We start from the raw sequence: 72,089 nt of genomic DNA, 5'->3' as shown, positions 1-72,089 counted from the left end.
TGTAGATGGCCACTTTCTTGCTGTGTCCTCACATGGCCTTTCCTCTGTGCATGTGTGCCCTTGGTGTTTCTATGTGTCCAAATTTCTTCTTCTAATAAAGACACCAGTCAGATTGGATTAAGGCCCACTCCAAAGGCCTCATTTTAACTTAATCACCTGTTTAAAGGTTCTATCTCCAAACACAGTCACATTCTGAGGTACTGGGGGTTAGAGCTTCAACATATGATTTTGAGAGGGCACAATTCAGAATAATAAGGGCCAAGAATTGAGACTTCATACTACAACATTTAGAAGTCAGGCAAAGAGTAAAGGGGAGCCAGCAAAGAAGACTTAGAAGTAGCAGCCAAATAAAGGAAAAAGCATGAGAACATGAATTTCTAGAGCACTAAGGAAGAAAGAGGTTTCAGAAGGGAGGAGTAATCCGCCATGTCAAATACTGCTGAGACATGAATAAGGATAAGAACTGAGAAGGATCATTGAATTTGGCAAAGATAGAGGCCATTGTTGGCCTTGATAATTGCCATTTCAGCTGAGTGGTGGAATTGGGAGCCTGAGAAAAGAGGAAGGGAAGTGAGGAAATAAAGATAGCAATTAGAGACAACCATTCTGAAAAGTTTTTCTGTGATTGGGGAGAGAAATTGAGAAGAAGTGAGAAATAAGAAAGTTGCAGGCACAGAGCACTTAAAAAGGTGAGATGAGCTGGAATCTAGTGTTTGAACTTGGATAAAAGACAGAGCATATTACCTATTACTACAAGAAGGAAGGCAGAGTGGGTGCATCTGGGTTGATGCAATTGGTGGTGAGAAGGTGAGGTAGTTCTGCTCTGATGCAAACATTGCTACATCTGTATCTCTTTTCCTGCTGTACCTCCTGCCTCATATTCTCTTTCCCTAACCAAATCCTCTCTACCTATCCAGGCTTAGCCTCTTTGCTTTGAAAAAAGCACTGCACCTGGAACCAGAAAACCTGGATTCAAGTCCCAGTTCTTCTCACTATAAGCTGTGTGACTTCAGACAAGTCACTTACCTTCTCTGAGCTCATTTCCTCATCAGTACACTTAGAACAAAAATCCCTCTTCATACATTTTAAAAATGCAAAGGTGAAAATGAGATATCGTCTATAAATCCTACCTCCTCTAAGAAGCTTACATGACCATGTTAGCCTTTTTGGAACTCCTTCGGGTCTTTACCGTTCATCTGCTGTCTGACACTCTTATCTAATTGCTCTCCAGTGTATTATTGCTGATTTGATCACAAGATAATACATTTCTGAAGAGCAGGAACTGAGTTTTCTATGAATTATATTGGGGGAGTAGGTAGGAAGAGACGAATTCATTAAGCATCTGCTACTTGCCAGGGTATTTAGGTACATTATCTGATTTAATTCTTACAACAATCTGAACATATGGACATTATTTTAAAGATGAGGAAACTGAGTCCTAGAGGGATTAAGCAGCTTCTCCAAAGCCACCCAGCTAGTAAGTGGCAGAGCCATAATTTGAACTCTGAACTCCAAACTCCAACCCTATCTAGTCTTTCCACTACTCCAACCCACACTCTCTGATGCCAGGCAATTTTGGCTGCAGTTGGATTTTTTTTGCCAAGGCTTTAATTACTGAGAGGAAATGACATTTTGATTAGCACATGTTTTTGCGGTTATAATGCCAAACAAACAGCTTCTGCTTTTCTCATAGAAATTTTTGATAGTGCTGGTTCATATCCAACTCTCTGGAAATTGGTAATCTTGCTACAAATAAAACTATTTTTATTTCATTTGCTTTTCTTGTTCCATCATCGTAAGAAAGTCAGAAATGATGACGAATCATAAATTGTTGACCCTCAAAGGGACCTCAGAAAGCATCTATCCCAACCTCCTTCCTTTTATAGAAGAGAAAACTGGGGCCCAGAGAGGGCAGCTACCCTGTTGAAGAGTACACAGTAGAAAGTGGCAGAGCCAAGACTGACCCTTTTTTTTTTTTTTTTTTTTTGCGGTACGCGGGCCTCTCACTGTTGTGGCGTCTCCCGCTGCGGAGCACAGGCTCCGGACGCGCAGGCCCAGCGGCCATGGCTCACGGGCCCAGTCTCTCCGCGGCACGTGGGATCTTCCCGGACCGGGGCACGAACCCGTGTCCCCTGCATCGGCAGGCGGACTCTCAACCACTGCGCCACCAGGGAAACCCAAGACTGACCCTTTTTAATCCCCAGTCTCACACACTTTCCTTCAGTCTACCAACCCCTCCTTATAAGCTGGCCCTTTGTCCCTAAATTGGTAGCCCGAAGAACCCAGAGATTTTCTTCATTTCTGTATAGAGTTTAAAGGGCAAAGCCTCAAAGCATGCTTTGCTGGGTTAATGTCTAAAGAGGCTGGGAGAGGAGTGCCAGGAAAACCAGGGAAGTCTGTACTTCTGACATTTACTAGTTTTTTTTTAAGCATTGTTTTATTGCTTCTGTGCAATAAAATTCAGGGAATTAATATATGAACTCTTTGGAAGCAAGGTAATATTTACTTGCTTTAAGGTTTCATCACTGACCTTTTCTTCTCAAAACAGCCCTGAGAAATGGGCAGCTGCGGGTAGATTTTAAGGTTATTTTAAATCCAGCTGTCCTCCCTGGAATATTGGAACAACTCCTCTGATCAATAGCCTCCCTTTCAAGTTTATAAATGATGTGCAGGAAATGTCTTTATGAAAGACTGAACCAAGGGGACATCTAGATGAAGAATGGATGGTGCCAAAGGCCTCAGTTGCTGTTTCCATCTATCTCAGGAGATGAGCTTCTCCCTGACCGCTTTCTGCCCTTGAGTGAAGACAGATTAACATTAGTTGGAAGAGGCTTCATTCCTTAATTAGGACTACCTATGGCCCTGCTGGCTCTATAGCTAGGCAGTATGTGTATGTGTGTGTGTGTGTGTGTGTGTATGTGTTGGGGGTGGGTGGCGAGCACTTCTATATCATTGTGAACTTGGCAAAGTGCATGCTACAGTTTTCCCCAAACCATATTGTGACATAGGGTTAATTATCTCACACATTATAATTGAAATCTCAGGATTTCATATCTGGAGCCAAGGACAGAGTACTATACACAGATCTGTTTGGAGCTGAGTTACCCAGTGTATGGAGGGAAAAAACAATGCAAAATAAAGCAAATAATACTTGCAAACTTTCTTCTGTTTCATTCAAAGAGCCTCACAGAAGAGCAGATATCTCCTTTATGTCCTGTTTTAGGTTTCTTAAGTCCTTCTAAAAAGCGGGGTCCAGCCTTTGAACCTTGGTAATTTGAGCCAAACCCACCCATCAGTCATTGAATCAGCAATTATCGAGCACCTACTATATGCTATGATCTGTGTTTGGTGCCGAGAGACTGCAAAGCACGGACCAGGAGATAAATGGGAGGACAAATCCAGCACAATATGAAACCATTAGATATTCAATCTGAAACCCAATTCATTGATTTTCATTCGAGACCTGCACCAACCTTGGATAAACCCAGCAACAAAGTGTTGACTTCAGGCTTATGTGAAACACGTATTCGAATCCCTTCCAAAGAACCTCACTCTGCCTTACTTAAATATCGACCAGCATTCAAGCATGTAGAACAGCAGCCAAAATACATTTTCTTATTTTTAATAGATGATATTTTTTCTGGGTTTATTGAGAATGATTTTTGAAACTGCTCTTAGCTTTTCCCTAGTAATGGATGTACCAGGTAACCAGTGCCTAAAGCAGCCAATGAACTCAAGTCTGTTGAATCATTTTCTGCACAAAGACGGCTGTTCTGTGCCCCACTATCGACCTGCTTCCATTTGCCTGAGTATGCCCATTATGCAGCAGTGTACCCAGAAAGGGCTATTTTAAGGGACAGAAGATTTTCCTTTTTTCTTTTAATGAATAAGCTTTGCAAGACAAAAACAAGGTGCTTGGCTTTTGTTTTTAGTTTTTGTTGAACAAAGAACATTGATTTAACTGTCAGAAACATGTTCTATCTTCCTGAAGAGCTTAGAGGCTGGAAGCCATAGAAAGGGCACTAGATTAGGTGTCAGGAGGCTAGGCTTATAGCCCTGACTCTGCCACTGGGTAGCCGTACGACCTGGAAAAAATAGCTGATCATCTCTGGGCTTCAGTTTCTCTTTCTCTAGAATTAAGAAGACAAGACAGGACAGAAGTTAAGAGGCGGTTCTTCCACTTACCAGTTGTGTGGATTTGAAAAAGTCACTTAACCTCTCTAGGCCTCAGTTTCCTTGTCTGAGAAATGGAGATAATAACAATATCTACCTCACAGTGTTTCATGGGGATTAAATAAGAAAATACATGTAAATGATGAGTACAGTGCCTGGCACATAGTGATTGGGAAATATAAGCAATTGTTAGTGTTCCAGGTTAAATTAAATCGTGATAGCCCCTTCTGGCTCTAAGTTTCTGTAAACACTTAAGATCAGTAAAATTTTTAGTATCATTTTAAGTGAACATTTTTCTTCATGTTTTGATTATTGCATTTATTAACTGGCCATAGCATGTTAAACAATTGCTACAAGTTGATTAATGTGAAATCTCATCAATAGTAACTCCTTTGCGTTATTTCATAGAATTGTTTCTGAAAAAAATTCTTCTCCCTGAAACTGAAAGAATGAGAAAGCAGGTATTTAATACTTCATGTCTACAGAAGAAATACCAGCAGATAGAGGCCACTGATTCTCATATCAACTGGTACTTTAACCCATAAGAAAGAAGAGAGGAAAGGATTTACTGTGTTTGTGAGGAATCCAAGACCTTTCTCTGTGATCTTTGTAGATGTAAGATTACAGAAGTTCGCCTTGAGCTATGGTTGTTTTATCAGTATTCAGTGAGTGGTGTGTGGTTTGGGAGACATTCATCTTACATATGTGGGAGAATAGATTGACTGAGGCAAGCCTATGGAACTTCCTAGAATAAAAATCCTCGGGCTTCCCTGGTGGCGCAGTGGTTGAGAGTCCGCCTGCTGATGCAGGGGACACGGGTTCGTGCCCCGGTCCAGGAAGATCCCACATGCCGCGGAGCGGCTGGGCCCGTGAGCCATGGCCGCTGAGCCTGCGCGTCCGGAGCCTGTGCTCCACAATGGAAGAGGCCACAACAGTGAGAGGCCCGCGTACAGCTAAAAAAAAAAAAAAAATCCTCAAGACAAACCCAATATTGTTTTAAAATGCTGAGCCCGTGTACGCATGTCCGTGCGTACATGTGTGTGTGTGAGATTACTGAATTCAGGCTAATGTTTCCTATGTAGACCTTTAATAGTCAATATGCATAGAATATAGAATAGGACTGTGAGAATTATTTTTTGATTCAGGTAACTAATTAAAAGTGCTTTATGAGAAGACAGGAGTCTGTGTCTTTCTCTGCATGGGACTTTCCTGTTTTTTCCTTGTCAACAAAGTTGAAGTCAAAGTGGCCATGTGAGATTGTGGAAGAGCTCGACATGAAAAGACGAGATCTAGGGTTGGTGCCAGGAGATCTCATTTTGCCCACCTAGGTGGGTATTATGTAATGTGTCTCCTAAAAGAAGAAGCTGTGTAGTAATTGTCTTTTAATCTGTTGCTGAAGAGCCTCTTGCTCATGTTAACATTTACAAGGACAGGATGGCCAGATCCAGTTGAGATCCAACTGTTTCTTAGCTTTCATCTGACCTTGGTAGCACTATCGCATCATTTACCAGTGCTCTCTGGCAAAGAGGACTGAAGCAATCATTTTGTATGTACGTGTGTGGAGGTGCAAGGTGGAGTTGTCTCTTTAGACTGAACCTGCACATAACAACATTGCTAAAAGGTTTGCCTTTACCCCATCCGCATCTTCTATTATATATACTGAGCTAGTGACAGTTCAGAAAGTAATTGTCAGCTTGCCTGGAAGACCCAATTTGTGCATTAAGATAATGCTGTCCTGATCTCTTGCACCAGTTTGTTTATTGTTTCCTTTGTGAAATATTTTTATTCATCAGACCATAAACCCATACTTACCATATTGAACAGCTCACCCTCTAGATATGAAATAAAAAGTAGAATCTCCCTCTGAGGGCAGTGGGAACTCCAGAAATGTGAATTAGTGGTAGGAGTGATAGGGAAGACAGCTTCCTGTGACATTAGCTTCTCAAACTAATAGTGTACATGTGCAGTAAGTAATAACTCTTCAGGTTTAAGTGTAGATATTGCATCTTAGGAGTAACGTTAGTAGAATATACCTAGGAAAGCGACCAGGCTGAAGAGAGGTCTAGAAAACATAACGAACAAGAAAGGGCTGACGTAACTATATGTTTAGCCTGGAGAGAAGACTAAACCAACCCATGCTGACTCTTACAAGATTTGACAATGGAAGAGACAGTGCACTTGTTTTGTGTAACTACAGAAGCAAAATCTAGAATATATAGATAGAAATTGCAAGAAAGCAAATTTCAGATAAACAGTACAAATAAACAAAACCTTGTAAAAATGAAAACTATCCAAAAATAGAATACATTTACTCAGAAAGTAGCGGCAGCTTCCTAGAGATGTTGAAGTTAGTTGAGCCTTTGGTAGAGATGCTGTAGAAAGGATGCTTGCATGAGTGGGAGACTGGTTAAGTAATCTCTAAAGTTATCCCTTTCGTACTCTAAATTACTTTTTTCTATGATGCTGATCAAGAACTAGGAAAATAAAATCATATACCTTCATTCATTCATCCGTCCAAGTGTCCATTCTTTAATTTATTTAAAAAACACTTCTTGAGTGACTACTATGTGCCAGGTACTATGTTAAGCACAAGATATATGACACAGAAATGTATGATACAGAAATGTAAATATTGATAGGTCATTACAGTATAGGATGATGCGTGCAAAGACAGATGTATAAGTAACAGAAAGAGTCATGGAGATGTTATGGGGAAGTGGAATCTAGGAAGATCTGATGGAGGAGAAAGTCATGCCTGAGTAGAATCTGAAGGGATTCATTGGAATTTGCCCGGAAAGCATGGTGGTTAAGGTGGGAAGACCATTCTACTTTTTTTTTTTTTGCGGTACGCGGGCCTCTCACTGCTGTGGCCTCTCCCGTTGCGGAGCACAGGCTCCGGACGCGCAGGCCCAGCGGCCATGGCTCACGGGCCCAGCCTCTCCGCGGCACGTGGGCTCTTCCCGGACCGGGGCACGAACCCGTGTCCCCTGCATTGGCAGGCGGACTCTCAACCACTGCGCCACCAGGGAAGTGGAAGACCATTCTAAATGGGGAAAATATGTTCAAAGACATGGAGCAAGTTTGTAAAATTTTAGGTAACTCGTCATTGCTGGAGCATAACGTCTGTCAGGAGATAGGGGAGAGGAGATGGGATGAGGAAGAAAGTGTGAAACTGGGCTAGATCTTGAGTGGCCACTCCAAGGAGCCTGAACCTTTATGGATGCCAGGAAGCTGGGCACGAATGTGCCTTCCTTCTATTCCTGCCCTTGGCTTTGCCTACACAATCCTTGCATCTGAGTTGGAAGTCATTCATAGCAAAAACAAAATGAAAATAGAGATCAGTTATTTTCTGCTGCCACAAAGTCAGCTTAATTTCCAGAATCTCATTATCTGATTTCTCTATATCTGTTATCATTTTGATCCGAATGTAACAAAAAAAAAATCGAACATAAGAGTTTTACCATTTACCACAAATTGAACAATATTATGTGTTTTCTAAGCTATTTCAAATGTCTGTGGACAGGAAATGAAATAATATCCGTAGCTGTTCCTTCATAGAAAGCCTGTTTCCCAGTTGATATGGTATGTTCTTTTTAAGTTATAAGCAAATGGAATCATCTTAACAACAACAATATAAACCTTCCAGAGTTTAGCATTGTTTTGGTTCTGATTTTTAAAGAAAAGCTCTTATCTCTTTAGTCATACAATTCAAATGAGCTTTAATTTTTGTAAAATCCCCATAATTGGCCTTATTAATTAGATGGTCAATCAGATTTGGGGAGAACGCAGACTTATGGACTTTTAAAAAAATAACCTGCAATGTTATTATTTTCAAGTATTGTACTTGAGACTCCTGTAAGTGCTTTAAAAAAAAACGCACATTCTTGTTTAATGCAAATGCTGCTGTAACTACAGTTCTTGAAAACAGTTGGTCTGTATTGGGTTTTTAATATTCATATTTATTAATTTTATTCTGAATGCGCACAGGGAGTGTTCTGGATCAGAGACAGCTTATTGTTATTAAGTTAAAAAGCAAATAATGACCTCGATTCCCCATACCCTGATTTTTAGCCCTGGAGTAACACGATGAAAGCCACGTCAAATCTCCTACACATGCAAGGTCTGTATCACAGGGGAGGAACGGGAAAATGGGTTTTCTCTTTTTTAAATACAGAAGAAAGAAGCAGCTACCTCCTGCTTCCCTCTTGAAAGGAGGGAGTGAAACCTTTCTCTTTGGAGACAAAATGGAAAGGATTCTGGCTTCTTACTCCAGCCTTTTGGACTATAAATTCATCTTTCTAAGGACTAGATGTGTCTCTAAGTCTTATGACCTAGAAATGTCTCCAAGGTCCCTGGCCTCGCTTTTCCTTGAAATGTAAACATTTACCTCCAGAGTTAGATAAATCCCCCTGGAGTTCTGTCACTATCTATACAGTTGTAAATTACCTTCCCAAGGCTTACTCTTAGCCCAAGATCCCAAGTTTTCAACAACATTTATTTATAAGTCCCCAGTCTCTGCAGATACACAAAAATATTTTCTCTATACTCCATAGTCAGCCTACACTCTCAATGAGGCTAACATTTCTTTGTGTTAAGGATGCATGCTTGCTTAGCAAATCTTTTTCCCTATGCTCAGTAAAAATAAGCTTCAGCTCAGTATGTTCTCATCATAATAAATTTTAGTATAATTCATTCAACAAATTCAACAGATACTGGCAGAGTGCCTACTGTGTGCCAGGCCTTATTCTAAAGAGGTATTTAACTTAACTTGTAAGTAGATTTGTTCCAGAGTTGGCATTTTACTGTTCCCTGTGTACCTTCCCCTTCCATTAGAATGACTCTTCTCCAGTTAGATCAATTCTTGTTTCATTTGCTATTCCAACAGTTCTAAATGATCACAGTACCAAAAACATGCAATCTGAAAAAAATTTTGAGCAAGATTTGGAACACTGTTCTTTGGGGACTATTAAATTCAATCATTTTTCTTTGTACTTTGCCATCCTTCCTTATCACTTATAATCCTAACTGCTAATCTTCAAGACCGTCACATATCTTTCTTCACTAAACTCAAGCACATTAATTTGCATGCTAGACTAACTCAAATGACTTCTCAGCTTTAAAGCAAGGAAAGGTTTTCTCCAAAATATTTCCGACTATCAAACAGTTTTGTTTGCCAGATTTTAAAGTCCACTTTTATCACTAAGTCCATGGTTGCTTAAAAGTATATGGTTTTTTCATAACCTGCTTATCCTTCACTAAAAGAAAATCAAAGTATTTATACTGACAGCATCATAGGTAGTCAAAATCAAAGTGACCCTTCACTAACATGTCTCTGGGTCATTTCTTAAGATCATCTTAGAAAAGATAGTAGTTTAATGAGCAAAAAATAAAAATATAACCAAAAAGATAGTTTAGTACAGTTAAAGGACAAAACTTGGAATTCCAAGCATAGCAAACCATAATGAGTTATTTCTCCTAAAGCTTTGAATTTGGTGCAAAAATAGGTTGAAACAATAAGAAGTTAGTTATAGCATAGTTTTTGTTACTTTCCAGTCAATAAAACACCTGGGGAATTTAATATGATTTTTAATGTTCATTTCATCCATTTATATCTTTCCATTATAGTTCAGAGCAAGTAAATAACTTGTGCCAGAAAATAATCAATAATAACATGTGTAGTGTATATTTTCCCAACCAAAGAGTGATTATGAGTTTGAGGCTAGGCCAGCCAGGTTAGCAACACATGGCTGAGTGTTGAAGACATGCTTCGACACACATATAGAGCCCTTTGACAAGGCTGGGAGACTTACTGCTTCCAGGAATTTAAGGTAAATTCTGTCCAATTATTAGCTGACCACTAAGCTAACCAAGCAGTGACTTCAGTGCCCACACACAGTAAAGAATACAGAGTTTACATAATTTATTCAGAAACGTCTCTAAACAAACAGCAGCAACAACAACAATGACAAACAGCAACAAAAAGAAACCCTGAGGAGAGGGGAATCTGATTTTCAGACTCGCCACATTATATTATGTAAAATGTCCAGTTTAAAACAAAAAATATGAGGTATACAAAAAAAAGAACAAGAAAATATATCCCCGGGGGCGGGGGGAGGCAATCAATAAAAACTGTCCTTGAGGGAGCCAAGACTTTGGACTTATTAGACAAAGACTGTAGATCAGCTATTTTAAACTTGTTCAAAGAACCAAATAAAAGCAGCTCTAAAGAACCTAAGAAAGCATGAGAATGATGTCTTACCAAATAGAAAATACCAGTAAAGAGATAGACTTTATAAAAGGGAACCAAATAGAAATTCTGGAGTTGAAAAGCACAATAATTGAAATGAAGAATCTACTTGCAGAACCCAACAGCAGATTTGAACAGTCAGCAGAAAGAATCAGTGGACTTGAAAATAGGTCGATTGAGATTATCCACTTCGAGGAACAGAAAGAAAAAAGAATGAAGAAAAATGAATAGAGCCTCAGAGACCTGTGGGGCACCATCAAGCATATTATCATATGGAAATCCCAGAAGGAGAGAAAAGAGAGAAGAGACGGGAAGAATATTTGAAGAAATAATGCCTGAAAACTGTTGAAATTTGAAAAAATACATTAATTTACATATCCAAGAAGCTCAATAAACTCAGAAAGATTCTTACGTAGATACATGATAATCAAAATGTCAAAAGAAAGAGACAAAGAGAGAATCTTGAAAGCAGCAAGAGAGAAATGACTCATTGTGTAAAAGAGATACACAACAATTATAAGAGCTGATTTCTCATCAGAAAACATGGAGGTCAAAAGGGGATGGGATGACATAGTCAAAGTTATAAAAGTGCTAAAAGAATTCTATATCCAGAAAAGACTATCCTTCAAAAATAAAGGAGAAATTAAGACAGTCCTAGGTAAACAAAAACTGAGAGATTTCAATTCTAGCAAACCTGCCCTACAAGAAATCAGGCTGAAATGAAAGGGCATTAATTCAAATCCACAGGAAAAAATAAAGAGCAATGGTAAAGGTAACTACATAATTAAATATAAAATAGTATAAATCTATTTTTGTAACTTTTTCTTGTATTTGATTTAAAAGACAACTGTATAATACATAAATACATTGGTGTTAATGGATACACAATGCATAATATGCAATTTGTATGAGGATAACAGCACAAAAGAATGGAGAGGGAATGGAGTTATATAGGAGCAAATATTTTGTACACTATTGAAATTAACTTGGTGTCAATCTGAATGAGATTGTTATAAATTAAGATATTATCATTTTTAATATTTTATTTTATTTTATTTTGGCCACGCCACATGGCTTGCAGGATCTTAATTCCTGACCAGGGATCGAAGCCGAGCCCCCTGTAGTGGAAGCGTGGAGTCTAATCACTGAAACACCAGGGAATTCCCAAGATATTATTAATTGTAATTCCCAAGTAATCCACTAAGAAATCCATTCAAAAACATATAGTGGAAATAAAATAAAAGATACCCAGATTGAAAGGAAGAAATAAAACTATCTCTGTTTGCAGATGACATGATCTTGTATACAGAAAATCATAAATGATCTACTAAAAAACTGCTGTGTAATGAGTTCATCACAATTGCAGGATATAAAATCAATATACAAAAATCAGTTTCTATACACCTGCAATAAACAATCTAAAAACAAAATTAAAACAATTTTATTTACAATAGCATCAAAAATTTTTAAATATTTTGGAATATATTTAACAAAAGAATAATAAAACTAATACCCTGAAAACTATCAAAGATTGCTGAAAGAAATTAAACAATATCTAAACAACCGAAAAAATATCCCACGTTAATTGATTGGAAGACTTATTATTGTTAATATATCAATATTCCCCAAATTGATATACAGATTAAAAGCAATCCTTATGAGAATCCCAGTTGGTTTCTTTGTGGAAATTGATAAACGGATCCTAAAACTCATGTGGAGATTCAAGGGACCCAGAATAGCCAAAGCAATCTTGAAAAAGAACAAAGTTGGAGGACTCACACTTCCCAATTTTAACACTTGACTGTAAAGCAACAGTAATCAAGACAGTGTGGTACTGGCCTAAGGATAAACACATACAACAGTGGAATAGAATTGAGAATCTAGAAATAAACCCATGTATCCATGGTCAATTGATTTTTAACAAGGATGCCAAGGGCCTTTAGTGGAGAAAGAGTCTTTTCAAAAAATCATGTCAGGACAACTGGATAGCCAAATGCAAAGGAATGAAGCTGTGCCTTTACCTTCACATCATATGCAAAAATTAACTCAAAATGGATCAAAGGGTTAAGTACTCTTTTTTAAATAATTATTTATTTATTTGGCTGCATTGGGTCTTAGTTTCAGCACTCGGGATCTTTGTTGCAGCATGCGGGATCTAGTTCCCCGACCAGGGGTCGAACCCCGGCCCCCTGCATTGGGAGCACGGAGTCTTAGCCACTGGACCACCAAAGAAGTCCCAGGTTATGTACTCTTAACCTATATAAAACTCTTAGGAGAAAACTGAGGCAAATATTTGTGACCTTGGACTTGGCAATGGATTCTCAAAAATGACACCATAAGCAACAAAAGAAAAATAAAACTGGACTTCATCAAAATTAAAAAATTTTGTGCATTGAAAGGACACTATTGAGAAAGTGAAAAGTCAGTTAACATTTTGGTAGAAAATATTTGCAATCTATGTATTTGTTAAAGGACCCGTAGCTAGAATATAAAGAACTCTTACAACTCAATAAGGAAAAAGACAGATAACCTGGCTAAAAAATAGGCAAAAAATCTGAATAGCTACTTCTACAAAGAAGATATACAAGTGGCACATAAAAAGATGTTGGAAGTCATTAGCTATCAGGTAAATGCAGATCAAAACTAAGATGAGGGGCTTCCCTGGTGGCGCAGTGGTTGAGAGTCCGCCTGCCGATGCAGGGGACACGGGTTCGTGCCCCGGTCCGGGAAGATCCCACATGCCGCGGAGCGGCTGGGCCCGTGAGCCGTGGCCGCTGAGCCTGCGCGTCCGGAGCCTGTGCTCCGCGACGGGAGAGGCCACAACAGTGAGAGGCCCACGTACTGCAAAAACAAAACAAAACAAAACTACAATGAGGTATTACTTTGTGCTCACTAGGATGGATAAATCAAAAGGTGAGGTAAATGTTGAAGAAATCAGAGCCCTCACACACTGCTGCTAGTAATGTAAAATGGAGCAGCCACTTTGGAAAACAGTCTGCAATTCCTCACAAAGTTAAGCATAAAGAAATGAAAATACACGTACACATAAAAACTTGTACACAAATGTTCATAACAACATTATTCATAATAGCTAAGAACTGGAAACAACCCAAATGTCTAGCAGCTGATGAATGGATAAAGAAATATATAATATGTTCATATAATGGAATATTATTTGGCTATAAAAATGAATGAAATACTGGTACATGCTACAGCTTGTATGAACATTGAGAATCTTATGCTAAGTGAAATAAGCCAGATACAAAAGGCCACACAATTGTATGATTCCATTAATATGAAATGTCCAGGACAGGCAAATCTGTAGAGACAGAAAGTACATTAGTGGTTTCCAGGGCATGGAGTATGGGGGTGGGGGAATCGGGACTAACTGATGAAGAATACAGGGTTTCTTACAGGGGTTATGAAAATATTCTAGAATTAGAGGGTGGTGATGATTGTACAACCTTGTGAATATACTAAAAAACCAAAGAACTGTATACTTTTCAAAAGATGAATTTTATGACATGTGAATTATATCCAAATAAGAAATGAGTTAAAAGGAGAATAAGAAGAATGAAGTTTTGTTATATCACCATTTGTTGGACTCAAAAGTTTTACCAAAAAAGTTTTACCATTGGCCCAGTACAAGACAATATAAACTCTAGTTACATCACAGTATGACTTCTATTTCTAGAAGGAACAATATATTGCAGGTAGGTGGCACAAGTGGTGAGGAGATATGAAATAAAGCCTATCAAAAAATGAGTTTAGGGCTTCCCTGGTGGCGCAGTGGTTGAGAGTCCGCCTGCCGATGCAGGGGACATGGGTTCGTGCCCCGGTCCGGGAAGATCCCACATGCCGCGGAGCGGCTGGGCCCGTGAGCCATGGCTGCTGGGCCTGCGCGTCCGGAGCCTGTGCTCCGCAACGGGAGAGGCCACAACAGTGAGAGGCCCGTGTACCGCAAAAAAAAAAAAAAAAATGAGTTTAACTACCACCTACATCACAGATAAGATCAGTGACTTTGTATCAGAGTGTTCTGAGCGATCTGCCTAGGCAAGTAAGTGTCAGTGACAAATAGAGTGACCAACTGTCTTAGTTTGCCTGAGACAGGATTTTCCTGCGATCTGGTATTTTCGGTGCTAGACCTGGGATTATCTTGGACAAACCAGGATGGTAGGTCACCCTAGACAACAGTTGGGCCTATGCCATGAATCTGGACTGCTCATGTACTGGGCTATGCCTGAATCTGCCCAAGCCCCTGGGGATCTTCAAAGCATCGGAGAAGAGTGGAGTATTCATGGGTTCCAGCTATCAATAACGCTCTTATATCAGGCCCCTCCCTACACACAAGAAGAACGACAAGTAGGGAGGCCATAAAAGATTTCATCGGATGGACTATTACTCTAGGTGACACCCTGCCTTCTTGCAGCCATTTTCTTGCCTTCTAAATTCAAAAGTGGCCAATGATAAGAGTGAAAGGGCAAGTGGTTGTACACAGAAATGTGCACACATCCCTTTTGAGGAAGATCTTCATTCCAAATGAAAAAAAAAATGTAATAGCACACTTACCATGTGCCAAGCCCTCTTCTAAACAGCGCAAATATAAATTCATTGTATCCTCTTATAACTCTGTGAAGTACATACTATTATTATCGTCATTTTTCATTATCCCCATTTTATGTATGAGGAAACTAATATGCAGACAGGTTAAGTAGCTTACTGAAGGTCACACAGCTAATAAATATTAAGCTCAAGGATTCGAACCCTGGAAACCTGACTCCGGAGTCCAAAGTCTTAGCCACTATGCTAAACTGCATCCTGAAATAAGACATATTATGAGTGGACAAAGAAGTGCAGACCCACAAAGACAAGGCAAGTGAGGAAGGGCTTGAGCCTGAAGGAATAATTCAAATAAATCAGGAAAATTACCTTCTCAGTCCTCTAATGCTAATTGACTCATAACCTATAATTACACCCTGCCAGAGGCAGGGCTTAGAAGAATTTTGTGTGGATCATCTTCTCCCCACATCTCTAACTCAAGATGCCTGCATTTGGGGCTTCTATTAAAAAGGGCAATGTGTAATTTCCAAAGAGATGAATTTGAATACTTGAGTATAAAATATTCAGTGTTTTTCAAAGTGATTGACATCTTTAATTCATAGTTTGTCTTGACTGTTGTCAGTCAAAGCATAAAACTTCAGAAAATGGGGCTTCCCTGGTGGCGCAGTGGTTGAGAGTCCGCCTGCCGATGCAGGGGACACAGGTTCGTGCCCCGGTCCGGGAGGATCCCACGTGCCGTGGAGCGGCTGGGCCCGTGACCCATGGCCACTGAGCCTGCATGTCTGGAGCCCGTGCTCCGCAATGGGAGAGGCCACAACAGTGAGAGGCCTGCGTACCGCAAAAAAAAAAAAAAAAAAAATTCAGAAAATGGCATGGACAGGGGTGACAGTGGTGGGGCTTGGACAGTGGAGTGAAGTGGGGATCAACCAGGAAGCACATTAAAGGAAAACATTAAAGCCTATTTCCAGCAGACATTCTCAGAAACACTACAGGAAATTAATACAAATGACTGGCATAATCACACTCGATAAAACCGGGAGCAGGTGTCTGGTAGTCCTACAGTCAAAACAACTTAATAAGATTATAGTGCATAGAGGGCTTAAGGAGTTCATGGCTTAGGATAAGTAGGATTCAGTTTTCATTAGAGATACGTAAATAGGAGACATTCTGCTACAGCTAAAAGTCCCTCATTCAACAAGCATTTACGTTGAGTGCCTACTATGTGCCAGGGTCTGTAGTAGTGTTAAAGATACAGTAATGAAAGAGACAAACACAGTCCCTGCCTTCATGGTCTTAATAAGTAAAATAGATATTTTAAAAAGCATCACAGATAAATATATAAATTACAAATTCTGATAGGTTCTTGAAGGAAAAGAATAGGATTTTATGGAAAAGACTAACTACGGAGGCTGATTTGATAGAAGCCTCAGAGTCAGCTCCTCTGAGTCAGTGAAACTTAAGCCAAAACCTAAAGGATGAGTAGGAATTGGACACGGATTTGGAGGTAGAGTTGAAAGTGGACTTCTAGGTAAACAGTCTTGAGGTGGGAGAGAGCTTGGCAACATTCTAGGAATTGAGAAGGCCAGTATGGCTGCAGAGAAATGAGCAATGATCAGAGTGGTGCAAGATGAGAATGGACAGGTGGGAACAGGCTGGATCATATAGATCCTTGTAGACCAAGAAAGGGAGTCTAGATTTTATTTTAAGTACAATGGGAAGTCACTCACACCATGCCTAACCCAACCCTCTAGGTGGTCAGAAAGCACCGAGCTGATCTCCCTGTGCTGTGCGGCTGCTTCCCACTAGCTATCTATTTTACATTTGGTAGTGTATATATGTCCATGCCACTCTCTCACTTTGTCCCAGCTTACCCTTCCCCTCCCCGTGTCCTCAAATCCATTCTCTACATCTGCGTGTTTATTCCTATCCTGCCTCTAGGTTCATCAGAACCTTTTATTTTTAGATTCCATATATATGTGCTAGCATATGGTATTTGTTTTTCTCTTTCTGACTTAACGTCACTTTGTATGACAGGCTCTAGGTCCATCCACCTCACTACAAAAAACTCAATTTCATTTCTTTTTATGGCTGAGTAATATTCTGTTGTACATACGGGCCACATCTTCTTTATCCATTCATCTGTCGATGGACACTTAGGTTGTTTCCACGTCCTGGCTATTGTAAATAGTGCTGCAGTGAACAGTGTGGTACATGATTCTTTTTTTTTTTTTTTTTTTTTTTTGCAGTACGCGGGCCTCTCACTGTTGTGGCCTCTCCCGTTGCGGAGCACAGGCTCCGGACGCGCAGGCTCAGCGGCCATGGCTCACGAGCCCAGCCGCTCCGCGGCATGTGGGATCTTCCCGAACCGGGGCACAAAACCGGGTCCCCTGCATCGGCAGGCAGACTCTCAACCACTGTGCCACCAGGGAAGCCCACATGACTCTTTTTGAATTATGGTTTTCTCAGGGTATATGCCCAGTAGTGGGATTGCTGGGTCATATGGTAGTTCTATTTTTAGTTTTTTAAGGAACCTCCATACTGTTCTCCATAGTGGCTGTATCAATTTACATTCCCACCAACAGTGCAAGAGGGTTCACTTTTCTCCACACCCTCTCCAGCATTTATTGTTTGTAGAGGTTTTAATGATGGCCATTCTGACTGGTGTGAGGAGATACCTCATTGTCATTTTGATTTGCATTTCTCTAATGATTAGTGATGTTGAGGATCCTTTCATGTGCTAGTTGGCAATCTGTATATCTTCTTTGAGGAAATGTCTATTCAGGTCTTCTGCCCATTTTTGGATTGGGTTGGTTGTTTTTCTGATATTGAACTGCATGAGCTCCTTGTATATTTTGAAGACTAATCCTTTGTCAGTTGCTTGGTTTGCAACTATTTTCTCCCATTCTGAGGGTTGTGTTTCCATCTTGTTTACGGTTTCCTTTGCTGTACAAAAGCTTTTAAGTTTCATTAGGTCCCACTTGTTTATTTTTGTTTTTATTTCCATTTCTCTAGGAGGTGGATCAAAAGGGATCTTGCTGTGATTTTTGTCATAGAGTGTTCTGCCTATGTTTTCCTCTAAGAGTTTTATACTGTCTGGCCTTACATTTGGTCTTTAATCCATTTTGAGTATATTTGTGTGTATGGCGCTTGGGAGTGTTCTGATTTCATTCTGTTACATGTAGCTGTCCAGTTTTCCCAGCACCACTTACTGAAGAGGCTGTCTTTTCTCCATTGTATATTCTTGCCTCCATTATCAAAGATGAGGTGACCATATATGAGTGGGTTTATCTCCGGGCCTTCTATCCTGTTCCCTTGATCTATATTTCTGTGTTTGATGCCTTGATCATTATGTAGTGTCCTTCTTTGTCTCTAGTAATAGTCTTTATTTTAAAGTCTATTTTTTCTGATATGAGAATTGCTACTCCAGCTTTCTTTTGATTTCCATTTGCATGGAATATCTTTTTCCATCCCCTCAATTTCAGTCTACATGTGTCCCTAGGTCTGAAGTGGGACTCTTGTAGACAGCATATATGTGGGTCTTGTTTCTTTATCCATTCAGCCAGTTGATGTCTTTTTGTTGGAGCATTTAATCCATTTACATTTAAGGTAATTATCAATATGTATGTTCCTATTACCAATTTCTTAATTTTTGGGGGTTTGTTTTTGTAGGTCTTTTCCTTCTCTTGTGTTTCTTGCCCAGAGAAGTTCCTTTAGCATTTATTGTAAAGCTGGTTTGGTGGTGCTGAATTCTCTTAACTTTTGCTTCTCTGTAAAGGTTTTAATTTCTCTGTCGAATCTGAATGAGATCCTTGCTGGGTAGAGTAATCTTGGTTGTCGGTTTTTCCCTTCATCACTTTAAATATGTCCTGCCACTCCTGTCTGGCTTGCAGAGTTTCTGCTGAAAGATCAGCTGTTAACCTTTTGGGGATTCCCTTGTATGTTATTTGTTGCTTTTCCCTTGCTGCTTTTAATACTTTTTATTTGTATTTAATTTTCGGTAGTTTGATTAGTATGTGTCTTGGCATGTTTCTCCTTCACTTTATCCTGTATGGGACTCTCTGCACTTCTTGGACTTGATTGACTATTTCCTTTCCCATGTTAGTGGAGTTTTCAACTATAATCTCTTCCAATATTTTCTCAGACCATTTCTTTTTCTCTTCTTCTTCTGGGACCCCTATAATTCAAACTGTTGCTGTGTTTAATGTTGTCCCAGAGGTCTCTGAGACTGTCCTCAATTCTTTTCATTCTTTTTTCTTTATTCTTCTCTGCAGTAGTTATTTCCAGTAGTTTATCTTCCAGGTCACTTATCCGTTCTTCTGCCTTAGTTATTCTGCTATTGATTCCTTCTAGAGAATTTTTAATTTCATTTATTGTGTTGTTCCTCATTGTTTGTTTGCTCTTTAGTTCTTCTAGGTCCTTGTTAAACGTTTCTTGTATTTTCTCCATCCTATTTCCAAGATTTTGGATCATCTTTACTCTCATTACTGTGAATTCTTTTTCAGGGAGACTGCCTATTTCCTCTTCATTTGGTTGGGCTGGTGGACTTTTACCTTTCTCCTTCATCTGCTGTGTGTTTCTCTGTCTTCTCATTTTGGTTATCTTACTGTGTTTGGGGTCTCCTTTTCGCAGGCTGCAGGTTCATAGTTCCCTTTGATTTTTGTGTCTGCCCCCAGTGGGTAAGGTTGGTTTAGTGGCTTGTGTAGGCTTCCTGGTGGAGGGGACTGGTGCCTGTGTTCTGGTGGGTGGGGCTGCATCTTGTCTTTCTGGTGAGCAGGGTCACGTCCAGTGGTGTGTTTTGGGGTTTCTGTGAACTTAGTATGATTTTGGGCAGCCTCTCTGCTAATGGGTGGGGCTGTGTTCCTATCCTGCTAGTTGTTTGGCATGGGGCGTTCGGCACTGGAGCTTGCTGGCCACTGGGTTGAGCTGGGTCTTAGCGTTGAGACGGAGATCTCTGGGAGAGCTTTTACTGATTGATTTTACGGGGGCTGTGAGGTCTCTGGTGGTCCAATGTCCTATACTCAGCTCTCCCACCTCAGAGGTTCAGGCCTGACACCAGGCCAGAGTACCAAGACCCTGTCAGCCACGCGGCTTTTGGGAAGTCTGAGGTCTTCTGCCAGTGTTCAGTAGGTGTTCTGTAGGAGTTGTTTCACATGTAGATGTATTTTTGATGTATTCGTGGGGAGGAAGGTGATCTCCACGTCTTATTCCTCTGCCATCTTGAAGGTCCCCCCCCATTGTAGGATTATTAATTGTCCTAATTTCACTATTAATGTGTCTTAGGGAATAGGGAGGCCCGAGGGGAGGGAGAGAGATGGGGGAATGGCTGGTCAGTGGAGCAGTCAGAACACACACAACATTTACTGATTAAGTTTGCTGTCTCATATGGGTGGGTTTTGTGGTGCCCTGAAACAATTACAATAGTAACATCAGAGATCACTGATCACAGATAACCATAACAAATATAATAATACTGAAAATGTTTGGACTATTGTGATAATTACTAAAATGTGACACAGAGACATGAAGTGAGCAAATCCCATTGGAAAAGTGATGCCAATAGACTTGCTTGCTGCAAGTTTGCCACAAACTTTCAATATGTAAAAAGATTAATTAATTAATTTAAAAACACAAAAAAAACCTGTATCTGCGAAGTGCAATAAAATGAGTTATGCCTGTATTAGACGTCTCAGTCATTGCAAAGCAAGAAAAGGAAATAGAAGGTATACAGACTGAAAAAGAAGTAAAACTGTCTTTGTTATATTGGCACGTGACATGGTTGTGTACATTTTAAGGAATTCTAAAATATCTCCAAAAATGCTACTAGAACTAATAAGTGAATTTATAGATAAAAAGATACGCAGACAATATAAAAAGCAATTGTATTTCTATGTACTAACAGTAAAAATTTGAAAATTTAAATTTAAAAAATAGAATTTACAATAGCATCCAAAAACATGGCATGCTTAGGAGTAAATTTAACAAAATATGAGCAAGACCTATAAACTGAAAACTATAAAATATTGTCAAAAGAAATTAAGGAAAATATGTAAATTGCGAGATATACCATGATCATGGACTAGAAGGCCAAAAATTGGTATCAGTTCTCCCAAAAATGATTTATAAATGCAATACAATCCCAGTGAAAATGCCAGCGTACTTTTTGTAGAAATTGACAAACTGAATCTATGATATATATGGAAATGGAAAAATCTAGAAGGGCCAAAACAATTTAACAAATAAGCAAATAAACAAAATAGAACAAAGTTGAAGACAAACTATCTGATTTCAAGGCTTTCTATTGGGTTGGCCAAAAAGTTCGTTTGGGTTTTTCCATAAGATGTTATAGAAAGAACATTTTGGCCAACCCTATATAATGCTACATTAATCAAGGATAGGCATATAGATCAGTGGATTAGGATAGAGAGTCAAGAAATAAACCCTCACATATAGAGTCAGTTGATTTGGGGAATGGGTACTCTTCAATAAGTGGTGCTGGAACTACTGGATATCCATATGGGGAAAGAATAAACATCAACCATTGTCTCACACCATACACAAAAATTAACTTAAATGAATTATATATCTACATTAAAAACCTACAACTCCAAAACTTCTAGAAGAAAACATAGGGAAAAATTTTGACCTTGAATTAAGCAAAGATTTCCTATATAGTATGCAAAAGGCATAAACCATAAAAGAAAAAAATTGATAAAATAGACTTTATACAATATTAAAGTTTCTGCTCCTTGAAAGACACAAATAAGAAAATGAAAAGGCAAACCATAGACTAGGAGAAAATATTTGTAATGCATATATCTGATATAGGACTTGTATCAAGAATATATAAAGACCTCTTACAGCTCAATAAGAAGAAGACAGACAACCCCCCCTAAATGGTCAAGATGCATGAATAAAAGACCAAAAAAGAAGATATAAGAATAGCAGGGACAAAAAGAAAAGAAAAAAAAAAGAATAGCAGGGACTTCCCTGGTGGTCCAGTGGTAAAGAATCTGGTTTACAATGCAGGGGACGTGGGTTCGATCCCTGGTCAGGGAACTAAGATCCCACATGCCGCAGGCCAACTAAGCCCACATGCCACAGCTACTGAGCTCAGGCGCCTCAACGAGAGCCTGTGTGCTGCAAACTACAGAGCCCACGCACCCTGGAGCCTGCGTGCCACAACTAGAGAAGAGAAAACCCACACACCACAACTAGAGAGAAGCCTGCGCACCACAACAAAGATCCCACGTGCCGCAATGAAAGATCCTGCATGCCTCAACAAAGATCTTGCGTGCCTCAACTAAGACCCAACACAGCCAGAATAAATTAAATAAATAATAAATAAGTTTTTAAAAAAAGAATAGCAAATAAGCCTCTGAAAAAATGCTCTACATTACTTGTCTTCATAGAAAGTCAAGTTAAAACCACATGAGGTACCACTACACAACCATTAGAATGGCTAAAATCAAAGACTGACCATACCAAGTACTGGTGAGGATGTGGAACAAATGGAACTTTCACACATTGCTTGCGGGAATGGTAAAGTGGTACAACCACTTCGGAAAACTCCTTGGCAGTTTTTTATAAAATTAAACATTCAGTAACCATACAATTCAGAAATCATACTGTTAGGTACTTACCCACTATAAATAAAAACTTATGTCTACACAGAAACTTCTACACAGATATTTATTGCATCTTTATTCATAATAGCCAGTGCAGTTCTGGTAAAACTGGCTCACTGGGGGAAAAGAATTTCTGATTTGTCAATTTCCTTTGTGGAAATACCCCCGCCATGGTTGATTTCAAGCTACCAGCCTGTCATCACCAAACAGGGAGTTGAGAAGAGATGTGTACCATCAGCTCCTACAAGACAGTATGAGCCAGCTTCAGCACACCAGTAATTTTTAGCTCAAAATTGGAAACGACCCAAATGTCTATCAATGGTTGAGTGGATAAATGAGTTGTGGTATATACCATGTAATGGAATGCCATTCAGCAATGAAAAGGAATAAACTACTAATGCATGGTACAACATGGACGAATCTCAAAGACATGCAGAATGAAAGAAGCCAGACACAAAAGAGTATGTACAGTATAATTCCATTTATATGAAATTCTAGAAAATGCAAACTAAAACTTAGGTGACAGAAAGATCGATGGTTCTCCAAGTCTGGCAGTAGGGTGGGAGGTGGGGTGAAGGTGAATATATTTATCAGAACTCATCAAACTGTATCCTTTAAATGGGTGTAATTTATTGTATGTAAATTATACCTCAATAAAGTTCATTAAAAAGCTTATTTTCTAGTTTTTGCCCACTAACTAGTAAAATCTTCCTCTAGTTTATGTCCATTAATTTGACTTTTCACCACTGGAAAAACGTAATGTTATTTGCAGAAACAGACATTTATATATGTACTCTTACTGTCAGAGCATTCATAAAAACATTAAACAGGAGTAGTTCTGGCACTCAGAGAGAGCCCATTGTTAATACCTCTCTAACTAAAAATGTATCCTTTAATCCTTACCTTTTCTACAGTGTCTCTAAGTTGGTTTCCTATTTGTCTCTCCTCCCCTGCCTCTCATTCTCCATATCCTGGCTGTCTTCATGTGCTATGTGCAGAGTAGACATGATGTTCTTATGAACAGCCTGAGAAGGTGGTATTACTCTCACACAGTAATAGTATCACTAACCTAAAAGAAAAATTCTCCAAGATTTGGATACCCTAGCAGCAAACTAATTATTTAACCCCCAGAAAGCTAGTAAAATAATTCATATAGCAAACATTTACATAGCACTTACTATGTGTCAGGCATTGTTCTGTGAGCTTCATATTAAATTAATATGTTTGATCCTCTCAACTCTCTGAAATAGGTACACCATCATTATCCCAATTTTACTAAGGAGGAGACTGATGCACAGAGTGATTAAGTATCTTATCCAAGGTCACACAACTAGTAAGTGTAAGAGTTGGGATTCAATTACCTTTGTTTGCAAGGAACTTTGTTCTTCAAAGTATAGAACTTTTATAATAAATACAATTGTCAGTCAGTTCTGTGGCAAAGAAAATGGAACAAAACATCATTCTTTTTATTGCAGCCATGAAAAAGAAGAATTTGAACAGTATGTATAATACAACTCCAATTTTGTCACTGCATAGCACACACACAAATGGATGGATTGATAAAAATCCATTGACAGGTCTTGAAAGATAAAAACCAAAATGATAACAAAGACTATCTCTGGGTGGCAAAATTATATATGATATTTTTTCCTTCCTCATGATTTTCTGTATTTTCCAAATATGCATTACATTTATAATTTGAAAAAAAAAGTCAATGTGTTTCAACTATGTGTGGCTTTTAAATATTTCCTGGCATTCTATGATATTGAAGAATCTATGCAGTCAGTCAAAAGTTCTCTTCCCACAAACTATACATCACAGTAAAGAGCAAGGAACATTCAAGTTTTACCTGATGTAATACCTGTTTTTTATATAGATTAATTTCATATACTATTTTATACTACTCATAATAGTTTGGCCTTGTGAACTTTAACTAGGATGGCTTTTATCAACTTGTTTTGCCGTACATTTTGGAAGAGATGGATTAATTGGAAATTTATATGCAATAGTATGGGAGGAATTATATGTCCTAAGCCAGATTTACTTATGATAATAGACTTAATTGGAAAATTCTTTAATGTACAGTTTTAATAAGGGCATTAAAGAAACTGGGAAATTTGAAGAACATCTAATCATTTCTGAATTATAATTGTAAATGAGTGCAGATGACCTAATCTGCTTACGTAAATGATAATTATTAATTTAGCAATTGTACAAATGAGCTCAAAACATGAACTACAATAATTACAATACAAACCAATAACTTCCTTGTCTGCCATTTGCACAAATGATTAAATTATATGAGGAATGTTTTCTCTATACTTTAAAAGCTAATGTAAATTTAAGAACCCAGGGAAATTATTAGTGTAATTAAAACTAATAGGTATACACAAATATGGAAAACAAACAGCTCGATTTGTAAAGCTTAAAGAAAGAACATTTCATTCTACTTTAAATCCTAATATCATGCATCTTTCATTATAACTGTAATGAGTAATGAATCACTGGAAAAATATCACTTCCTGTAGTAGGTTACCATCCATAGTACTGGTTTTAAAAAAGCATTTTGCGCTTATGGCTTTCCCCAAGAACGATGTCTTCTCATTTCCATCTCACCGCAAATAATTTTACGCTTTGCAAATAATACTCTGTATTGTCAGTTAACCAAGAGCCTCAAGTGGAAACCCAAGGTAAATTTCAAAGCGTCTTTAAATGCCAGATGCCTTTCGTTATATTATGATTCTGGTTCAAAGAGTTTGTGCAGAAGAAAAAAAAAACTGGGGGAGTGAAATATCAGAAAAGTACAGTGTTTAAATCTATTTATTGTTGAGGGGTGGCGATAAAGCACAAATCTCATTGAAGGAGTAGCAGGACTGGGAACAGCGAGCCCAGACGGGGTGCGCAAGGCCCAGGCTCTGGGACCTCTGCTGGGCCGAGAGCCCCCAGCGGCTCCTGGGCCGCGCCTTGGACCTCGCGCTCCAGCGGCCCTTGGCGAGCCTAGCCTTTGTTTCCTTCTCCAAATCGTCCCAGTGCGGCCACGGAGAGACCCGCCCGTCCCTGGGTAACCGCGCGCTGCGAAGGGCTCCGGAATTCCCGTGGCACCGACGCAGGAGAGTCCAGGACCTTGATCGCCTTCTCGGGAGTGTGTCCTTCTAACCCAGGAGCGGTGCGGAGTAGGGATGGCTCAACGGCAGGCCAGGCCCGGTAACAACCAACTACCCCACCACCCCTATCACGCGCCTGGAAGCCACATGAGAGCGGTAGGCCCAGTTTACAGAGGGGAAGGGCAAGCGATGGCGTGGCCTTGAGGACCGGTCCAAGGGCCGTTCCCCCGGGAACGACTGCTCCGGCCACTACTGCTCCGGCGGCCTGCGCCCTCCGTGTTCAGGGCAGCTGCCCAGAGTCCTCCTTCCTACTATTGCAGAAACCCGGGGATTCACTAATCTTCATGCGAAGCTTTGGAATGCGGGTTTTGGAGATTAACAGAAGCTTTTCGAATCCCGGATATACCACCTGACCTCTCTGCATCTCAGTCTCCTTGTTTGTAAAAAGAGGACAATTATAGAACCTACTTTGAGGTTGCTTTAAGATTCAGTGAAGCAATACATGTATGGTGTCTGGCATAGAAATGCTCGTTATTAGCATTTTTATTATTATTATTATATATGATATGTACATGTGACTGGAGTTAGATCAGAGATGGACAACTGTTCTCTTGATAGCCTGATGGAATCTGAATCAAACTAGGACCATATGTTTAAATCATGAGGTATATCACACCCTTAGAAAAAGTGCACAAAACGTGTAAAGTTCACAACAGAGCTTCTCAAACTTTAACATGCACAGAAATCACATGGGGATCTGTTAAAATGCATGTTTGGGGTAAAGTCTGATATTCTCCACTTGCCACAAGGGTTGAAACAATAAATATAAATCAAACATCTATGTAGTTACCATCCACATCAAGAAAAAGAACATTGCCAGCATGGCATAATGGCATCAATCCATTCCACTTTACTTTCAGAGTTAACCATTTTCCTGACTGCTGTGGTAATCACTACCTTGCTTTTCTTTATAGTTTTGAATCTATGTATGTGTCCCTAAACAATGTGGTTTATTATGCTTGACTGTGTTTGAAGTTTATGCAAACAAAATTGTAATATGCATGTTCCTTTGTAATTTGCCTGTCTCTCATACTTGTGAGATTCATCCATGTTGATGAGTATAGCTGCCATTCATCCTTTTTTACTATTGTATGGTATTCTTTTGCAAAATTATTCCACATTTTAAGTTTTATTATATAGATCATAAAATTTGCTATTTTAACCATTTTTAAGTATACAATTCAGTGGCATTGACTACATTCACAATGTTGTACAACCATCACCACTATCAATTTCCAGAACTTTCTTATAACCCCAAACAAAAATTCTGTAACCATTAAGTGATAGCTCCCATTCACCTCTTCCTCCAGCCACCGGTAACCTCTAATCTACTTACCATTTCTATGAATTTACCTATTCTCGATATTTCATAGAGGTGGAATCATACAATATTTGTCCTTTTGTGTCTAGCTTATTTCAATTAGCATGTTTTCAAGGTTCATCCATGTTGTAGCATGTATCACAACTTCATTTCTTTTTATGGCTGAATAATTGTCCATTGTGTATATATACCACGTTTTGTTTATCCATTCATCTGTTGATGGATTCTTCCTGTCTTTTGGCTACTGTGAATAGTGCTGCAATGAATATTGGTGTACAGGTATCTGTTTGAGTTCCTATTTTCAATTCTTTCGGGTTTATATACCTAGGCATGGAATTACTAGGTCATATGGTAATTCTATGTTTAGCTTTTTGAGCAACTGTCAACTGTTTTCCACAGTGGCTGCACCATTTTACATTCCCACTACCAATGAATGAGGGTTCTGATTTCTCCACATCCTTGCCAACACTTCTTATTTTCTGATTTTTTAAAATTATAGCCATCTTAATAGGTGTGACGTAGTACCTCATTGTGGTTTTTATTTGCATTTCTCTAACAACTAATGATATTGAGCATGTTTTCATGTGCTTATTGGCCATTTGTATTTCTTTGAAAAATTCTTTTCTTGTCCTTTGCCCATTTTTTATTTGAGTTCTTTGTCTTTTTGGTTAAGTTTTAGGAGTTCTTTATATATTCTTTTTTCCCCAGGTTTATTGAAATAAAACAGATAAATAGGAATTGTATATGTTTAAGGTGTGCAACTTGATGTTTGATATATGTTGTGAAAAAATTAAAACTACCATGTGATCTTTATATATTTTTGATGCTAGACATTTATCAGATATATGATTTGAAAATACTTTCTCCCATTCTGTAGATTTTCTTTTTACTTTCTTGATAATGTCCTTTGAGGGACAGAAGCCTTAAATTTTGATGAAGTTCAATTTATCTGTTTTTCCTTTGTTGTTCAAGCTTTTGTTGTTATATCTAAGAATCCTTTGCCAAATTCAAGGCCATGAATATTTTTACCCCTATGTTTTCTTCTAATAGTTTAGGTCTTATCTTTAGGTCACTGATTCATTTTGAGTTAATTTTATATGTATTGTGAGGTAGGGATCAAACTTCATTCTTTTGCTTGTGGAAATCCAGTTGTCTCAGAACCATTTGCTGAAGAGGTCGCTCTTTCCCCATGGAATGAATTTGGCACCCTTGTCAAAAATCAATTGGCCATAGGTGTATGGGTTTATTTTTGTACTCTCAATTCTGCTACATTGGTCTATATGTCTATCCTTATGCCAGTACCATGCTTTAAAAAAATTTCTTTAGCTTTTCAGTAAGTTTTGAAATAAGAAGTGTGAGACCTCCAACTTTTTTCTTTTTTAACAAAATTGTCTTGGCTATTTGGAGTCCCATGCAATGCCATTTGAATTTGAGGATTGGCTTTTCCATCTCTGAAAAAAAATGCTGTTGGAATTTTGACAGGGATTGCATTTAATCTGTAGCCTACTTTGGGTAGTATTAACATCTTAACAATGTAGTCGTCCTACTCATGAACAACAAATGTCTTTCTATTTTTTTAGGTCTTCTTTAAATACTTTCAGCAATGTTTTGCATTTTTCAGTGTACAAGTATTTCACCTCTTTGACTAAATTTATTCATAGGTATTTTATTCATTTATATGCTATTGTAAATGGAATTGCTTTCTTAATTTCCTTCTCTGATTGTCCACTGCAGGTGTATAGAAACAGAACTGATTTTTGTGTTAATCTTGTACTCTGAAATTTTGCTGAATTCATTTATTAGCTTTAGTATCTTTCTTGTGGATTCTCTGGAGTTTTCTATGTATAGGATCACATTATCCTCAAATAGAAATAGTTTTATTTATTTCTTTTCAATTTGGATGCCTTTTATTATTTATTTTTCTTGTTTAGTTGCTTTGGCTAGAACTTTAAGTACAGTGTAGAATAGCCATGGTGAAAATGGGCATTCTTGTAATGTTCCTGATTTTAGAGGGAAAGTTTTCAGTTTTTCACCATTGAGTATGATGTTACCTGTGGGTTTGTTTGTTTTTTATAAATTCCCCTAACCATGTTGAAGAAGTTCCCTTATATGCATAGTTTTCAGTGTTTTTTATCATGAAAGGGTGTGGGATTTTTGTCAAATGCCTTTTCTGCATCAATTGAGATAATCATGTGGGGGTTTTTTCTGCATTATATTAGTGTGGTGTATTAAATTGATTGGTTTTCTTATGTTGAACCACCTCTTTTAATATGTTGTTGGATTCATTTTGCTAGTATTGTGTTGAGGATTTTTGTACCTCTATTCATAAGGGATTAGCCTATAATTCTCCTTTCTTAAGATATCTCTATCTGGCTTCAGTATTAGGGCAATGCTGAGTTAGGAAGTGTTCCCTCCTCTTCTGTTTCTTGGAAGAATTTGATAAGAATTGGTGTTTATTTTTTAAATGTTTGGTAGAAGTCATCATTGAAGGCATTTTTTTTTCTTTTTCTTTTTTGGAAGGTTTTTGATTACCGATTAAATCTCTTTACTTGTTACAGGTCTGTTGAGATTTCCATTTCTTCTTGTGTCAGTTTAAGTAATATGTGTGTTCCTAGGAACGTGTCCATTTCACTTAGGTTATCTAATTTATTGGTGTACAACAACTTGTTCATAGCATTCTCTTTAATCCTTTAATGTCCCCACTTTCATTTCTGATTTTAGTTATTTGTATATTCTTTTTTTCCCTTTGTCTAAAAGCTTATCTAAAGGTTTGCCAATTGTGTTGGTCTTTTCATTGAACCAGCTTTTGTTTTTGTTGATTATCTCTATTATTTTTCTATTCTCTTATTTATATCCATTGTAATCTTTATTATTCCTTTCCTTCTGCCGGCTTTGGGTTTACGTTACTCTTTTTCTGTATCCTCAAGGACTAAAGTTAGGTTATTGATTTAAGATCTTTCTTTTTAAAATGTAGGTATTTATTGCTATAACTTTCCAAGTACTGCCTTCACTGGGTCCCATAAGTTTTGATATGTTGTGTTTTTATTTTCATTTGTGTCTATTTTCTAATTTCCTTTGTGATTTCTTCTTTGACCATTTGGATTTTTAAAGAGTGTGTTGTTTAATTTCCACATATTTGTGAATGTTCTAGTTTTCCTTCTGTTATTGATTTACAGCTTCATTCCACTGTAGTTGGAAAAGGTACTTTGCATGATTTCAATATTTTAAAATTTATTGGGACTTGTTTTGTGGTCTATCCTGGATAATATTCCATGTGCACTTGAGAAGAATGTTTATTCTGCTGTTGTTGAGTGGATTCTTCTATATATGTCTGATAGATCTCATTGGTTTTTAGTGTTATTCAAGTCCTCTGACTTACTATACCACATTTTATTTACCCATTCTACTACTGCTGGGCAATTGCATTGGTTATAGTTTCTTGCTATTATAAACAAAGAAGTAGAAAAATATCTCCCGGTGCACAAGTTTCTCATAACATATACTAAAGAGTGGTATTGCTATGTGTAGATTTTGCACATGTTCAAATTCACTAGCCAGTGCTTATTTCCCAAAATGACTGTACCAATTTACACTCCCATCCCAGTGTATAAGAGTTCCCAGGGCTTCCCTGGTGGCACAGTGGTTGAGAGTCTGCCTGCCGATGCAGGAGACACAGGTTCGTGCCCTGGTCCGGGAAGATCCCACATGCTGTGGAACGGCTGGGCCTGTGAGCCATGGCCACTGAGCCTACGTGTCTGGAGCCCGTGCTCCGCAATGGGAGAGGCCACAACAGTGAGAGGCCCGCATACCGCAAAAAATAAATAAATAAATAAATAATAATAAAGAGTTCCCAGTACTCCACAACCTGACTACAGTTAGTATGGTCAGACTTGTTAGTTTTGTCAGTCTGGTGGGTGGGTTATGGCATCTCGTTGTGGACTTAATTTTTATTTTCCTGACTACAATAAATTAAATTTGTCACTTTGTCCTTTTCTCTCTTTTAGTTTCTCTCATACCCAATTCTTTTCCTCCATTCATGCCGTGTTCCTCCCCCTCCCATATGATTCAGAGAGTCAGCACAGTGGTTAAACATGCATGTTTGGAGTCAGAGTTGGGTTGTAGTCCTGCGCTATCACTTTCTAACTGTGTGATGTCTGGCAAGTTACTTAACAGAACTTGGCCTAAACACTTAACAATTGCTCACTATTATTATACAGCTTAACTTTAAAATCAGAAAAATTGACATTAAAATTCCAGCTTTGGGGCTTCCCTGGTGGCGCAGTGGTTGAGAGTCCGCCTGCCGATGCAGGGGACACGGGTTCATGCCCCGGTCTGGGAAGATCCCACATGCCGCGGAGCGGCTGGGCCCGTGAGCCATGGCCGCTGAGCCTGCGCTTCCGGAGCCTGTGCTCTGCAATGGGAGAGACCACAACAGTGAGAGGCCCGCGTACCGCAAAAAAAAAAAAAAAAAAAATTCCAGCTTTGTACCCAATGTTTTAACAAACTTTTAAAAAACTTTTTATTTTGCAATAATTGTAGTTGCAAAAAATGTACATGGAGGTCCTATACACCTTTCATCCAGTTTCCCCCAAGGGTTTTATCTTACATAATTATAGTGTAATATCAAAACCAGAAGTTTGACATTGTACAATGTATATGTATGTCATTTTATGATGTGTAGATTCATATAGCTACCACTGCAATTAAAGTATACAACTATTCTCTTACCACAAGAATCTCCTTCATGCCTTTATAACCACACACACAGCACTCCTCCCACCATCCCTAGCCTCTGGCAAGTACTGTAATCTGTTCCACATCTCTATAATTTTGTTATTTCAGGAACGTTATATGAGCTGAATCATACAGTATGCACCCTTCTGAGACTGGCTTTTTTCACTCAGCATAATTCCCTGGAAATACATCCAAGTTGTTGCTTGTATAAATAGTTCATTCCTTTTTACTGCTGAGTAGTAGTCCATGCTAAATGTACCACAGTTTGTTTAGCTATACACCCATTGAAGGATATCTTGGCTACCTCCAATTTGGGCTATTATGAATAAAGCTGCTATGAACTTTTGTATAGAGGGTTTTTTTGTGAACATAAGTTTTCATTAGATGAAATTGAGCACATTCAGAGTGGTATGGACATAGACCCTAAATTTTCATTAGGAATAAATGCCTGATAGTACAATATCTGGATGATGTGGTGAGCTTATTTTTAGTTTTGACCAGAATGGCCAAACTATTATCCAAAGAGGCTGTACCATTTTACTTTCCCAACAATAATGTATGAATGATTCACTTTCTCCACATGCTCATCAGCATTTGATTTTGCCACTATTTACATTTTAGCACTTCTGATTGTTGTGTAGTGATATCTCATTGTGGTTTTAATTTCCCTAATGGCTAATGATGTTGAACAGCTTTCTATATGCTTATTTTCCATCTGCATACCTTCTTTAGTAAGGTGTCTCTTCAGCTCCTTAGCACATTTTTAAATTGAGTTGTTTGTTTTCTTACTGTAGAGTGTTGAGTTCTTTGTATGTTCTAGATTCTAATTCTTTGCCAATAGAGGCTTGCAAATATGTTCTCCCATTCAGTAGCTTGACTTATTTTTGTTAGTTTGAAGTATAGTTGATTTACAATATTATATTAGTTTCAGGTGTACAACATAGTGATTCAATATTTTTCTAGATCAGTCTCCATTTAAAGTTATTACAAAACAATGGCTATATTTCCTTGTGCTGAACAATATATCTTTGTTGCTTATTTATTTTCTCCAAGTACTTTGTATCTCTTAATCCCTTACCCCTGTTTTGCCTCTCCCCACTTCCCTCTCCCTACTGGTAGCCACTAGTGTGCTCTCTATATCTGTGAGTCTGTTTCTGTTTTGTTATATACATTTGTTTGTTTTATTTTTTAGATTCCATGTTTAAGTGATAACATAGAGTAGTTGTATTTTTCTGTCTGACTTATTTCACTAAGTTCTAAGTCCATCCAATGTTGTTGCAAATAGCAGAATTTCATTCTTTTTCATGGCTATTGTTAAAATGTCCAGATTTAATGCAATCCCTATCAAAATACCCACAACATTTTCCACAGAACTAGAACAAATAATCCTAAAATTTAAATGGAACTACAAAAGACCCAGAATTGCCAAAGCAATCTTGAGAAAAAAGAATAAAGCTGGAGGTATCACACTCCCTGACTTCAGACTGTACTACAAAGTTATAGTAATCAAAACTGCATGGTACTGGCACAAAAACAGACACAGATAATGGAATATAATAGAGAGCCCAGAAATAAACCCATGCACTTATGGTCAATTAATCGACAACAAAGAAGGCAAGAATATACAGTGGAGAAAAGACAATCTCTTCAATAAGAGATTGTCTGGGAAAACTGGACAGTTACATGTAAAAGAATGAGATTAGAACATTTCCTCACACCATATACGAAAGTGAATTCAAAATAGATTAAAGACCTAAATGTAAGACCTGAACCATAAAATCCCTAGAAGAGAACATAGGCAGAACACCCTTTGACATAAATCATAGCAATATTTTGGGGGATCTGTCTCCTAATGCAAAAGAAATGAAAGCAAAAATAAACAAATGGGACCTAATTAAACTTAAAAGCTTTTGCACAGCAAAAGAAACCATTGACAAAATGAAAATACAACCTGGTGAATGGGAGAAAGTACTTGCAAATGATATGACCAATAAGTGGTTAATATCCAAAATATATAAACGATAACTTGTCTTTTTAATAGAGTATTTCATATAGCAATAGTTTTTTATTTTTATGAGGTCAAAACTATCAATTTTTCCTTTTGTGGACCATACTTTTGGTGTCAAGTCTAAAAATTCTTCACTTAACTCTAGGTCCTAATGACTTTCTTCTATTTTTTCTTTAAGTTTTTATAGTTTTATGTTTTACATTTAAGTCTATAATCCATTTCAAGTTGATTTTTCAATTATAGTAGAAGGATCATTGTTCTTTTTGCCTATGGATATCGAGTTGCTTAGGCAGCAATTGTTGAAAAGGCTGTCTTGACTTCATTGAGTTGATTTTGTACCTTTGTCAAAAATAAGCTGGGTATATTTGTGTGGGTCTATTACTGGGTTACCTATTCTGTCCCATTAATCTATATGTCTATCTCTCAGTGCCACTCAGTCTTGATTACTGTAGCTATATAACAAATCTTAATATTGCCTAGAATGATTCTCCCACTTTTTATTTTTCAAAATTGTTTTAGCTCTTCCATATGAATTTGCCTTTCCATATAAATTGTATTTTTATTTTTTAGCTTTATAGAGATATAATTGACATAAAATCTTGGGTAAGTTTAATGTGTACAACTTGTTGATTTGGTGCACTTATATATTACAAAATTCTTACCACCATAGCATTAGCTAACATCTATATCATGTCACATAATTACCATTTTTTGTGTGTGTGGTGAGAACAGTTAAGATTGACTCTCCTAGCCACTTTCAAGTATATAATACAGTATTATTAATTATGACCACTATGCTGTACATTATCCTCAGAATTCATTCATCTTACAAGTGGAAGTTTGTACCCTTTGACCAGCATCTTTCCACCAACCCAGCCCCTGGTAACCACCATTCTCCTCTGTTTCTATGGCTTTGGCTTTTTTAGATTCCACATATAAGTGATATCATACAGTATTTGTCTTTCTCTGAGTTATTTCACTTAGCATAATGCCCACAATGCCCATCCATGTTGTCACATATATATATATATCACATCTTCTTTATCCATTCATCCACTGACAGACACTTAGGTCATTTCTATAACTTGGCTTTTGTGAATAATGCTTCAATAAGCATGGATGTCCAGATATCTCTTTGAGATCCTGATTTTATTTCCTTTTGATATACACCCAGAAGTGGGATTGCTGGATCATATGGTAATTCTATTTTTAATTTTTTGAGGAACCTTCATACTGTTTTCCACATTGGCTGCCACCAATTTACATTCCCATCAACAGTGTACAAAGGTTCCCTTTTCTCCACATCCTCACCAATATTCATGTCTTTTGTCTTTTTTATAATAGCCATTCTAACAGGTGTGAGGTGATATCACATTGTGGTTTGGGTTTGCATTTCCATGATGATAAGTGATGTTGAGCACCTTTTCATGTACTTGTTGGCCATTTGTATATTTTCTTTGGAAAAATGTCTATTTAGTTTCTCTGCCCATTTTTAATCCAGATTATTTGTTATTGTTGTTTTGTATGAGTTATTGAGTTGTATGTTATATATTTTGGATATTAACTCCTTATCAGATACATGATTTGCAAATATTTTCTTCCATTCCTTAGGTTACCTTTTCATTTTGTTGATTGTTGTTATAAATTTTAGAACTTTATTGTCTATTTACACAAAACACTTACTGGGAGTTTGATAGAAATTGCATTCGACCTGTAGATAAATTTGGAAGAGAAATGACATCTTTACTCTTTTGAATCTTCCAATTCATGAAAATAGTATGCCTTACCATTTATTTAGATCTTCTTTGATTTATTTCATCAGCATTATGTTGTTTTCATTACATAAATCCTGTATGTGTTTTGTTAGATCTACATTTAAGCGTTTTACTTTTCTAGTGATTATAAATTGTATTGCATTTAAAATTTCCATGTCCACATGTTCATTGCTAGTATACAGAAATTCAATTGATTTTTGTATGTTAACCTTGTATCCTACAACCTTGTTAGACTCACTTATTAGTTCTAGGAGTTTTTGTGTGTTCTTAGGGGTTTCCTATATAGACAATCATGTCATCTACAAATAGGGACAATTTTATTTGTTCCTTTCTGATTTACATACTTTTTAATTTACTTTGCTTGTTTTATTGCAGTGGTTAGGACTTCCAGTACTATGTTGAAAAAGAGTGATGAGAGCAGACATCCTTGCCTTTTTCCCATTCTTGGAGGGAAAGAATTCAGTCTTTCACTGAATTAAATATGTTAGATGTAGGTTTTTTGTAGATATTCTTTATCAAGTTGGAGGATTCCCTCTCCAGTCCTACTTTGCTGAGAGTTTGAATTGGCATTGAATTAGGAAACATTTTTATGATAATTACTATGTGCTATACAAAGTTCACAATTCTTTTGATTAGCTCATTTAATTATCATAAAAATCTTAAGAGTTAGGTACTATCAATAGCATCTTCTTTTCAAAGATAAGAAAACTGAGGCACGGGAAGGGCAAATAAATTAAACAAGTTAAAACAGCTAGGAAGTAGCAAAGTCAGAATTAAAACCAAGCTGTCTAATTTCAGAATCTGTGTACTCAGTCAATGCCATATGCCAACTTTGAACAATTTACATTAGCTTTGGGGACTTAGGTTTCTTCATTTGTAAAATGGAGATGATGAATCCTAACTCATTGGGAAGATTAAGTGAAATAATGTATGTGCTTGGCATATGGTAAAAGTGCTCAATGGATGTCAGCTATGTCAGTTACTATAGCCTTACTATCAACTCTCTGGGCTGGAGAGATCGGTAGAGTCTGTGGCATATGAATCTGGTCTATAGAAATAGAGACATCCTTTCCAGCTAAGCTGGAAAATGAGTCAACTCATTCTAATTTAAGACTGTAGAACATACAGGATTAGAGACAGAGGAACTTGAGATCCCCCCTCCCACTCCCACGGTGAAGCTTTATATTATATTTATACCCAGTGTAGAATCTCCAGGACTGGAAGCCACCTTAAAATTCCCAGGACATACAAAGAAAAGATATAGAAAGTACTTAATGAGAAGTATAATATCATAGGCATTTATTGAGCTCTCTTTTGTGCAGGGCAGGATCAGTAAGAAAATATATTCAGACCTTTCCTTTCTCAGTCTTCACACAAGTAGTTGTTATTTTGGTAGAAATTGGACGTTGTACTGAACAGGCTGCATTTGTCTGTAGTTACATTTTTTCCCCAATTTATTTTCAGGTGTGTATCAATTATTGGCTTTTTTTTTTAAACTCAGGAAGAAAGTGACTGAGGAAAAAACTTTGAATGCTTTTAGCAAATCACAGGTGTGTGTTCAGTGTTCCTGGATGGGATTAACAGGCATGCTGAGTGAGCAGAGTATTTCAATCAAAATATACACTGAGCACTCAGAGTATAGCAGGAAAAGAGGGAAAAGCATAATGTGAATAGAAATCCTTTTATTCCAAGGGTAGTGGAAACTCAGACAGCAGCTTATACACCTGGGTTCCTGTGATGCTCTTTCCATCACAGCCGTAAACAGCTTTTTGGACCTTTTGGCTGCCGTTCTTTTCCAGCCGAGAAGCTTTTCTTCTGTTTTATGCTACCACCACCTGCTGTCCTGTTCCTACCGCACAGAAACTCTTCTCCCCTTTTCCAGACAAGAACTAATCTGACTGCAAGCCCATGATAGGGGCATCTTTAACTGAGTTTAAGCAATGACACAACTTTTTAAGACTTAATTTTAAAAGCACAGACTTCTAAAATAGAAATGTCTTGTTTTAAATGCCTGTAAATAAAGTACTTTTCTTTGTCATGTGATGATGAAGGGCTGAATATATGATTTTCACCATGGCAAGAGGAAACAATTGCATGGGTGAACCATTTTTTTATTTAACAAGCATATAGTGTTTAGTGTGTGTCAGTCACTGTCTTAAGTGCTCTACTAGAATAAGTCTTGTAGTCCTTATAACAAGGTACTATTATTACTGTGAGGTAGTTTCTATTACTCCCATTTTACAAATGAGAGAACCAGGGCACAGAGGTCAAATAACATGCTCAAGGTCACTGTAGTGGATTATATTAGTGTTTAAAATATTAGGTGCTCCTCCCTGTTGGCAACAGTCTTAGCTATGTTACTGTGTTGCTTTCCTTTCTCCATTTACGTTCAGCTGGGCCATGTAACTTGCATTGTCCTATGACATATGAACAGAAGTAAAATGTTCTGAACAAAAGCCGTAAAGTCAGCTCAGAGTTCACCGTGTTCTTTTCCTCTTTATCCATGAGACCAACAGTGTGAGAGAGGGGACATTCTTTCATATTGGATTGGAGAATGAATACAGATGGAGCAGATGGAGCTGACCCACATAGTACACATAACATGACCAAGAACTAAACCTTTGTGACTGTGAACCACCCAAATCCTTGGGTTATTTGTTCAGATGTTTGTAATCTTTGCCAGTGTAACATACAACCACCAGATCTCATTGGCATTTATTTATTATATTTATATTTACATTTATATTTATTTCTTGCTTTCAAGTTGGCAGGTCAGTGGGACACCCTGATCCATGTGTCTCATTCAAGGGCCCAAGGTGGAAGGCCATCAGCTATCAGTGGCTTTTCATGCAGTGGCAGAATCACAAGAGAGCAAGTCCAACTCATATTTTAAACTGTTCAAGTGGCATCATGTCCTCTAAAATCTTATTGGATAAAGCAAGTCACATGGCCAAGACCAAAGTCAAGATTTAGGGAAGAATAATCTGCTCTCCATAATGCAATGACAAGGGCATGGATGTAGTGAAGAGTTGGGACCAATTATTAAATCTAACATGGTTACTAATTCATAATTTAGCTAAGGTGAATGAGAGTGTCAACAGCTGAAATTCAAATCCAGGCAGGCTGGCTTTATACATTTGTATTTAAAAGTTTTTTGAGATATAATTCAAATTCCATAAAATTCACTCTTTTGAAGTGTACAATTCAGTGCTTTTTCGTATATTCACAAAAAATCACCACTATTTAATTCCAGAACATTTTAATCACCCCAAGGAAACAGCATATCTTTAGCAGTCACTTTCCATTTCCTCCTACTTCTAGCCCCTTGAAAACACTAGTATTTTTTCTGTCTCTATGGATTTGCCTTTTCTAAGGAGTTCATATAAATAAAATCATACAGTATGTGGCCTTTTGTGTCTGGCTTCTTTCACTTAGCATAATATTTTTAATGTATTTCCATGCTGTAGAATGTATCAGTATTTTATTCCTTTTATGGTTAAATAATATTCTATTATATGTATATATCACATTCTGTTTATCCCGTCATCAGTTAGATGGACTTTTGGGTTGTTTCCATTTCTGTTTCAGTTCGCTTCACTATATAACTAGGAGAAAATTGCTAGGTCATATGGTAGGTTATCTAATGTGTTGGCATACAAATATTCATAATATTCCCTTATAAACCTTTTTCTTTTGTAAACTCAGTAGTAATATATCCTCTTTTATTCCTGATTTTAGGAATTTGAGCTTTCTCACTTTTTTTCTTGGCCAATATGGCTAAAGATTTGTCAATTTTGTTGATCTTTTCAAAGAACCAATTTTCAGTTTTGTTGTCTTTCTCTATTGTTTTTCGGTTCTCTATTATTTTATTTACTCTAATCTTTATTATTGTCTTCCTTCTGCTTACTTTGAGTTTACTTTGATCTTCTTTTTCATAGTTTCTTAAGGTGGAAGTTTGTTAGTGATTTTGAGGTTTTATAATATCGGTATTACAGCTGTAAATTTCTTTCTTAGCACTATTATTGCTGCATTCCATAAATTTTGGTATGTTGTGTTTCATTTTTGCTCATCTCAAAGTATTTTGTAATATCCCTTGCAATTTCTTCTCTGACCTGTTGCTTATTTCAAACTGTGTTCTTTAATTTCTACATATTTGTTATTGAATTTTAATTTTATCCCATTGTGGTCAGAGTACACTTTATGATTTAAATCCTTTTACATTTATTGTTTTATGGCCTAACCTGTGGTCTATCCTAGAAAATCTTACATGTGCACTTGAAAAGGATTTGTGTTCTGCCACTGTTGCATGAACTGTTCTATAGATAAATGTTAATTCTAGTTTGTGTATAGTGTTGCTCAAGTCTTCTATTTCTTTTTTGATCTCCTGTCTGGTTGTTCTGTTCATTATTGAATATGGGTATTGAAGTCTCCAAGTATTATTATTGAATTGTATTTTTTGTTGGTTAACACTTTTTTCTCCTATCTGATTGACAGCTGCATAAAGTAATAAATTATAAGTGTATATTGGTGGACACACAGTAGATAAAGTTGTAATTTGTATGACAGTAACATCACAAAAAAAAGGAGGGAAGGAGGGAGGGAAAGAAGATATGTAGGATCAAAGTTTTTATGTATTATTGAAATTTAGTTGGTATTAATCTAAACTAGATTATTATGATAAAATGTTAATTGCAATTCCAAGGTAACCACTAAGAAAGTAACTCAAAAAATGCCATAAGGTAAATGACACAGGTGTTAAAATAGTAGATGAGAAAATATCTATTTAATATAGAAAGCACTAATGGGGGAATAAATGAACAAAATAAAAGTAAAACATATAGAAAACAAATAGCAAAATGGCAGATGAACATCCTACCTTATCACTAATTACACTAAATGTAAATCAATTACGCACTCCAATTATAGGCAACGGTTTGGGCTTCCCTGGTGCGCAGTGGTTAAGAGTCCGCCTGCCAATGCAGGGGACACGTGTTCAAGCCCTAGTCTGGGAAGATCCCACATGCCGCAGAGCAACTAAGCTAGTGCGCCACAGCTACTGAGCCTGCGCTCTAGAGCCCGTGAGCCACAACTACTGAAGCCTGCGTGCTTAAAGTCCATGCTCCACAACAAGAGAAGCCACCGCAATGAGAAGCCCACACACCACAACAAAGAGTAGCCCCTGCTTGCCACAACTAGAGAAAGCCCGAGCACAGCAACAAAGACCCAACTCAACCAAAAATAAATAAATTAATTAATTTTTAAAAAAGGCAACGGTTTGCAGAATTGATACAAAATACATGATATAACTATATGCTGTTTACAAGAGACATACTTTAGATTCAAAGACACAGGTAGGTTGAAAGTAAAAGAATAGAAAAAAGATATACCATGAAATAGAGCTGGAACCAGAATAGAGCTGGAATGGCTACTAATATGAGACAAAATAGACTTTAAGACAAAAGTTGTTACTGGAGACAAAAGGGACATTTCATAATGCTAAAAGTGTCAATCATTCAAAAAAACCTATAAACATATATACACTTAACAAGAGAGATCCAAAACACCAATTTTATTTTATGTTTTTAATACTCTATTTTCAAAGCAGTTTTAGGTTCACAGCAAAATTAAGCAGAAAATACAGAGTTCCCACATACCACCTGAACAACTTCTCCCACTATCAACATCCCACACCGGAGTGGTACATTTTGTTACAATTGCTAAACTTACATTGACACATCATTATCATCCGAAGTCCATAGTTTATGTCAGGGCTCACTCTTGTATATTCTATGGGTTTTGAGGAATGTATTATGATATGTATCCACAATTATAATATTGTACGGAATATTTTCACTGCCCTAAAATAATTCCCTGTGCTTTACGTAAACCATTTATCTCTCCCTCCCTCCCACCGAACCCCTGGCAACCATTGATCTTTTTGCTGTCTCCATAGTTTTGCCTTTTCAGGATGTCATATAGTTGAAATCATACAGCATGTAGCCTTTTCAGATTGATTTCTTTCACTTAGTAATATGCATTTAAAGTTGTTGCATATCCTTTCATGGCTTGATAGCTCATTTCTTTTTAGCACTGAATAATATTCCATTGCACCGTTTAATTATTCACCTACTGAAGGACACCTTCGTTACTTCCAAGTTTTGGCAATGATGAATAAAGCTGCCATAAACATCCATGTGCAGGTTTTTGGTGTGGACATGAGTTTTCAACTTCTTTGGGTAAATACCAAGGAGGGTGATTGCTATATCATGTGGTAAAAGAATGTTTTATAAGAAACAACCAAACTGTCTTCCAAAGTCGTCTCATTTTACATTCCCAACAGCAATGAATGAATGTTTCTGTTGCTCCGCATCTTTTGCAGCACTTGGTGTTTCAGTGTTCTGGATTTTGGCTATTCTAATAAGTATATAATGGTATCTCGTTGTTTTAATTTGCAATTCCCCAATGACCCAAGTCTCTAGTGTTGAGAATGTTTCCAGATGCTTATTTGCCATCTGTATATCTTCTTTGGTGTGGTGTCTATTCAGATCTTTTACCCATTTTTCAGTTGGGTTGTTCATTTTCTTATTGTTGAATTTTTAATAGTTCTTTGTAGCTCTGTTCATTTTTCTTCATTCTTTTCTCTTTCTGTTCCTCAGACTGAATAATTTCAATTTACTTATGTTCCCTGGTTCTTCTGCTTAATCAAATTTGCTGATGAGTTCCTGTAGTGAATTTTTCATTGCAGTTATTCTGCTTTTCATCTCTAGAATTTCCATTTGATTCATTTTTTATAATTTATATCCCTTTAGTGAGACATCTTTCTCATGCCATTCTTTAGTTCTCTAGACATGGTTGCCTTTAGTTATTAAATATATATAAAATGGCTGATGTTTAGTCATTGTCTAGTAAATACTACATCCAAACTTCCTCAAACACAGTTTTTCTTCATTACATTTTTCCTGTGTATAGACCATAATTTCTTGGGTTTTTTGCATGCCTCATAATTTTTTGTTGCAAAATGAGCATTCTAAATAATATAATGTGGCAGCTCTGGAAATCATATTCTTTCCTTTCCCAGAGTTTGTTGTTGTAATATGTTTGTTTAGTGACTTTTCTGAATGAATTTTCTAAAGTCTATGTTCTTTTTTGTGTGTGGTCTCTGAAGTATCTGCATCACTTGAGAGGGGTCTTATTAAAATGCTCCTTCCCTACCCTCAAATTCTACCATACAGTTCATACGATTTTACCCATACAATTCAGCCACACTGATCTGTGCTTAAGGGGGGAGATTAGTAATGTATAGTGGTTAAGAAAAAGGGCTTGAGATCCAGGCTGCCTGGGTTTAAAGTCTTGTTCTGGCACTTACTAGCTGGTATCTGCTTCATTAATGATTAATAATGATATAATGAAAGGTGCTTAAAATAGTGCCTGGCACAGTACAAGTGACATAGTCAACAAACATTAGCTATTATTTTTAAGAGTATTGACATTATTATATTCCCTCAGTAGGTCCTTTGTGCTTGATGTACTCTCTGCCTGCACTCTTCTAGGACTTCTTGTGGCTGGCCTCTTCTTGTCATTTGAGTCTGTTCATATGTTACCTCTTCAGAGAGACTCTCCTGACTACTCAATATATGAAACCTTCTTCCATCATTCTCTGTTACATTACTCTGTTTTATTGTCTTCAGAACATGTGTCACTCTGCAATTATTCTATTTATTTATTACTTCTTCACTGTGTGCCTGTTCACTGCACCCCCCAAATACAATGCTGCATGAGGACAGGGGCCATGTCTACTTTTGGTTACTTGTCAGTGGATCCTCAGGACCTAGAGCAGTTCCTGATGCATAATGGGGACTCAATACATATTTGATTAATGTATTTCCTTTGTACAGCCTTTACAGAAAAAAAATAATAAAAGTTATAGAAAAGCAAGTGGAAGACCCAAGTAAACAGAGCAACATACTGTATTCATAGATAAGAAGACATGGTATCATAAAGATAAGAATTCCTTCTCCCCAAAAATCTAGAATTTAAATGGATTCCAAACATGGGTTTTTCATAGAGCTCAATAAGCTAATCTACAATCCATATATAATAATAACTGATCAAGCATAGTCATGACAATTTAGAAAAAGAATGTGGAGGAGAAAGTTGGAGAAGGATAGAACTGCAGGGAGAAAAAGAGAAACCCACAATTATGGTCAGAAATTTCAATAACCTTCTCTCAATAACTGATATAAAAAGTAAACAGAAAATCAGCAAGGATACAATAGTTTGGAAAAACACTATCAACTACCTTGACCTAAATGACATTATTATACTCTACCCAACAACAGCAGAATGCACATTCTTTTCTTGTGCACATGGAGCATTTACCAACATACACTACACTCTAGGCCATAAAACAAGTGTCAATAATTTTTCTTTTCATTGAATGATTCTTTAAATTCTATAGTGCTTTATAATTTTTGAAAGTTTCACACACATGATTTCATATAATCCCATAATAACATTTAATTGTATTTCTGGGTTTTTTAATTTTTTATACAATTTTGAAAGGTTACTTTCCATCTACAGTTATTACAAAATATTGGCTATATTCCCCGTGTTGTACAATATATCCTTGAGCCTATCTTACACCCAATAGTTTGTACCTCCTACTTTCTCATCCCTATATTGCCCCTCTCCCCTTCCTACTCCCCACTGGTACCCACTAGTTTCTTCTCTATATCTGTGAGTCTGCTTTTTTGTTTTATTCACTAGTTTGTTGTACTTTTTAGATTCCATATATAAGTGACATCATACAGTATTTGTCTTCCTCTGTCTGAATTATTTCACTTAGCACAATGCCTTCCTAGTCCATCCATGTTGCTGCAAATGGCAAAACTTCATTCTTTCTTATGGCTGAGTAGTATTCCATTGTATATACATACCACATCTTCGTTATCCATTCATCTGTTGATGGACACTTATGTTGCTTCCATACCTTGGCAACTATAAATAATGCTGCTATGAACACTGGAGTGCATGTATCTTTTCAAATTAGTGTTTTTGGTTTTTTCAGATATATACCCAGGAGGGGAATTGCTGAGTCATATGGTAGTTCTATTTTTAGCTTTTTGAGAAACCTCCATACTGTTTTCCACAGTGGCTGCACCAATCTACATTCCCACCAACAGTGTACGAGGGTTCCCTTCTCTCCACATCGTCATCAACATGTTTTTTGTGTTCTTTTTGATGATAGCCATTCTGACCAGTGTGAAGTGATATCTCATTGTGGTTTTGATTTTCAGTCTGTTCTCTTACTTAATGGAATTAAAATGGAAAATATGTCACAGAAAGCTAACCGGAAAATTCCCAAATATTTGGAAAGTAAAACAACAAAACAAAAACCCCACCCTTCTGGATATCCCATGGGTCAAAGAAAATAATCAAAAGAAAAAGTAGAATTTTTTACACTGACTAATAATGAAAAGAATTTATGGGATGTCACTTAAAGCAGTACTTGCAGGGAAATGTATGGCACTGAATACCTCTATTAGAAAAGGAAGAATGGTCTGAAATGAATGACCTCAATTTGCACCTTAAGAAGCTAAAAAAAAGAAGTACAAACAAAACCCAAAGTAAGTAGAAGAAAGCATAAGTCAATGAAATAGGGAGTATAAAAACAATAGAGAAAATCAGAGAAACCAAAAGCTGGTTCACTGGTGAGACCAATAACATTGATAAACCTCTATATAGACTGATCAGGAAGAAAGAAAAAACACCGTAAATTACCAATGTTAAGAGTCAGAGAGGGGACGTGATACAAGTGGTATCCTGGAAGGCAAGGAGGAAGTGTGTCAAGGTAGGAGGAAGTAATCAACTGTACCAAATGCTGCTGCTAGGTCAAGAAATAATGAGGATGCAAAACCGGCGTTGGCTGAATTCCCTTGCGACCTTGGTAAAAGTTTTGGCAGAGTAGAGAGTGGGGAGAAAAGCCTCAGTGAATCAGGTTCAAAAGAGAATGAAATTAATCCTTTGTCAGTTGCTTCGTTTGCAAATATTTTCTCCCATTCTGAGGGTTGCCTTTTCGTCTTGTTTATGGTTTCCTTTGCTGTGCAAAAGCTTTTACGTTTCATTAGGTCCCACTTGTTTATTTTTGTTTTCATTTCCATTTCTCTAGGAGGTGGGTCCAAAAGGATCTTGCTGTGATTTATGTCATAGAGTGTTCTGCCTAGGTTTTCCTCTAAGAGTTTTATAGTGTCTGGCCTTACATTTGGTCTTTAATCCATTTTGAGTTTATTTTTGTGTATGGTGTTAGGGAGTGTTCTAACTTCATTCTTTTACATGTAGCTGTCCAGTTTTCCCAGCACCACTTATTGAAGAGGCTGTCTTTCCTCCATTGTATTTGCAATGAAGCAACTGACAAAGGATGAATCTCCAAAATATACAAGCAGCTCATGCAGCTCAATATCAAAAAAACAAACAACCCAATCCAGAAATGGGCAGAAGACCTAAATAGACATTTCTCCAAAGAAGACATACAGATGGGCAACAAACACATGAAAGGATGCTCAACATCACTAATCATAAGAGAAATGCAAATCAAAACCACAATGAGGTATCACCTCACACCGGTCAGAATGGCCATCATCAAAAAATCTACAAACAATAAATGCTGGAGAGGGTGTGGAGAAAAGGGAACCTTCCTACACTGTTGGTGGGAATGTAAATTGATACAGCCACTATGGAGAACGGTATGGAGTTTCCTTAAAAAACTAAAAATAGAACTACCATATGACCCAGCAATCCCACTACTGGGCATATACCCTGAGAAAACCATAATTCAAAAAGAGACATGGACCACAATGTTCATTGCAGCACTATTTACAATAGCCAGGACATGGAAGCAACCTAAGTGTCCATCGACAGATGAATGGATAAAGAAGATGTGGCACATATATACAATGGAATATTACTCAGCCATAAAAAGAAACGAAATTGACTTATTTGTAGTGAGGTGGATGGACCTAGAGTCTGTCACACAGAGTGAAGTAAGTGAGAAAGAGAAAACCAAATACCGTATGCTAATGAATATATATGGAATCTAAAAAAAGAATATGGCAGTGAAGAACCTAGGGGCAGGACAGGAATAAAGACGTAGACTAGAGAATGGAGTTGAGGACACGGGGAGGGGAAAGGGTAAATTGGGACGAAGTGAGAGAGTAGCATTGACATATATACACTACCAAATGTAAAATAGATAGCTAGTCAGAAGCAGCTGCATAGCACAGAGAGATCAGCTCGGTGCTTTGTGACCACCTAGAGGGGTGGGATAGGGAGCGTGGGAGGGAGATGCAAGAGGGAGGGGATATGGGGATATATGTATACATATAGCTGATTCACTTTGTTATACAGAAGAAAGTAACACAACATTGTAAAGCAATTATACTCCAATAAAGATGTTAAAAAATATAATGAAAGAAGAATTTAAATCCATGAGTATAGACAACTCTTGAATTTTGCTGCAGAATGGAGCAGAGAAGTAGGTCGGTATCTAGGAGAGGAAGTAGGGTCAAGAAAGAGTATACTTTTTAAGACAGGAGAAATAACAACATGATTGTATGGTAATGGGAATGATCCATTAGAGAGAGAAAATTTGATGATGCAGAAGGGAGAAAGAAGAATTGTTAAGCTCGTGTCTTTGAGTATGCAAAAAGAGTAGACTCTATTGTGTACACAGGAAGACGAGACGCTATCCTTAGCCAGTAGCACAGTGGCTCATTCATAATAACTGGAGAGAAGGACAAGGCCAGGGGTTCAGAATCTCCAGGTAGGTGTGAACACATGGTACTGGGAACTTGTGGATGATGTCTTCTGATTACTTCTATTTTCTGGAGGAAATGGGAAACAAGGTCATTAGCTGAGAATGGGGATGGGAGAGGAGGTAGTAGAGGCTTGAGTAGAGAGACGAAGATGTCTAAAGCCCCTTTCAATTCTGACATTCTGTGATCTTGAAGCACAGGATAAAAAACAGAAGAGCCTGCACTTTTTTCCCCTTGGAGGGAGAAGTAAGTTCTTTCTATATAAGAACCACAGAAAAAAAAAAACTGCATGAGATTGCATGTGATATCAAGAAAAATTAGAAATAACCTAAATATCCATTAGCTGCTGGAAAGGTTAACTAAATTATGACCCACCCACATTATGGAATAGTATGCAGTGGATTAATAAAATAAAGTAGTTCTATACTAGTCCACATGGAAAGATGCCCTCAGCTTGTAAGGAGATGGAGTAGATGTTGTTTTTCTTCTCATTGCTATTCTCTTCCTTCCTCCCTTAAAAAGTCCTCAGCTTTGAATCTTGTAATCAGACTAAACCCCTCATCACCCCCTCTTGTTGCTGTTGTTCACAGACCCCCATGTTTTGCTGAGACAAAGTGAACATCCCTCTATAGTTAAATGCAAACTCTAGCAAGCAGGTATTAGATCATTTTGTTTCCTTTGCCATCAAAAAGGCCCCAGAGCAGTGAAAAGAGGCAGGCCAAAGAAAGAAGTCCTATCCTGTGGTAATTGTTGCTAATACACAATGTCACACCTCTCAACCCACATTTCTGAGGATTTTAAAGTACAGAAGACAGAGTTAAGGCAGGGACCGAGGAGAGCAGGTGATGGAGACCATAAAGGAAGCATTCTTTTCACGCAAAAGTTCTCTATTATGGGATTTTTAAAGATGTCTTATTGGATCAATTTACCTAAAGTAATAAAACACTATTTAATGGAAAAAGCACTGATCATGTGAAGCTAATGTTTTTATTGAAAAAATTTTCTAATATTCCTAGGTCAATTATAGTTTATGCTTCTGTCTTTCCTACCATTTAAAAGCATAAAAACAATAACTAACTTTAAGGATCAAAAACTGTTTGCAAGCACTGAAAAAGTATGAATGAAGATGATGTGAACAACGAAGAAAAAGGAAGAAAAAAACAGAGGTGAAGGAAGAGGAAGAAGAGAAAGAGAAGGACAAAGGATGAAGAGACAATGATAGGAACCATCTCTGCCTTAGAGAAAGACGTCAACTTCAGAATCAGGGTAGTGATATTACAAAATGGACTTCTGGAGTAGATTTGCTTGCTTTCTTTTATAAGCTTATAGTTTCTGTTTACACTGTCAAAGCTTTTTGAAGAATATGATACTACTTCTAGCTTGTAAATTCCTTGAGGGCACAGGCCGTGTCTTATAGATCTTTGTATCTCACATAACATCTAGACAATTACTAGCCACAGTGGAGGTGCTCAATAAATATCTGTGGAAGGAATGACTGCAGAAGCCGAGGGATATTCTTTTTAAAAGGAGTAAGAAATGAAGTTTAATAAAATTTAAAATGCATTTTCCAAATATTAGGTTAATTGTAAATCCATACATTTCAAAGTAAATCTACTCTATATTTTGCCAAATAATTTCTATTTTATCTATATATTAGCTTTTTAATTATTTTAACATGCAATGAACTCTTTATGGCTCATGAAAACTTTTTTTTAATATGTTTTCTTAACTTTTCATTTTGGAAATTTCCAAACTACAAACAAATTTAAAGAATATAACCTTCACCTAAATTCACCAGTTGTTAATACTTTGCCAAATTTATTTTATAGCAAAAAAAATTCCTTTTGGAGCCACTTCAATAATACAAAGAATGTTGAAGCTTTTTTGTAGAAAGCAGAAAGGGTATTTCATCAACTCTGATGATGAAGTAAAACCTCAAACATTTCTAAGACTTTAAGACCTTGATGAAAGAGACTGCCAGGCCTATTTTAGTTCACAATTTTAAATCAACCTGAGACAAGTGTAATTAAAACAGTTCTTTTTAGACATTCACTTAAAGCATGGATATATTTTTAAATTAAAACATGAATTTTTTTGGTTATAAATCTGTTAATAATTTTGACCAATAAGTGTAACATCTATATTAGTCTTTTGATTGGTGGTATATATTTACTTTGATTTTTAGAAGATAAATATATGATTTAGCACAGAACCTGGCACAAAAGCATTCCATGTTCTTTTTATTTTACCTGTGTTATAGAGGAGAGTTCAATTTGTAAATCTAGAATTAAGTATGATATTTGTACACTGCATGTCAAAGTTGAATTGTAGGCTAGATAATAAACATTTCAAACCACAGCATATATATCCTGGGAGTTAACCATACATTTGAACTCGTTTCCTGCAATGCAGTTATCTTTGCTCACAATGGATTTCCAGGTTTCTTTTTTTAATAACATTAGATAAAAATTTAGAAATTCACAGTTTGTCTCAGTTGAATTTTGGTGCCTTGATTTTTCATACGCAAATTAGGATAGCTTATCATTATATATCATATATATATATGTTTTAAGGAATAAAACTATTTATTTAGCTCTTCCACAATTCACAAAGTCTTTTCACTAACATTACCTCATTCATTCTTCACAATATTCCTATGAACAAGCTAAGGTTGTAGAGAGATCTGGAAATGTTTCACCCCATGAACAATTCAAAGACAGGCATTTTTTGAAGGGTAGATTCAGTTAGGTGGAAATTCTTCACATAGGCTAAATTCTGCCTTGAGGAAGAGGAATCGTATTTATTATATTGCTTTCCAGGGCAGAACTAAGACTAGTAGGTAAAAAATAATAGTAGTGATATAAAAAATAAGAAATATAAATAAAGCAATAATAAAGATCAATTTTACCATACATGATGTGGCAGGTACTTATAATTAGCACTTTACATACATTCTTTCATTTAATAATGGAAAATATATTATTATACCCATCTTACACATGAGGACACTGAAGCTTTGAAAGATTAGGTAACTTGCCTAAGGTCACACAGATAATCAGTGGTGGTGCAGGAATTTGAATATGTATCTGACTCCAGAGCCAGTGACCTCATCTTCCATGTTATACTATCTTTTCTTTATGCCATACTGCCCATACATGGGAAATGGAGTTACCTGAAGGATTCATTCCAGAATGTATAAGGGGTGAACTGAGAACTCTCAATGGTGTTAAACACTGATATTTGCCATGCAAACTGGCTCTGAACTACCGTTGGTTCATACTGAACACTAGGACTGAGTGGGGAGAACCTGGGGCATTCTGAGTGTTCTGGAAATAAAGCATTGACATTTGTCCCAGAAAAGAGTAAGAGGTAGTGGCTGAATAGTTCCTAGAGGTCAGGAAGGCAAGATGGCATCCAGAATCCACATGGGTAAAGAGCAGGAAAGAAGCTAAGTACCACCATCCATCTAGTTGCTCAAACACAAACCTATCAATCATCTCCGATTTGTTCCTGTCTTTCCACTTAACCTTTCCCAATCTGGCTCACCAGGAGGTCCCATCAACACTATCTCCAACGTATTTACTAAATCCCTCCATTTCTCTCCATCACCACCATCCTAGTTGAGATTCTCCTCATCTCCCACCTGAATAACTGCCATAGCCTCTAGCTGGTCTTGCTGACACTCCAACTCCTACAGTCTATCCTCACAAGAAGCCGGAGTGATCTTGTGAAAATGTAAACCAGATCACGTCACTCCTCTGCTCAGAATAGTTCAGGGGCTCCTCTCCGGTCATAGGATAAAGACAAATTCCTTCCTGAGACCTACAGAGTCCTCACATGGACTGGCCCCCACTTGCCTCCCCAGCCCCCTCACACCCCACGCTCACCCTTGCTCTGTCCATGCCCCGGGCAAGGTAGTGGAGTGGTTAAGAGTCTGGGCTCTGGACTCAGACTGCCTGGACTTGAATTCTGGCTCAACCGTTTAGTAACTCTGTGACCTTGGGCAATTTACTTAAGGGTTCTGTACCTCAATTTCTCCTCTCTGTAAAATGGAAATAATACCAGTACCTAGCTCGCAGACACTAAACTCACTATGCAGTCCAAAATGTCGATAGTGCTAGGTCGAAAAACCCTGTTGCAGGAAGAATGTTGAAGGCAAAAAAGGAAACAGGTTTCACTGGAAGAATGTATTAGGAGGAATGGAATTGTTTTAAGTGCCACGTTTTGTTTTCCCCTCATGACAGACTAATCTGAGGATTAAATGTAAAATATGCCTTTCGCTGTTTATCAATACAGGTCAAAATTAGCTAGCGCTTCTGAAAGTTATCATTCTTCAAATAGAATAAAGCACAGTGTTGAACTGCAGAACTGACCACCCATGATTTTGTCCACCAACACATTCTTTGCTCCTTTAATTCCCATTAATCCACGGTGGTGGATAGGGTTCAAAAATCTTTCTGAGCACACAACTCTGGGCCAGTCCTGACCTCTTGCTGCCATCTTACGGAAATAGCTTCTCCAATGGCCTCGGACCCTGTGGTCCTAGCTACATGAATGGTAGCTTCCATTTTGATTAAAATTCTTTAGCCACAGTCATATTTCCTTTCGTCTTTGCGGCAAACCGTGTGAAATAGATGAATGTGTCAGCACACACAAGAGCAAGGAGATGGGACTCTGACAATTGTAAGCTATTCACAAAGTTTTTCCATAATTGTGAATTCAGGGCACAGTTTTTATGCCCAGAAACAAATGGTTTGCAAAAAAACTCATCTTAGCACTCTTTTTTCCCAAAAGGTTGATGATAACTATTGCTTTGTTAAACTTTATGAATTACATTTCAAAAGAGAAAATACCACTCTAATCCACTTTCTATTGATGACAGCAAGATTAACTGTTGCCTCAAACTCATGTCCCTCCCACAATGACTAACAAAGTATTTGTATGTGTTGCCCAGGGATCTACCCGCTCATTAAAAAGACCCATGTTGCAAATACCAATCTAGAAACCTTCTATTGGCTTCTAGAACAAATACAAATAAGCAGATTATGTCGTTTATCCCCTCTCTCTTTGTATCTGTAGTTAGACGTATGGAATAGAATGTGATAAAATAGATTTTAAGGAAATAGTAGCAGACAGAAATTTTGCTGCTGAGGAAAATACTTGTTTTAAGAAATACAAGCACCAGTAAAAAGATCTGCCAGGAGATTGGAGTTGGGGAGAATGGGGAATAATGATTTACTGGGTACAGGGTTTTATTTGGGCTTGATGAATATTTTTTTGTTGGTTTGGTTTGGGTTGTTGTTTTTTTTTTTAAGTGGGTGTTTTCATATGATTGGATTAAGACTGAATTTAGTAATGAAAGTAAGTTAATTTTTTTTAATTACCATCTTAACCATTTTAAAGTGTACAGTTCAGAGGTATTAAGTACATTCACGTTATGGTCGTGCAACCATCATCACCGTCCTTGATGAACATGTTTTGTAGCTCCATAGCGGTGGTGGTCGCACAACGTTGTGAATGTACTAAATATCGCTGCATTGTTCACCTTAAAATGGTTAATTTTGTTACGTAAATTGTACCTCTGTTCTAAAAAATGTATGCATGTGGCTATTGAAATATAGTGGTTATATAACGCACATTCAACTTGACATTCAGAGGGTTAACCTGCATCTCCAACATCAGAAAACGCCTCCTGCATGTTTGCATACTTAGGGTATTTGTACATATTATAATTTTCTCCTCCTTTTTGATAAAACAGGATTTCAGCTAATAAAGGTAACCAAATTACCAGGAAATATAATCCAAGAATATTAAAAATATGTCATTGAATTTTATATTATTGGTGAACCTAACTACTGAGAATGGAAGCTGTGTCCTGAATGTTTGTCAATTCCAGTTCTTCAGCTCTATAATGAACAGCAGTAGGTCTTTCACTCACTGAGACCAATATGATTTTTTTCCTACCTTGCATCTCTATTTCAGCTGAAAGAAAAGGAGAAAAACATCTTCTATGAAATAGTGGCCTTTCTATTTATTGTAGATCACTTCCGAGTTGCTTCAGACAACTGGCTTTTTTGTCCAGGTGTCTTGTTTATCTCTCCCTGTGTTCTAGCAACAACCCAACCATTCTGAATTCCCCATCTGCAAAACCAGGTGGGAAACTAACACACCATTACTCCATGCCTCCAGAGCCCCTTTTGAAAAAGGCTTCAACAGAAATAGATAAATTCCCCCCTCCTTCCAAGGCCAACATAACTCAAGGCAGCGAGATCAGACAAAAAATTCATTTATGGTTGGTTGGCCGAATCCCCTCCCCCTCCCCCAAAGGCCAATATATCTCCTGGGGTGTTTGGTATTTCCAGAGAGGTCCCTAAGTTGAGAGACAGAAGTAAATTGTTTTATATACACATAACACACACAGAGTCAGAAAAGTAGAAAGAAGTAACTCAGCGGGCCAGTGCTAAAACCTTGCGAGAGAGACACGTGCGCGCGCGCAGCCAATCTATAAAGCCTGGTGCCTTCCCTCAGACTGGTTTTCTATTCCCTCTTTTCTGCCCGGATACACGTGTTGGGGGAAGGGACCAGAGGCATATTTCGCAGGGCTTTCTTTCCGCAGCAACCCGGGCAAGGAGCTCCAGACTTCCCCTCCCCTCCCTCTCCCTTCATCCCAGAATGGCCCCCTGCATCTCCCCCCAGCCAAATCCTCCACCCTCCCCCAAATCAGATTGACGCCACCGTCGAGTTAGCTCCTAGGAAGAAGTCATCTTGCTATGGAGTGTGAGCCCGTCCACACGGGGGCATGGGCAGGCGCAGCGGGGGCGGTAACAACACCTCACACCAAACAAAAACGACGATTATCAGATTGTATTTAATTTCTAATGAATCATTAAGACAAATAGGACCATTTTCGTTTCCATTGGACCCCTTTCCTTTCCGTGGGCCTCTCTTGCCCGCGCGGACCGTCCCCACATCCCCGGAGCCTCGCCGCTCTAAGGCGAGCAAGGAGTCCCCAGATAACTATTTAGTATAAACAAACCGTGAGGCTTTAATGGAATTACCTCAGCCTGCTAGTAAATAATTTATAGTAGGCAGTAAATAAAATATGGTTCTATGTCTTTAAAAGAGTTGTCAAGTGGAAAACACCCACCAGAGGGATGTAAACCCCGAAGATTGCCACGCTTAAAGACGCCGGTTGGGATGGAGAGCCGGGGAAAAGACAACATGTTTTTATACCCTGAGGGAAGACGTTGGTGCTGCCAGAGCCGGAGCCGGCTGCTTTCAGGGAAGGTTTCCGCGGGCAGGAGGGAAGAGACCCGACGTCTCTTTCACTGAGCTGAGGGGCAAGTGATTAAAATGCAAAGGAAGGAGGCTGCACTTTCAGAATAATACCTTCCATTTGAAAGCCTAGACGCTTTCAAATTCGTTATCACACTTAATCCTCGCCACCACCCTTCCAGAAAGATCAGGCCAGGACCATGATTCCCATTTTGCAGATGGGTTAAAAAAAAAACGCTCTGAGGCTAAGGGCCAGCCTTCAGGTTAAGTGGATGACGGAAGTGTCCAGGTCTTTGCAGCTCCGGCCCGAGCAGTCGTTCTTCCCCGCGGCGCCCCCAGGCTAGTGCCCCCCACCAGACAACTCAGGCTGCCCGCCCAGCACACTAGTCCCGTTTTACAACACCCCGGCATCTCTTCTGTTTTCGGTGACCTGAGGGCCCTCTAAATAAATTTTCTGCCCCCCCTTCTCCGTATCACCCACCCCCCGAAGGCGCATCCCCAGTTCGGAGAGGAGGACAGATTTATGAGCGTCTCCTCAAGGTTACCCTCAAGACAACCTTGACCATGAAACCAGAATCTTGAACACTTGACCTAAATTTCCAAGGGCATCTGTTTCCGTCTGTAATTGTCACCAGGCTTCATTTGAAATTCGATCCTGTGTCACTAATGGTATTAACAGGAGCTAAGGTCCAACCTTCCAACGGGAGACTGTTGCATATGATTTTACTTCCAAACGAAAGTAAATCAGTTTCTATAAACCTGCAGCAATCCCCTCCCCGAGTACAATAAAACTGTTGTCGCAATCAATAAATCTCTGGTTTGGGGCAATGAAAATTAGATAACTGTTCTCTCTCTCTTTCTGTCTCTTCTCCCCCACCCCCCACCCCCATAAGACAAAGCCACTATTCAAAGAACGGGGCATCTTGTTAACCATTTCTGAAGTCCCTCGCTGTACCCGGCGCCTTTCAGACACGCACCTCTCAGTCATCGGAGAAAACCAGACGTTTAATTATGGTGACTTTTGTTCGATCATTACGGATAATAAAGGCAACCTTTTCGCTAGATACAATTATAACGCAGGCTGCTCCAACACCTGCACGGATCGCATTTGTCTCCAGCGTGGTTTCTCTCTCCTCCTCTAAACTGCCTTTGAATTTCTCCTTCTCTTCTGACCAGAAGATTTAATATGTTGCAAGAGATAGATTTCACGAAAACGCCTTGTCCCTTCTGTAGCTACATCTGCTCCGACCTATTAAGAAAAGTAAGACATTTTGATACTAATTGCAAATAAATTGTGATGTGTTCACCGAGTAATTGATTTAATGAAGTTCATATGAAACTCCTGAGATTGGCCAAGTGAAAGGCCCCCTGGTGCGTCTATTGTGCAGGGAAAGGAAGGTTGGTTTTTCGTTTTCTTTCTTTCTTAAAACACACACACACACACACACACACACACACACACACACACACACACACACACACACACACACACACACACACACACACACACACACACACGTGGCGTGGCGGGTGGAGGGGGGATGAGGAGGGGGGTCGGCACAGATGTTACCTCCGCAGTCGACGCGGTGGCGGGAAGGAGCCTCCGGGATCGCGCCTCCCGCCCGCCCGCCGCGAGCTCCGAGTCCCGCCAAACGAAGCGCAGGCGGCCGCGCCCCGACTGGGCCCCGGCAGCCCAGTACGCGCGGTTCAGCGGCAGACACGGTCGCTAGCGTCCTCGGAGTTGCTGAGGTCGCATCGGGTGTTGCCTCTAGGTTCTGCTCCTCCGCTTCCCGAAGTCTCGATGCCGGCCTCTAAGCCACTTTCCCGGCCCAAAGGCCAGAGGCCAGGAGGCTGAGCGAGAAGGAGGGGGCACCAGGTGGCTCCTCGCCCGGTCCCGGCCCCCAGGCCGCAGCCGGGGAGAAAGCTGCCGTAGCTGGTACACGCCACCCCATGCGGCCCGGGGGTTCCGGGGTGCTGGGGGCCCAGGCCCACCCCGCAGCCGAGAATCTGGACAACGAGGCCGCCTTCGGCGCTCACGCCGATTTTCCTTTTCAACCTTTCTGACCAAATTGGCAAGTTAAGGGGCTGGGGCTTGCGGGCTGCAGAAACGGAGTAAGAATTTTCTGAACACCTGCTGAGCCACAATTAGCTCCCTTTTTCCCAGCAGAGGGTATTATTACTCCCCTTTAACAGATGCAGACACTGAGGCCGGAAGGACCCTTGGAGGTTCTCGAAAAACGTTCCCCAGTTTTCCCCCAGAGCCCTCCCAACATTCTCTTGGGTAACTTAGTCTGGAGGTCGTGGGGGCCAGGGCAGAACCGGCCACAGGGCCCGGCCCATGTCTCCGGGTTGGCTGCGCACAGCCGGCGGCTCGAGTTTGGAATTTTTGTTTCGTTTTGTTTTAAAGACAGAGGAGCTCGTTTGAATAATCAGAGCCTGAGCTGAGCTAGCGGCTGACTCAAGTTCCTCGGAGTTGCCCTGCTGATGAACTTTCGCCGAGCTGCTTCCTCCCGGGTCCGGGAGCCGCTAATCTGGGTCCCAGAGCGCTCGCAAGGCCCAGCGGGGCTGCGGGAGGTGCTGACTCTGCACCGCGGGCGTTCGCTGCCCGGACCCGCGAGCCCGGGTGGAGGGACGAAAGGGGGCCCTCCCAGCCGCCTCCACCCACTTCGGGGCAGCCGCGCCCACTGTGCACGGGGACTGGACCGCCCGCAGCGTGCAGGCCGGTTCTCCTTGGAGGTGGCAAAGAGTTTAAAACTCAGGCGAACGCAAACGGTCACCGCTGGGGTCCGACAGCGTCCACCTTCTCTCCCCGAGGGGCCAGCCCTGGCGCGAAACCAGGCGAAGGAATCGGCCCCTTGCTTTCCCCTTCGACATTTCCGACTGGCTGGTGTTCCAACGCCCGGCCCCGAGCGCCCAAGAAGCGAGTGGGACCCGCCTGGGCCAGGCCGCCATAAGTGCCAGCTTGTCCCGGGGCGGAACTGGGCACCAAGTACTCAGCCTGCTCCTTCCCGGGAAGCTCTGCTCCCCACGCTTCTGTCGGGGTTCGCCCGGCGCAGGCCCACCCTTTCGGGGGCTCTCGGCCGGCCCCATTCGTTGTTGGGACCGAAGCACCTCTCCTTTTGTCTCGGTGGAGCCCTTTCCTCATTTTTCCGGGACGCAAAAGGAATGGGGGGGCTAGGCCACCTCGCCCCGGTACGGGGGACCCCAGCTAGCCGCCCCTGCCCCAGGCTCAGCATTTCCGCGACCCAAGAGGGGGTCTGGACGTCTGGAGCCCCCTCCCCCACCTGTGGGCCTCGGAGTAGGTGAAGTAGGAGCAACCTTCTCCAGCCCAAGGTCACAAGCACACTTTCTGGGGCCGCGAAGCCCTGGCTGCCCCTTTCCCCCATCCGCTTCAGCACTGACGCCGGCCCGGAGGCCAGGGTGTCAGGACGCGGGTCGGCTCTAGCGTCGCGGGGCCGGGAAGTCGGGGGGCCTGGGCCGCAAGGGTCTTCGGGATTGCGGAGGGAGGCGCCGGTTGGGGGAGAAAAGTTAGATTTGAGAGGCTTGGCGGGCCAGGATTGTTTCGGATGACCTTTTCTCCCCAGGAAGTGGGCACCAGCAGCTGATAATCACGGGCGAGGGGCGTGCAGTCTTTGTGAACATTTTTCACATTCCTGGGACCTGGGCAAGATTGACAGGGGCCTTGGAAGGTATGGGACTCGCGGTATCCCGCCTAGTTTGAAGTTGCAGCCTGTGCGCCCCAGGGCCCTGCCCCTCCCGGGCTCAGTGGACCCCAGGACGTGGCTGCACCCCTGGTCCGGGCGCCCCGCTGCGGCGCCCCCTAAGGCCGGGAGGTGGGACCCGGCGGGGGCGGGGAGCCCCGGGGCGGGGGCTGGGTCCGGATGGGGAGCGGGAAGCGGGGTGTGCGCGGGCCCCGCCTGGGAAGCGGTCACCCGCGGGGGCTTGGCATCTGAAAGTGCGATACGGGTAGCTGGGAGTGGAGATTTACGATCCTAGAGGACAGAGCGTGAAAGGGGTATCATCATCAGTTTTGACTGAAAGAAAGAAAACATATTTTTAACAAAAAGAAGGGCCCTTGCCATTCACCCGCGTTGTTAGGACAACGTGAACTATCCTTGAAATGATTAGTTCCACTTCAAAGGAATTTACATTCAACAGTGAAAACTCAGCCTCTTTTTATTTATTCGAAAAGACTTTTCACTACGGAGAGTCATATGTTCGGTCCTTCTATTTATTTTTCCGCATTCACGGTGCACTTGTATTAAATCAACAGAAAGAGCTGCACAACTCACTCATTATGCGGACCAGCCCGGGGTTCCGGGGACCCAGAGCTACAGGTAGACGGGGCGGGGGAGAGGGTGCTGGGCTTGAGGTCTGGGACCACGCAGGCGACCGCCAGGCAGAGGGGATGCGGTGGAGAGTTAGGGGAGCAGGTCTGCGGAGGGGGAAGCATGGCACCGAAAAAAACCTGACCTAAGCCCCACCCAAACGCGGTAACCGGAGCTCTCCAGCGCTGGGTACAGCGCCTGGCACGCTTCACTGTTTCTCGTGAAGAAAGTGGACCCGAAGTTTCCAGCGACACCCCAGAAAGCTGTTAAAAACTGATCGGGTTGACACAACTTCGCCGGTCACGATTCAATCCCATCTCCACAAATTGAGAAGACACACGCTCATGTCTTAGTAGCTTGGGATGTTTGCTCTCACACATATTCCCAGGGCCCACAAGTACACGCCCCAACGGCACCCCCGGGTCGCCACTTGTCACCAAATCCAGGAAACCTCTAATCAAAGGAACAAAAGTAAAAAGTTTAGGCGTGCCGCGTCTTGGGGGCGGGGTGGAGTGGGGTGCTACCTCACTGACAGTCTCCGAGCATCTCTGGCTGGGATAAGGTTCCACCGCCTCCGGCGACTGGGCAGCAGCCACCAATTCTCAGCTTCACCTCACACCCACCTCTAGCCCATGAACCCCATACTCCCTACCCCACTCCAAACTTGCTCTTTTCTTCAGCCCAGGGCTAAGTTTTTCTCAGCAGTAACTGGTGATGCTAAACTTTTTCTTGATGACCTTTTCCAGCTTCTAATTAAAGGGGAAGGAGAATCTGTGTTAGCCATTGTATTCAAGAGTTTGTCCACCATCTCCTAATGTATCTTGATTCACACACCCCCGTCACACACACACACACAAACTGAGCCTATACCTTGAATTATTGTCAACATGAATTCTAGCAGTTGCCCTTTCTAACCAGGTTTCTGGGTCTCCCTCACTTAGATTCAGAAGCAGTGGCCACAGGCTGCTTAGCTAGGAATTAAAGGTGGCCGACATTTGCCACCTGTAGCAAAGGTGTGAGCTGAGGTAGCGACTGGGGAAGGCCCTCATTTTCCTGTCTCTGCACAAGACCTTTCAGGGTTGAATGAGAAGTCGGGTTTTGTTCAGCAGCCTTCTTCCCCATGGATCCTCTTGGATTTATTTCACCCTCTTGCTCTGATGGTTTCCTTTTGCTTCTTCTCCTGCCCAAACCTGAAGTTTATCCTGAGACATCCCTTGACCTCTCCCTCTCCTTCTAAGAGCTCTCTGGGACAGCTTTCCTGTCCTCTCGTCCCTGACCCTTCACAGAGAATCAAACTACAGTAAGTCAGAACCCCAAGCAGAACTCTGGATGTGCCAGTCCCCCGGTGGTTTGAGAGAATGTGCAGACAATCATGAGATTCAGACCCCCACCCCTAACTAGATCTATGCCTTAGTCAGTGAACTCTTGGAGACTTCCACGTGGGTTGGTGTTTGTTCCTCAGTGGTATCTACACTTCGCTGCAGGTAGCAAATGCATTCCGGTGTCCAACCCTGTACGGTTGCCTTGGAGGTGCCTCTCTTGATCTCATGAAGGAAGGAAGGAAGGAAAGAAAAAGAAAGAAGGAAAAAAGAAGAAGGAAGGAAGGAAGGGAGGGAGAGAGGGAAAGGAGAGGCCCCAGTAGAAAGCAATACTGGGAGAGCTCTGGGAGGCCTCCAGCTGAAAAGGCTAGAGAATGAGAGGCTCCTGGCTCCCAAGGCAACTCTGGTGGGGGGAGGGCAGGAGGAGACGTGTGAGAAAAGTGACACATCCTAAAGCACACCCCAGGAGAGCTGGGGATCTAGGAAGGACTCAAAATGTATTTCTAATTACTTTTCATGCTCCCAAGAAAGAGGCTCCTTTTAAGTTCTATTTTAAAAGCTGGTTATTGTTCTGAGTCATAGTCTACGCTCTGAAAGCGCCGTTTCTACATTTTAACTTTCTGTATAGGGTAGAAGGATGGTAAATGCTATCAATGTACTTTTCTGGCAAAATCTGTAGAAAATCAAAACTTGGCAACTTCTTCAGTAATAGTTTTCTCATTATAAGAACTGATTAGGAGTAGCAAAGACATTGATTTGTGAAAAAATTTATGGATTCTTTATAAGAAATGAGGAAACTCTCATTCATGTCTTGTTTCTGTTTAATGTATATCTCAGGTGCCTGAGGCTCCAAATGTGCAAATGTGAATTATGCAGACATGGCTGCAGAGCAGACATCCAGTCAGCAGAGGGCAGACTCGTCACTGTCAAACCCTGTTTCCAGATTCGGAGGTGACAATGGTAGGTAGGGGTCAGAATGGTGGATGCAATCTGGTTGGAATGGGGCTCCAGTGGAGATCTAGAAAATGAGAATAAATGTCTATTTCTTGAAAGTAAAAACAAAGAGAGCAAGAGAGGACATGTTGGTAAGTTTTATACCCAAAGAGAGTTCAAAAAGTAAAAGTATCTCAGGACTGGAAAAACAGACCTTGAAAATCTTGATTTGACCGCTCTGAGGTTGAGTTCAGAGTATCCACCGAATAAAGACCTGATGTTTGCTGTATGCCCATGATACCTGGAAACACTTATGCCTTCTCAAAACCACGAAGCAGCTGTAAAGATCACTGAATATGACAGTGAAAGCCCTTGGTCCTTGTACCTTCCAGTGAGTTCTTAGTCAAGTCACTTCCCCTCTCTGTGTTTCAGTTTCTTCATCTGTAATAGGAGTAGCTCACCTCTAAGGTCCCTTCTTGCTCTAACAGGATGGGGTCCTGGGAACAAAATGAGATCTGAGCCCACTTAGAATTTAATCCTCCTATTCTAGGATCCTCAAACCCTGGTTTCGAAAAGATGGTAGTACGCAGGCAGGGATGAAGGTAGCAAGCAATACTGACGACTACTTTGTGATGCTAACTTTTTGCATTATCCAGCTTGAGAGCTGTTCTGAGAACAACACTTTAACTTGTGTGCTAGAAACAGTAGAAACAAAGATGCTCTCAGGCTGATGGACCCAGATAGCAAATGAGTTGTAAGTAGAAATTCTTGAGGGAAAAAAAAAAAGCCCTGAGACTGGGGCACTGTCCACCAGGGGAAGGCTGAGATTTCGGGGTCAGGCCAGAATGCTAAAGTTTGAGTGGACCCTTAACATTCTCCTGGCCTCGGTCTAGTGACCTTGGGGAACCATCAGATTCAAGAAGGCCACTGTCATGTCCGTTGACAGATTTGTGTTCCTCAGGCCTTTTCAACCCACAGTGAAGTTTTGGTTTTCCTCTGGTGAGCAGTTTTTACACTGATGGGAATACCTGAAGCAGTTGCTTGAATTGGACTTTCTTGTTTCTGTCTAGAGTGTATAGTAGATTGGTTAACACAAAGAGCAGGGCCACCGCTGATTTTGTTATTCCACTCTTAATTGGCATGAAGCTTCTAAAACTGACAACAACAAAGCCATTGCAGCTGTGGATGTGCACTTGTTCACTGGCTGAGTAGCTCAGAACGTGTCGTGAATAGGAAAAATCATGACATCCTTGAAGGCCTAAAGTCGACTGTGTTCTGGAATCTGCCTTCCTCTGTCGCCTCCACCTCACTTCCCAGCTTTATGTGGCCAAGCTGTGGGCTCATAGACTCTGAAGCTCCAGATAGACTAGTCTGGCATTCAGCAAAGTTAAGTGTTTGGGAGAAAGTGCTGACACTCGCCTTAGACCTGCCCAGTCCAGTACTGTGGTCACTAGCCACACGGGCACTTGAAATGTGGCTAGGCCAAACTGAGGTGTGCTGTAAGTGGAAAATGCACACTAGAGTTTAAAGACTTGGTACAAAAAAATGCTAAATATCTCAGTAATAATTTTCATATTTTACATGTGGAAATAATACTGGATTAAATATAATATATTATTAAAACAATTTCAACTGTTTTTCTTTTCACTTTTTAAATAGGACTACCAGAAAATAAAAATTACACATATGGTTCACAATTGTGCCTCAGATTCTGACTCTGTTGGGTAGCACTCCCTAGGCAGTTGGGAAAGGGCTCCTAAACACCTACTCGGTGCCCAGCACTAGAACAGACCATATTTTCTTGCTGATATATCTCCAGAGTCAAGTACAGTGCCTGACAGATAGTAGGGGCTTACACTTGAATGAATGCCCCCTCCAATACTCCAGACCTAGAAAACACTGACTTTGGAAGAGACAGCCAGGAAGGAGATGTTTTCCCCCAGGCAGCTCCACCCTGCTGTTGCATGGTTGCGAGTAAAAAGAGCTTGGGAAATTGCAGACCTTAGTTTAAGATTCAGCTCAGCAAGTCACTCACTCACTGTGTGACCTTGAGCAAGTCACTTGTCTCCTAACCTCCTTCCCTTCCTCGGTGTAGTAAGAAGGTTGTGCCACATAGCTATCCTAGGTGCCTTCCAGGGCTGATATTCTGGCTCTTTGAACAGGGAGGGGGAGAGAAACCTTTACCCACTCACAATCACCATGCCTCTCTCAAGTTCTCTTTGGGCTCCCTCTTGCTTGCTTTGCTTTTCCTCGTTTCCTCTTCACCTTTGTCCATTACACTCTGTGCTCTTGATTCTCTCTCTCCCCCCCATCCCCCCAAGCAATGCTAGTACTGTCTTTCTCCTGCTTTTGTATTGTTCTGCGTGGCCAGTTGCTGGGGATGGAAAATGAGGGAGGAAAAGAAAACCTTTCCCATCCCGGAAGTGACGACAGCAGGTTTTGGAGGGAGTGGAACTCCTCGTGTACCTTTACTTTTAGTACTCTGGCGGCGGCGGTAAGGGACAGTACTGGCCAACAAGAGGCCCAGGGTTTAGAGCAGTCAGGAGCTAGAGCAAGACTGCAGCCGAGACTTTTCAAGGAGGCCATCACGATCTCAGCTGACACTTGCTTCCCTGCTGGCGCTCTTAAAGTTTCCCCTAAAGTTAGGGGTCCTACAGTGCCAGTTTGAAGCATTTGCTCATCTAGCTGTTGAATGGGAACAAAAATCCTCTAGGTCATAAACCCAAATGCCTTCTCAGGGGTCAGGTAGGGAGCATCAGTGGGTAGGGTGGGTGAGTGTGAGACAGTAAGGAATGCTGGGAGCCATGGCAAACCCGAGAGGGCTTGTTCTGGCTAAAGGCATTCAGAGTCTTCTTCCTTTTTTTTTTCTTTTTACATCTTTATTGGAGTATAATTGCTTTACAATGGTGTGTTAGTTTCTGCTTTATAACAAAGTGAATCAGTTATACATATACATATGTTCCCCTCCCTCTTGCGTCTCCCTCCCTCCCACCCTCCCTATCCCACCCCTCTAGGTGGTCACAAAGCACCGAGCTGATCTCCTGTGCTATGCGGCTGCTTCCCACTAGCTATCTATTTTACCTTTTGTAGTGTATATATGTCCATGCCACTCTCTCTCGCTTTGTCACAGCTTACCCTTCCCCCTCCCCATATCCTCAAGTCCATTCTGTAGTAGGTCTGTGTCTTTATTCCTGTCTAACCCCTAGGTTCTTCATGACATTTTTTTTTTCTTGAATTCCATATATATGTGTTAGCATACGGTATTTGTCTTTCTCTTTCTGACTTACTTCAGTCTGTATGACAGACTCTAGGTCCATCCACCTCACTACAAATAACTCAATTTTGTTTCTTTTTATGGCTGAGTTCCTTTTGATTTTTAAGTGCTGTGGTGACGAAGCAAAACACAACTCTAGCCTGAATTTGGTTCACATCCAATGTACTTCAAAGTTTGCCATCCTGCCTAGCTTATCTATTGTCTAGGTTTTGGCTAGATTCTTTCTAGATTTTTTTTTAGGATGGTGGATGACATACTAAGACAAATAACTTTAGAATTCGTAGTCTATATTTAAAGTGTAATTTCCAATGAACATATGCAAACCTTCCCTTCCTTCCCATACTCTTTCGTCCTAGAAACATACTCATCTCCACCCTGGGGTCCTCTGTTGCTTTCAAGCGTTGCTTGAACATTAGTTATGTTTCAACTTCAAAGCAAAGCAAAGTGTCTTTTTGAGATTTGCATTCTTTGAGATATGATTATATATTTTCAGCAGATTTCTCCAAATACTTAAAATACTAGTACTTACATACACATAAGCTGAAGTTCTTGATAACTTGGCATTTCTTCTGATGGGAAGAGTTACTCTGAAACTGTCCAGGCTGTCATGGAATTGGAAGGTCTCAGAGCACATCTTGCCAAGGCCACATCTGCCTCGCTAATGCATCTTTCTACCTACTGAGGGGAAAAGATGCCTTCACACCCAAATGACCTAAATCCACAGTCACCACTCCTCTGTCATCCTGCGTCGAGCACTCTAAAGACAGGGCCTGTGTCTAAGCCATCCTGTAGCCCCAGCACCCACTCAAAATTTATTGAACTGAACTGTCCTTCTGGACTGTTATGGAGCTGAACTGGCTCCTTCCCTAAATATGCTTTTTCACTGTTCATTTATTTATTTAGCACACATCCATTGCAAATATGTTTTCTGCTATGAAAATGGAAGGAGAAAATGTTTAAGCAGATTCTTTCCCTTGTAACCTTTTCAAAGAAAGGCATACATCCTGAGTATCATTTGTTGGGTGCCAGCCACTCTTCTAGGTACCGAGGACGCACTGGTGAAATGACAGTCCCCACTCTCACAGAGCTCAGGATGGACGATGGCAGAGGCTGGGCCTTAGTGGAGCTCAGGCATCGCTTCTTGGAGGAAGAGCCTCCACGCTCCCCATCTTCCTCCCTTGTGCCTCTTTAGTAATTTGTGTGCCCCTCGCCACAGACCTTGTTGTTCCGTGTTTTAGTTGGCTGTCCGCTTCTCGCAATCTGGACTCTCGGCTGCTCACGTCTGGAGACTTGGGTTCCATCACTGCTGCATCCCCAGGACGTAACTTGGCTCCTGCCATAGAAGTGGCACACAATCAAAGTGTGCTGACTTAGTGGATGAAGAATTGACAATTTTATACAGAGTTTGAAAATGACCAATGAGACTTAAGGATATTGGAGTCAGAACAATTTGTAGTTGAGGTCGAACACAAAGTAGTGAGTGGGTTACTAGAAGACAAAAGAGCATCTTGGCTCTGGGGTGATGGAAGTTCCGTGCTGGAATCTGCTCCCACTGCATTCATCTGAGCATTCCGTTTCAGAGTGACATGAAACACTGTAACATTGTAGTTCAGTGGAACACCACTGGATTTTGGAGGAGATGTTAATTTGAAGCAGAAGTTTAAGAATATCCTTGGAGTCTATTTCTTTCACCCTTCCTGCTACATATATAGAGAAAGACACTAAGTCTATAATCCATATCCAGATCGATATCTCTATCTTTCTATCTTCAATTTTCTTTTGCTCTTAGGATTTTAAAATGCTTTTGAAGCTGAAGAAGAATAATGTGGGGAAACTAAACCATATGAGGTTAGCATGTGGGAAGTGGGAGTGAGTGCCTTCAAAACATGTATTTTGCTTCCTGGATTTGAATTTTTTCTTTTCCTTTTCGTTCTTTCTTTCTTTCTTTCAAAATTGTGTGAAGCTTTTTTACTGAAAGGTAATTGTTGGGGAATTGAGCATTATGTTTCCAGTTGTACTGATATAAAAAATCCAGCCATTTAGATTCCTGTGTTGCAATTCCTTTTTCTATAGCTTTTCTGAATCATTTTCTAGCCCTTTCTCTGCCCATTGCACCTCTGTATTTTCTGGAGTAGCACCCTCTTAACCTCAAATACAAAACGCCATCAAAGACACTTTGGAAAGTCCCTTACACTGGGACAGTGTTTGAAGCATGTCCTTTTTTCCCCTAACATTTCCTGGGGAATTGTTTTAAACTAAATGCACCCTCATCTTCCAGCCTTTCATACGTCAGCTCTTGCCTTGCTATCATTCACTTAATAAGCTTCCAAAGACTGATGATTTCACCTGGGTGATGCCAAATGTTCTGTAAAACACTTCCTGTTTTCTTTCCTACATGTATCCCTTTAATTCTGTGTTTTTTCGTAGCCCTTAACTTTGGGCTTAGGCAGGTTGCAGTCAGCATCTGCACCTCCTAAAATGCCCCAGCGCCTGCATTCTGCTGCTCTGGTGCTGGGTCATCACGATACCCACGGTCCCCACCTGTCTCCCCTGCATGTCTCTTGCACACAGGCATAGAGCCCTCACTGGCTTCCAGTCAGAGCACTGTATGGAAAAAGGAGCCCTTTGAGTTGAGGGTCGGGGCCTTAGTGGGGAAGCTTCAGTGATCACAACGCACTCAGTAAGCATTCTTTTCTGCCCCATTTTCTCCAGAGAGGAGGCTTGGGGCCTGTCATGTTGGAGGGCTGCTGAGAATGGTAGAGCTTCCTTCTGGGCCTGCCCCATGATTCTCCTAGACATTTCAACCCAGCCATGTGTTTGTTCCCAGTGGACTGAGTTCCTGTCATCTGAGGAGTACGTTTAAAGTGGTTCAAGTCTGAAGTGTAGTGGTTGGCTTGACCCCGGCTGACAGGGCTGCTCCTGTTATCAGCAATTAGAAGTGCTTCCAGCCATTCATCTGTCTCCTTGTCTCTTTTCCTTTCCCTATAACCTTCTCGGCTAGGGGAAAGAGACAGCATAATCACTTTTCCTGTCTGACCTCGGCCAGGGAAAAGCTAAAAGAGAATCAGTTAGTTCTAGGAGATGAGAAAGTGTGTGTGTGTGTCTCTGTGTGTGTGTGTGTGTGTGTGTGGTGGGCAGGGAGGAGGGAATACAAATCAATCTAAGATTTTCTGGCCCCATATTTTCATTTAAATATTTGAAAAGAAAAACTCTGAAGAATTAGTCATCCAGTTGCCAGTCGGAGATGTACAGCCAAGGCGAAAACACCTACTCTGTCCAACTCTGTTCCTGGTAGAGAAGAGACTTGGAGGACAAAGTCCTCACCCTCACGTTATGGCTCATCTTCCTTTGGCTCTTTGAGGACTTGGAAGAGCAGTCTATACTTGAAGCCTCTGCTTCTTTCCTTCAACCCATGTCTCAGGTTGGGTTCTCTGGGAAGCAGAGTCTGAGACAGAGTTAGAATGCAGGATATTTATGAATGAGTTCCCTTGGGGTTAACATCTGTGGAAGGGAAGGAGGGGAGACGGGCTTAGGCCGAGGGAAAAGATGGGCCGTTATTCAGGCCCAGTGATTGCTCAGCCAACCTCACAGGGCTCTCCAGGTGGAGGTGGTCCTTCAGAGTTGCCCTGAGCTAGACTGAGATGGCTGGGGCTTTATGCGCCCACGTAAATCAGTCATTAGATGTGTGCCACCCTGAAAAGAAGTGTGACCTTTAGGTGAGGGGTGTCTCTGAAGCTGAGGCCATCTCTGAAGGGGCTGGCTGCTGAAGACCCTGTGCAGGTAGTACTCCCAGCAGCTGAGCGACAGATTTTGCATTGAAGGGACAACTGGGTGGTACATCACGGTGGCTACCACAACCCACTGTAAGGTGGCTTTTCGGAAGCCAACTAAATCCCTTTTGCCAAGGTTAGCAATGAACCCCTCATTAGAAAGCTTAACAGCCTTGTCTTGATCCTCTTCTTACATGAATTTTCCTAGCACTTGGCATTGTTGATCAACTTCTCTGGCTTCGAAACCTCCCTTCACTTCTGCTGTAGTTCACTTTTACTTTTCTGAAACTCCTTCGAAGTCATCACTCTATTTTCCTCAGTGAACCATTCAATTATAGGTGCTGTCCCCACCCCCTTGTTGCATCCTAGCTCCCTCTCTCTCTCTCTCTCTCTCTCTTTTGGCTACACGGCACGGCTTCTGAGATCTTAGTTCCCTGATTCCCTGACCAGGGGTCGAAGCTGCACCCTTGGCGGTGAAAGCTCAGAGTCCTAACCGCTGGACCGCCAGGGAATTCCCTCTCCTTCTCTTTCTTTTCTGTGTTCTTTTTCCCTCTGGATGATCTATCCCACCCACCTCCAAATTCCAAAAGCTACATCTCTTTTCTGAGCTCCAGGTGTATTTCCAACTGACCACTAGATATCCACAACATAAGTGTCCTGCTGTCGCAAATTCAGCCTGTCTGTATTAGTCAGCTTGTGCTACCATAACAGAATCCCACAGGCTGGGCGGCTCAAGCAACAGAAATTTATTTCCTCACAGCTCTGGAGACTGGAATTATAAGATCAAGGTGCCAGTAGGGTTGGTGTCTGCTGAGAGCTCTCTCACTTTGAGTTGAAGGTTCCCGCCTTCTTGCTGTGTCCTCACACGGCCTCTTCTCCGTGCACAGATGAAGAGAGAGAGAGAGATCTCTAGTATCTTTTCCTCTTCTAATAAAGACACCAGCCCTATCTGAATAGGGCCCCACCCATATGACCTCATTTAACCTTAATTACCTCCCTAAAGGCCCTATCTCCAAATATGGTCACATTGGGGAATAGGGCTTCAACATATAAATTTTGTTTTGCAGGAGGCGGGGGACACAATTCAGTCCAAAAACTGTCCTAAAATGAACTCTTTATTCTATTTCTCCTATCACTGTCCCTCATACTTGCCCTTACCCTCTCTTCCCTTCTCAGTAAATCATACCACCCAGTGGCTTAAGCCAGAAACTTGAGAATCGTCATTGCCTTTTCTTTTCCCTCACCTTCTACATCTAAGCTGTAGTATTTATGTATTGCTGTGTAACAAATTATCCCTAAACTTAGCATCTTAATACAATAAACACTTGTTATCTCACTCAGTTTCTCTGGGTGATAAATCTAAGAACAGCTTAACTGGGTGATCCTGGCTCAGAGTCTCTCATGAGGTCGCAGTCAAAATGTTGGCTGAGGATGTAGTCATCTGAAGGCGTGATTAGAGCTGCAGGATCAGTATTAAAAATTGCTCACTTACGTGGCCATTGGCAGGAGACCTCACTTCCTCATTGGCTACTGGCAAAAAGTACTCATTCCTCAATAGATGGGCTTCTCCACTGGGCTGCTTGAGTGACCTCATGACATGACAGCTAGCTTCCCCAGAGTGAGTGATCCAAGAGAGCAAGGAGGAGACCAAATGTCTTTTATAACCTAGTCTCAGAAACTATACACCCTCACTTCTACCATATTCTATTCAATAGAGACAAGTTACTGAATACACACTAAAAGAGAGGACAGCTAAAGTCCTTTGGAAAGGAGGCGTATCAGATAATTTATGGACATATCTTAAAATCTCCTAAACATCTCATATCCACCCAACTTCAATGCATTCTTAGACTGTTATACTGGCCTCCTGAATTGTCTCCTTACTTTTAATTTTTCTAAAACCCAGATATAATCATGTGAACCCCAGTGGCTCTCTGGAACCTGCAGAATAAAGCCCACATTCATTAGCATGACATTCAAGGCTCTCCATAATTTTGCTAGAAACTTTTTAAAATTTAACTTCATTCTTTTTTTTTTTTTTAACTTCATTCTTCATTCTTAGTACGTCCCTCTGAACAATCCATACACATTCATACTTCCATGCTTTTGATCATCTTTTTACTCTCTCTCTCTGCCTGGAATTTCTGTGGTTGTTCTAAATTGTTCATCTTCCCTGTATCTACACCCTCTGCCATGTAACTCTGCACTTCCTCTAGAGGCAGAATATACTTCTCACCTTTCAGCTTTGGACTTAGCTATGTGACTTACTTTGACCAATAGTTACGTTAGCAGCTGTGATGTAAGCAAGGGCTTGAATGTGCTTGAGTAGTTGGACCTGCTCTCTTGCACTTCGGCTATGGCCATGAGAAGAGCTTTCTTTGGGCAGCTACTGCCCTTTCAGCCTGGGCTCCAGAAGGAACACACACACACACACACACACACACACACACACAACCCCTGCATATTGGAGCCAAGCCCCAGTGGAGCCCAGCCTAGAGCAGCTGATCTCTGGGCAATCTATGGTTGTATGAGTAAGAATAAATGATTGCTGTTTAAAGTCACTTAGCTTTGGGATGGTTTGCTACACAGCATATGATCATGGCAATAGCTAACTAATCTACTCTTCCTTATTTTCTTTGCTTGCCAAAATCCTACTCAACCTTCAAACTCCAGCTCAGATGACACCTCCTCTATGAAGCCTTCCCAAGTTTTCACAATGAAAATGAATTACTCCCTTCTCTGAAATCTCATGTTTTATGTGCATTTTATTATAGTAACTTTTTTTGCTTTGTATTTTCAATTTCCTAATGGATTTGTAAGCTTGCTGAAAGCAGAGTTCATATTTTGTCCTTATGTGATCCTCTGAACACTGGGCACATAGTAGGCACCCAATAAATGTTCAATGACTAGATAAATGAATGAAATCAGCAGATAACTCACTACTAGAGTGGGTATTACAAAACGGAAGCATCATAAGTTTTCAGAGAGTCAATCACAATGGACCAGGATACTCCAGAGTTAGTAAGGTCTAGTAGCTTCTCAATAAAGGTTTTATTTGTCATTAGTCATTGGTTACAAGGAACAGATACTCACCCAACCTAGTTCGCAAACAAAGCAGAGTTTATTGAAAATAAATGACACAGGGGATTGTCACAGAACTCAGGGTCAGTAAACAAAGTAAGCCAGGCCTCATAGGGGCCGCAAAGCCATCGGGAATTGACACTACATGGGACCACCCAGTCTCTCTCCCGTGGCATCTCTGATCTACTCTTCTGTCTCATTGCCGACCTGCTTTCTCAGTTCACTCACCTGCTGCATATGGAGCATCGTGATCATCCTCAAGCAGCAGTTGCCCATAGATAAACAGCTCAGTGTCCTGGGACCTCAATTCCAGATTCCCAGGAAGAGGATTGAATTGGTCCAGCTTTGAATTAGGTGGACTCAGTCAGCTGAGAGCAGGATGCATGGGTTAACTTGGGCAGCTTAGGCTCATCTCTTCGGCAGGGATTATGGATGGGAAGCAGTTCTCAGAGAAAGTGTGGGGAGGCAGGCACTTCAAACTTACCTACTAAATGTTTACTGCATCAGAAAGTCATGACTATGTCTTAGAGGAGCTTTTTCTTTTATGGGCCTACTCAATAGCCTTAAAGTTCAAGATCATCAGAACTTGTATGGGCTGGAGAAGGAGAATCTCCTTGGTCTGTGACTATCACTCTTGCATGACACTCACAATAGTCTGGCCTTTGGAAAGAGCTTAGCACAGTGCCTAGCAT

This window comes from Tursiops truncatus, chromosome X (assembly GCF_011762595.2).
Source record: "Tursiops truncatus isolate mTurTru1 chromosome X, mTurTru1.mat.Y, whole genome shotgun sequence".
Classification (NCBI taxonomy): Eukaryota; Metazoa; Chordata; class Mammalia; order Artiodactyla; family Delphinidae; genus Tursiops; species Tursiops truncatus.
The sequence above is the reverse complement of the archived record's forward strand: the minus strand, read 5'-3'. Positions refer to the sequence as shown.